This window comes from Arachis ipaensis, chromosome B10, assembly GCF_059453495.1.
Source record: "Arachis ipaensis isolate K30076 ecotype BB chromosome B10, ASM5945349v1, whole genome shotgun sequence".
NCBI lineage: Eukaryota > Viridiplantae > Streptophyta > Magnoliopsida > Fabales > Fabaceae > Arachis > Arachis ipaensis.
The window spans coordinates 102,818,906-102,890,994 of NC_142435.1; the positions used below are offsets into that span (position 1 = coordinate 102,818,906).

At 33.7% G+C, this 72,089-nt stretch overlaps 4 protein-coding genes across 4 annotated transcripts; 2 read left to right on the forward strand and 2 right to left on the reverse strand.

Moving 5' to 3' along the window:
• Positions 1-20,891: 20,891 nt before the first annotated feature.
• DMR6 (2-oxoglutarate (2OG) and Fe(II)-dependent oxygenase superfamily protein) lies at positions 20,892-29,405 on the forward strand. Its single transcript, XM_016326518.3, has 4 exons — positions 20,892-21,277; positions 21,528-21,775; positions 27,640-27,964; positions 28,055-29,405. Exons 1-4 carry the CDS (start codon positions 21,080-21,082, stop codon positions 28,298-28,300), a joined length of 1,017 nt encoding a protein of 338 aa, XP_016182004.1. The 5' UTR covers positions 20,892-21,079; the 3' UTR covers positions 28,301-29,405.
• On the reverse strand, positions 28,851-35,006 carry OMT1 (O-methyltransferase 1). Its single transcript, XM_016324828.3, has 4 exons — positions 34,365-35,006; positions 30,128-30,438; positions 29,853-29,917; positions 28,851-29,399 (listed from the first exon to the last, which is right to left on the reverse strand). Exons 1-4 carry the CDS (start codon positions 34,895-34,897, stop codon positions 29,097-29,099), a joined length of 1,212 nt encoding a protein of 403 aa, XP_016180314.2. The 5' UTR covers positions 34,898-35,006; the 3' UTR covers positions 28,851-29,096.
• Positions 35,007-38,019: 3,013 nt separating this feature from the next.
• On the forward strand, positions 38,020-39,967 carry LOC148581127 (uncharacterized). Its single transcript, XM_088509000.1, has 5 exons — positions 38,020-38,161; positions 38,636-38,724; positions 39,491-39,610; positions 39,642-39,704; positions 39,929-39,967. The coding sequence occupies exons 1-5, from the start codon at positions 38,020-38,022 to the stop codon at positions 39,965-39,967; spliced, it is 453 nt and encodes a 150-aa protein (XP_088365126.1).
• A 24,272-nt stretch (positions 39,968-64,239) lies between these two features.
• LOC107624353 (iron-sulfur cluster assembly protein 1) lies at positions 64,240-66,220 on the reverse strand. Its single transcript, XM_016326854.2, has 3 exons — positions 65,863-66,220; positions 65,363-65,417; positions 64,240-64,860 (listed from the first exon to the last, which is right to left on the reverse strand). The coding sequence occupies exons 1-3, from the start codon at positions 66,149-66,151 to the stop codon at positions 64,704-64,706; spliced, it is 501 nt and encodes a 166-aa protein (XP_016182340.1). The 5' UTR covers positions 66,152-66,220; the 3' UTR covers positions 64,240-64,703.
• Between the last annotated feature and the right edge of the window lie 5,869 nt (positions 66,221-72,089).

Genomic DNA, 72,089 nt, shown 5'->3' on the forward strand with positions numbered 1-72,089 from the left:
CAAATTGGGAGGTTTCCAAGCCCATTCCTAAAGGGTTTGAGGCATATATAGAAGGGCTATCAACACCATACAAGGGGGAGAAATAACAACACACTTAGGATAGTTTTAGGGTAGTTTTTAGGTTAGTTTCTCTTAGTTTTTCTCTCAATTTTTTTAGGGTTTAGTTAGGGTTTATACTACAAGTTTTTATTTTCCAATTTTGATCTTGGATTCTAGCTATTTCAATTGTAAGTATTGATGCGTGAGCATCTTGCCTATCTTTTCCTAGTGAATTTGCATTCAAATTGTTGAATTTAATCAAGAATTAATTATCTTTTAGCCACTACGGATGCTACTTTGAGTCGTGTGCAATTCTGTTTATTTTAGGTAGCATTCGGCTGAATTTGATGGAGTTTCTGCAGAAAAAGAGAAGAAGGCGAATGATGCTGTCAACCCTGACCTCTCTGCACTCAAACCTAAATAACTCGAGTTACAGAGATCCGACTGACGTGATTCTAGCAGCATTGGAAAGCTAACTTTCAGAACTTTCCAACAATATATAATAGTATACACTTCTCTTCCAGCTGTACGGTCAACGTGGCGTCTAACTTGGAATTTCTCAAGTTAGGCGCCAGAACCACAAATTCTCCAAAAACACATGATTACAAGCGCCAGTTAAAAAGGGAGCAGTGGTCCCCCTTCCATCTACTTGATGTTGCACGATTGTTTTTTTATTTAATTTTGATTAAATATTTTATTTTAATTACAAATATAAAAAGATATTATTTAGTTTTAGAAAATATATTTTACATTAATTAGGATTAGATATAAAAGGAATCTTCATCTCTTCTCTTCTACCTCATTCCACAATTTACAGTTTTTCAGAATCCTAGTTTTCTCTCTGAACCATGAGCAACTAAACCTCCACTGTTAAGGTTAGGAGCTCTGTCTATTGTATGGATTGATACTGTTACTTTTCTATTTTAATTCATATACTGATTTATTATTCAAGAATTGTTTTCGTTCTTTATTTTATGAATCTGGGTGGATCGAAAGTATGACCTTGATTCTAATTGAGTTCTTGTATAACTTGGAAAAGCTCTTTACTTGAACAACAGCTTGAAAACATATTCTCTTAAATTTCTAATTATCTGGACTTAACGGGATACGTGACATATAATCCTCATATATTTGGGTAATTAGAATTTTTGTGGCATATAAACTAGAATTGAACTTCATCCTCTAATTGGAATTAAGTGACCAAGGAATTGGCGGTTGATGAAAGTTAGAGTAGACTAAGAAGGTCTAAGGAATTAGGGCTTAGTCATATATAGTTTGTCATGAATTGAATCTTACATGATTAAAATAGTTAGTAAGAAAAGTCAATCCGAAAAATAGATATTTCTGAAGCCTTAACTGTTTCTCCATATATTATTCTCATTAATTTACTGCTTGCTGTTTTAATTTCTAAATTACTGTTTAATGCTTTTGAATACCAGAACACTCTTTTCCGTCTGTCTGACTAAGCCAATCACTCAACTATTGTTGCTTGATCCATCAATTCTCGTGGGATCGACCCTCACTCACCTGAGGTATTACTTGGTACGACCCGGTGCACTTGCCGGTTAGTTTGTGGGTTATAAATTCCGCACCAAGTTTTTGGCGCCATTGCCTAGGATTGATTGTGATTGACAACTACTCATTGTTTAATTTCTTAGATGGAGATAATTTTTCTTTTAATTAATTTTATTTTAGCATTATTAATTTTTAATTATCATTTTTTGTTTTCCTTGCCTTCGTTTCCCATTCCCCTGTCCGTGCATTCCTTTTACTTTCTTTTATTAATTTATTTTTTTAATTTTTATTTTTTTTCCCTGTCCAAGCATTCCTTTTATTTCCTTTTATTTTTTTAAATTTTTTTTCAAAACTTTCGGTCGTTCTTTATTTATTTTTTCTTTTTAATTTTATTTTTTTTATTCTCGTTTTATTTCTTTCCATTATTTTTTATTTTTTTATATTTTATTAGTTTTATTTTATTTTATCTTTAACATCAACAAAAAAATAAATAAATAAAAACACTAGATTAGATAAATTTTTTCTTTTACTAAATTTTATTTAGTATTATTCATTTTCATTTTTTATTTTTATTTTTCTTTACTTGTTTCCTTTCGTTAACAACACCCATCCCCCTTGCATTCGTTTCGTTTTTATTCCCGTTTAGTTTAATTTTTTTTTATATATTAATTTTTAAAAGCCTTTATTTTGTCTTATTCATTTTATTTTTCTTTATTTTCGTTGTTTTTTTTTTATATTTCATATTGCTTCGTTCTATTTGTTGCATACATTTTATCTATCCTGTTATTTGTTTTATCTGCTTCTTAGTTTGAATTTTCGATTTTCATATCAATTATTTTTTTTTTAATTTCTGAAATTAAGTTTGGTATCACCTAGTTATTTATTTTAATTTTTCTGTTTAAATTTAAAAAAAATAAAATTTTCACTTTAATTTTATTATAATTTTCGAACTTTTTGCTTTAATTATTTAGTGTTTTTATTTTATTTCTTTACACAGGTTACCTCACTGAGAATTCTCTACACTCTGACGTAGAGAATCCCATCTTTTCTTGTCTTCTGTCTGTTTATGAGCAGGAACAGGGACAAAGAACCTCTTTTAGACTTTGATCCTGAACCTAAAAGGACTTTCAGGCGGCATTTGCAACAGGCAAGACTTTACAAGGCTGCAGAGTCCAATATAGATCATAATAATGCTGCTAATGCCAATATGGCAAATCTGAATGGGAATGAGCAACCTAGAAGAGTGCTTGGCTCTTACACGGCTCCTAATGCAGATCTCTATGGAAAAAGTATTGTGGTGCCTCCTATAGCTGCAAACAACTTTAAGCTGAAGCCACAACTAGTTACTCTTGTGCAACAAAATTGCCAATATCATGGGCTTCCTCAGGAAGACCCAAATCAATTTATCTCTGATTTTCTGCAAATGTGTGATACAGTGAAGACCAATGAAGTGAATCTTGAGGTATACAAACTCATGCTCTTCCCATTTACTGTGAAGGATAGAGCAAAACTATGGTTAGATTCACAACCCAAGGAGAGTCTGGATACTTGGGATAAGGTTAACACGGATTTCTGACTAAATTTTTCCCACCTCAAAAACTGACTAAGCTAAGGGTGGAGGTTCAGACGTTCAGACAAAAAGATGGTGAGAGATTCAAGCTACTGACTAGGCAATGCCCTCCGGACATGTTCTCTAGATGGACTCAGCTGGATATCTTTTATGAGGGCTTATGTGAAATGTCCAAGATGCGCTTGGATAATTCTACAGGTGGTTCCTTGCACATGAAGAAGACACCAGAGGAGACTATTGAGCTTATTGAGTTGGTTGCTAACAACCAATACTTATATTCCTCCAACAGGAATCCTTTGCACTCTGAGACCTCTCAGAAGAGAGACATGTTGGAAGTGAAAACTGTTAATGCTCTTCTTGCTCAGAACAAGCTTATGTCTCAGCAAATAAATCTACTTACTCAACAGTTGAGTGGAATGCAAGTTTCAGCTGTCAACACTCAGAATGCACCTCAAGAGGTCCCTTATCACATGACAGGTAATTTTGTGCAAAATGATAATTATGATTATGCTCAATCCTCTTCTGAACAGGTCAATTACATGGAGAGTGGCCCTAGAAATCCCAACAATGATCCATACTCTAAGACCTACAATCAAGGGTGGAGAAATCACCCAAATTTTGGGTGGAGAGACCAACCTCAGAGATCTCAAAATTTCAACAATAATTCTCAGGGCGGCTTCCAACAGAATAATCAAAATAATCGCCAATTTCAATCTCACCCACAACAACCACCTCAGCAGGCAAACTCTCAACCCCAACAAGATTCTAATTGGGAGATGATAAGGAGTTTTATGTAGGAAACCAGGGCGTCCATTAGAAACTTGGAGGTGCAAATGGGCCAATTGAGCAAGCAAATGCCTGAGAGGTCTTCAAATACATTTTCTGGTGATACAGTGGTGAACCCAAGAGAAGATTGCAAGGCTATTCAATTGAGGAGTGGTAAAGTAGCTGGTTCTGAGACCAAGGTCAATGAGGAGCTAGTTGAAAAAGAAGCTCCAGAGGAGATGAAGGAAGAAGTAGAGTACACCCCTCCGAAGCGTGCAGATAACCCATTCCCTGACTCTCTTGACACTTATCCTACATTGCCAAAGGCTCCTGAATACAAGCCAAAAATACCATATCCTTAGAGGCTTTAGAAGGCTTCCAAAGATAAGCAATTTTCTAAATTTTTAGAAGTCTTCAAGAAGCTACATATCAACATTCCTTTTGTAGAGTCTCTTGAGCAAATGCCTCTCTATGTTAAATTTATGAAAGAATTATTGACTAACAAGAGGAATTGGAAGAAACAAGAAACAGTGGTGTTAACCAAGGAATGCAGTGCCATTATTCAACATAACATTCCTGAGAAGATGCAAGATCCAGGGAGCTTTGTAATTCCTTGCACCATTGGAGATGTCACCATTCAGAGAGCTTTATGTGATCTTGGAGCTAGCATCAATCTCATGCCACTTTCAGTGATGAAAAAGTTTCAAATTGAGGAGGTAAAACCCACTCGTATTTCTCTTTAACTTGCTGATCTTTCTATTAAATTACCTGTGGGTGTTGTTGAGGATTTACTTATGAAAGTAGGACCATTTATTTTTCCTGCTGATTTTGTTATTTTAGACATGGAAGAGGATGCAAAATCCTCTATTATTCTTGGTAGACCCTTTTTAGCTACAGGTAGAGCTCTGATTGATGTGCAAAATGGTGAATTAACCCTGAGGGTCAATGAAGAATAGGTGGTCCTTAATATTTTTGAAGCTCTCAAGCACCCTAATGATTCTGAAGAGTGTATGAGAATTGATGTTGTTGAACCACTTGTTCAAGAGGTACTGGAAGCTGAGGTACTTGATGAAATTTTGGATCCTATTTCGGAGTATGAATTAGTTGAAGTTGATGATTCCCCACCCCAAAAGAAGCTGATGAACATGCCAATAAAGGAGGAGGAAGTCCCCAAGCTTGAGCTCAAACTTTTGCCCCTTCTCTAAAATATGTGTTCTTGGGTGAAAATAATTCATATCCAGTGATAACTAGCTCTTCCCTGAAGCGTGAAGAGGAAGAGGCACTTATTTTAGTGCTCAGGAGCCATAAAACAGCTCTTGGGTGGACTGATGACCTAAAATTCACACCCCATATAAAAAATGATGAATCCGTTCTTTTAGCAAGCGCACCAAAATTATCGTCAAGTAATAACCCACAGTGGAGTGGGATCGTATCCACAGAGATTGGTAGATTTGAGCAATTTTAATTAATTAGTGAATTAGTTAAGCTAAGCAAAATAAATTGTGATTGTAGAATTGTAAATGGGCGGAAACATAAATGGTTCAAAAGTAAAGATAAGCAGTAAAGTGCAGAAATGGAAATGACAATAATGTAAAGTGCAAAAACATAAATGACTCAAAAGTAAATGGGAATGGGGATTTACAGAATATAAAGAAAGCTATAAAGAAAGTGGAAGATAAGAATAGGGAGAATTCATTGATATCATGAGATGTTGCTCTCTTTGGATTAAATCCAGTTCATATCTTCTTCAATCATACAACTCATTGACCTCTTGGCAATCATGATTGATTGAGCCCCAATCCCTTGGTGACTCAATCTCTCAGATCTTGATCAATAGCCAATTCCTTGGTCTAATTGCTCATGAAGAGAGATATGCTTGGTCTCTGATTATACCACACATCATTATAAGTCCAAGTAGAGGGAGGATTATATGTCACTATATCCAAATGCCAAAACCCAGATCCTACTCAAGTGTGAGAAGGGATTTCTAGCATGGTTTCATGTTTCCTTTTCCAAGGTTCCCATGAAACCCATTTTGCATTCAACCTCTTTTCCAAGATGATTGAACACTAACATTAAAACGAAATTCCTTCTAGCAAATCAAAGAGAAGATGAAGAGAAGAAAAAACTAACTATCATTAATCCATCAAATACAACAGAGCTCCCTCTCTCAATGAGAGGGAATTTATCTACTCATAGCTCAGAGAAAAGTACCAAAGATGGAAGAGATGATAAAGTGAAAAGTAAATCTAACTACAACTAATAGCTCTATTGCTTCACCCCTTCCTCAGTACTTTCAGGGGCTATTTATACTACTCCTAACACTAGAATAAAGAAAATACAAAAGAGAAAAGAAAAATACAATTTGGAGGAAAAAGAAACTTAATAAACGTGACCTTCCAGGATGGCGTTTGGCTGGCGTTCAGGTGGCGTGCCACGCCTAGCCTCCAATTTGGCTTGGCGTGCCACGCCAAGCTCTTCAAGTGGCACGCCCCATGTGTTGATGTCCCTGGCGTGCCACGTCTTCGAGCCCAAGTGGCACGCCTAGGGTCTTCTTAAGTGTGGGTGTTGGCTTGGCGTGCCACGCCTACGAACCCAAGTGGCACGCCCAGGCTTTTTCCTTCTTTCTTTCTTTTCTGGAAAGTTGAACTAGCGTGGCATGCCCAGGTTCTGCCGTGCCACGCCCATTTTGGGTGCTTGATCTTCCTCTCTTGCCAATTGAACTAGCGTGGCACGCCCAAGTTCTGGAGTGCCACGCTCATCATTCTTCTTTGATCCAGTAGCTGGCGTGCCACGCCTGGGTCCTCAAGTGGCACGCCTAAGTGAGAATCTGGAGTTGGCGTGCCACGCCTTCGACACCAAGTGGCACGCCCAGCCTTTGCTTTGGCCCTTTTTATCATTGGCGTGCCATGCCTGGATGCTCTAGTGGCACACCCAGCTTTGCTTTGGTCTCCTTGAGTGTTGGTGTGCCACGCCTGGGTCTTCAAGTGGCACGCCCAAGTGACAATTGAGAGCTGGCGTGCCACGCCTGCGACATGAAGTGGCACGCCCAGCCCTTTTGGCCTTCAACCTCTTCTCTGGAAACTTGTACTAGCGTGCCATGCCTTGAGGCTTAAGTGGCACGCCCACTTCAATGTGGCTCTTTCCAGCTTGGCGTGCCACGCCTGGTTCTTCAAGTGGCACGCCAAAGTGATGATTTGAAGCTGGCGTGCGATGCCTTTGATACCAAGTGGCACACTCAGCCTTTTGGGTCTTCAATATTGCTCTCTGGAATCTTGTACTGGCGTGCCACGCCTTGGTGCTCAAGTGGCACGCCCCTTTAGTATGATTCTTTTCAGCTTGGCGTGCCATGCCTAGCTCTTCAAGTGGCATGCCCCTTTTGTGGCCTTCATCCTCGCTCTCTGGAACTTACACTGGCGTGCCACACCCAGCTCTTGGCGTGCCATGCCCATGTAAAGGTTTTGGGAGTCCTTTCTGGAAAACTGTGTTGGCGTGCCATGCCCAGCTTCTGGCGTGCCACGCCCATACAATTTCTTCAATCATGCTCCTCTGGAAATCATAACTGGCGTGCCACGCCCAGTTCCTGGTGTGCCACGCCTATATAGAGAGCTTGAGGATCCTTTCTAGAATTTAGTATTGGCGTGCCACACCCATTCATTTTTGTGGCGTTTGCTCCAAGTGGCACGCCAGTTTCATACGCCCAGCTTTGTTTTGTTGTTTTCTTCCCTTTTTGATGTCTTTTTCACCTAAAATTCAGCACAAACCCTTTTCAAAGTAATGTACCATAATATTCATCAATTAACTCATGAATTGCAATTATCAAATGAGATTATGTTCTTTTATGGTCCTTTTTATACAAGAAGAAAGGGTAAATGATGAAAGTCATCACAACACCAAACTTAAGCTTTGCTTATCCCAAGTAAATCAATGTGAGTAGTTCTTAAATGAATTGATACTTGACCTTGAATGGATGCAAACATTACTAAGGAAGAGGCTAAGTGTTTAACACATGAATATATTTATTTTAATGTCACAAAGAACTTCTAGATCCTTGAGGGTTCTTTCAAATATAAGCTTCAGGGGCCCTTTTTATTGATTGTCACCTTGATGTAGCAAGAGTTATTTCATTCTCTTTTGGATGTTCTTTCCTTTTCACTTTTTCTTTTTCATTGACCACGACTCTAAATGTTTTGTCTCAAGACAACCCTTTAGTTAGACTTTCAATTAGCACTCCCAAATTCGTTGGCTTTAGGGTACTAGGTGTTGAAACACCCCTAAGAATTTACTTGCCCAGGTCTTTTCTTGACACATCTTCACTACAAGTATCTACTAGGTTCTCTAACTCTTGTAAGCTATTTAGTGTTTCTTTTCATCCTAGTAGTTGATGCTCAGAGCCTTGGGTCTTTATTTCTTACTACTTCTTGGTTCTATAGATATTCAAGGGATACCCCTTAGCCTTTACTTTGTCATACCTTCTAAGCCCAGTTGTTTTTTCATGACTCATTTTCTTTCTAGTTCATTCAAGGTTCTACACTTAGTTCCTTATCTCTTAGTTTTTGAACAGTCCCAATTGGTCTTAGTCTCTTTTGCTCTTGTTTTTGTAACAACTCACAATAACTCTTATGGAAACAAACTAATCTTTTATTGATGTAGATGAACTTGAACTAATATTGCATTTTTTTTCTTGTAATTCAAAGGACTCATAAAAGACTTTAGGCATATAAAAAAAACTAAGCATTAAACATAAACTATCCTAGCATTTCAACTTATTCTCAAACAGAAATTAAAACATAAAGAAACTAAACAGAAATTTAGAAATTTGAGAGTGTCAACCATGGAACTCAACAACCTTGAGCAGCTTCAGTTCATTGGCCCCTTTCCTTTGTCTTTCATTTTGGAGGGGGAGGAGTCATCACCATTCTTCTTGGAGGATCCTTCTTGTGCCTTTTTGTCATTGGGAGGAACCGTACCTTTTTAAAATACTACATTTGGGAGGAACCGTACCTTTTTAAAAGATGTTCAGATGGTATAATTCGAAGATGTGTTCCAGATGAAGAAACACAGTAAATTCTCTGGCACTGTCATGATTCTGATTATAGAGGCCACTTTAGTGGTGAAAGGACAGCTTCAAAAGTCCTTCAGAGTGGATTTTACTGGCCGAATCTCTTCAGAGATGCAAGAGAATTTGTGAAGCACTGTGACAGGTGTGAAAGAGCTCAAAATCTCCCTGCCAACCATGAGATGCCACAGTAGGGGATTCTTGAGGTTGAGTTATTTGATGTATGGGGTATTGATTTCATGGGACCTTTTCCACCCTCACATTCAAACAACGATATTCTAGTGGCAGTTGATTATGTGTCCAAGTGGGTGGAAGCTATGGCGCTACCCACCAATGATGCCAAAGTGGTAATGAGCTTTCTTCAAAAATATATTTTCAGCCTGTTTGGTGTCCCAAGGACACTCATTAGTGATGGTGAAAGTCACTTCTATAACAGACAGCTGGACTCACTTTTGCAGAGATATGGAGTCCATCATAAAGTGGCAACCCCCTATCACCCTCAGACAAGTGGACAGGTTGAGGTTTTCAACAGGAAACTCAAGAGGATTCTAGAGAAGACCGTCAGCGTTTCAAGAAAGGACTGGTCTAGGAAGCTTAATGATGCTCTCTGGGCTTACTGGACAGCCTATAAGACTCCTATTGGCATGTCTCCCTATCAGTTGGTCTATAGCAAAGCCTGTCACTTACCAGTGGAGCTAGAGCATAAAGCTTACTGGGCAATCAGGTATCTGAACCTTGATGCTCAGGCTGCTGGAATTAAGAGGATGCTTCAGTTGAATGAGCTTGATGAATTCTGATATTCAGCCTATGAGAATGCCAAGCTCTATAAGGAAAGAACCAAGTTATGGCATGACAAGAAGATTGCCCAGAGTCTTTGAGCCGGGCCAGAAAGTGCTTCTGTATAATTCAAGGCTCAAACTCTTTCTCGGGAAGCTGAATCCCAGTGGTCAGGACCGTTTATGGTTACCAGAGCTTTACCATATGGTCATGTAGAGATCCAAGAAGAGAATTCTGACAGAAAGTTTACAGTAAATGGCAAGAGGTTAAAGCACTATCTTGGAGACGAGATTGATCGCCAGAGGTCTGCTCATCTGCTGAATTAGCAGAACTGACCGTCAAGCTAGTGACGTTAAAGAAGCGCTTGTCGGGAAGCAACCCGATGTTTTCGTATCCTTTGTTTTGATTTCTGTTGGTTTGATTTTGTATTAATTTGGTTTCAGTTGATATTTTTACTATTTTTTCCCTTTGTTTTACGTATGTTTGGATCATGCAGAATTATTGAAACATAATAGGTTCTTAAATACAGAGTGCAGACGCGCAGAAGGGAATTTGTCTCAGAAGGTTCTGTGCCTAACTTGAGAATTCTCAAGTTAAGCGCCACATACTTCGCGCAGCATCCAATTTCTCTCTAGAGGGTCTGCGCCTAACTTGAGATTTTTCAAGTTAGGCACAAGGTATGATTACTCAAGTCAAGTTAGGCACAACAAAGGAAGGAGCGACCTCAAGTTAGGCGTGCTAGGGGAGACATGGCCTCAATTTTTCTTTGCTTGAGGACAAGCTTATATTAATGGAACCAAAGGGAGGTAAATCATCTTCACGGAGGAGCACAGCTTGAAGAATGAGACGGCCACTAGGATAACTGAGGTGGTTGAGTTCCTTTCATTCTATATTTCCTTCCATTCTTATTATGTTATATTCATGTTTTCTGTTGTTTTACTTGAATGTCATGATCCTTTGTTATTTCGATTCCTAGGTTCCAGTTTATTTTGCTATTTTTTCTGTTATTTGCTTTTAAATCTGGAAAGTATCTCATGTATCGCTCACTGAGCTTGAATCCAAAAGAAAAAGAAGAAAAGGATGTATTGCATGAAAATTAGAGTCTATAACAAAGAATAGTCTTATTCACTTAAATGTGGTGGTGTTTTCTGTGATTTTGAATGCATGACATGAACAGTGCATATCTGAATTTGAATCAAAGGATGTTGATGTATAAGGAACAGGAATTTAGAGAACTATTATGAATTCTCTGAAGTTAGTGAAAGTTTAATCCTTGAAGCAAAAGAAATAGCAAAAGAAAAATAAAGGCAAGGTCCAAGGCTCTGAGCATCAATGACTAGGGAGGTCAGACATGATTAAAGGCTCAAAGAGTTGTTTCCCTAGTCATATGCTTGTGGTGTGAATGTGTCAAGTAATCCTTGAGATAGAGCACTAAGAGTCGAGATCAAATGCATTTAACAGAGTATGCCAAAGGCTTTGAGCACCACTATTTGGGAGTAACTGAAAAAAAATTTAGAACTTAAAGAGAGTTTCCTAGTTAAGTGCTTGTGGTGTTTTTGTGTCAAGTAATCCTTGAGACAAAACATTTAAAGTCACGGCTAGGCTCAAGGTGCAAAGTACCAAAGAAAAGAAAATTAAAAGGAATTTGATGTGTTCAAGGATTAAACTGAAGTATAAAAGAGTAGAGAATTCATAATATTATCCGGATTCTAATTTCGAGTGACAGTGACATTCTTCTTATTCAAAGGAGAGAGAGATGCCAAAACTATTCCAGATTGCAGTTGTAAACCCCATTTCAAGAAGAGACATGAGCTTAATTGAACTCTCACTCACATGCAAATTCACATCCTAAGCTTATGTTAATTTTGGTTGCTTGAGGAAAAGCAATAATTCAAGTTTGGTGTTGTGATGCGTGAGCATCTTTCCTATCTTTTCCTAGTGAATTTGCATTCAAATTGTTGAATTTAATCAAGAATTAATTATCTTTTAGCCACTATGGATGCTACTTTGATTCGTGTGCAATTCTGTTTATTTTAGATAGCATTCGGCTGCATTTGATGGAGTTTTCGCAGAAAAAGAGAAGAAGGCGAATGATGCTGTCAACCCTGACCTCTCTGCACTCAAACCTAAATAACTCGAGCTACAAAGGTCCGATTGATGTGATTTCAGTGGCATTGGAAATCTAACTTCCAGAGCTTTCCAACGCTATATAATAGTATACACTTCTCTTCTAGCTGTATGGTCAAGGTGGCGCCTAACTTGGAATTTCTCAAGTTAGGCGCCAGAACCACAAATTCTCCAAAAACACATGATTACAGGCGCCAGTTAAAAAGGGAGCAGTGGTCCCCCTTCCATCTACTTGATGCTACACGATTGTTTTTTATTTAATTTTGATTAAATCTTTTATTTTAATTACAAATAGGAAAAGATATTATTTAGTTTTAGAAAATATATTTTACATTAATTAGGATTAGATATAAAAGGAATCTTCATCTCTTCTCTTCTACCTCATTCCACAATTTACAGTTTTTCAAAATCCTAGTTTTCTCTCTGAACCATGAGCAACTAAACCTCCACTGTTAAGGTTAGGAGCTCTGTCTATTGTATGGATTGATACTATTACTTTTCTATTTTAGTTCATATACTGATTTATTATTCAAGAATTGTTTTCGTTCTTTATTTTATGAATCTGGGTGGAACGGAAGTATGACCTTGATTCTAATTGAGTTCTTGTATAACTTGGAAAAGCTCTTTACTTGAATAACATCTTGAATACATATTCTCTTAAATTTCTAATTATCTGGACTTAACGGGATACGTGACATATAATCCTCATATATTTGGGTAATTAGAATTTTTGTGGCATATAAACTAGAATTAAACTTCATCCTCTAATTGGAATTAAGTGACCAAGAAATTAGCGGTTAATGAAAGTTAGAGTAGACTAAGAAGGTCTAAGGAATTAGGGCTTAGTCATATATAGTTTGTCATAAATTGAATCTTGCATGATTAAAATAGTTAGTAAGAAAAGTCAATCCGAAAAATAGATATCTCTGAAGCTTTAACTATTTCTCCATATATTATTCTCATTAATTTACTGCTTTCTATTTTAATTTCTAAATTACTGTTTAATGCTTTTGAATACCAGAACACTCTTTTCTGTCTGTCTGACTAAGCCAATCACTCAACCATTGTTGCTTGATCCATCAATTCTCGTGGGATCGACCCTCACTCACCTGAGGTATTACTTGGTACAACCCGGTGCACTTGCCGGTTATTTGTGGGTTATAAGTTCTGCACCAAGTATTTCGTAATTTTCTCTTTTATTACACTACTTGTTCTACACTTTCTTATATTTTAGTTCACTTTACCAATACATATATGCTTTTGTAATTTTGAGTTCTATTCCATAAATTTGATGTTTAGTGGTTATTATATGTTTATTGAGTTGCCATTGTTGATTTTTTTATTAGTTGTTTATAGTTCCAAGTATTTTATAATTTTGCCATGTTTTATGAATATGCCTACCATGTGTTTGATGAAATGTCAATTTTGATTATGGAGTAAATTTCCACTCCTTGGCTTGGAAAAATGAGTATATGGGATACTATAGTCATAATGTCCGACATTTAGTGATAATTTTTGGGTTGTTAGTTGTCCTTGTTTCCACTAACACTAGCTTTTTACTAAGGTAATTAGTAAGTTAGCTAGGATTTGTGGATTAAGAACAATTATGCTCACCTGACTTACTCTTCGATGTTAAGGGTTGACTAGGTAAGATTAATCCATTATAATTATCATAATTTTGGTTATGGAAAAGAAGGAATTTCATAACTCATCCCAACTCAAGGTTCTATTTATGTTTTGAACCACTCTTCAATCACTTTAAAGCCTTACTTGTTCATATTACATAGATAGTTCTTTAATTCATTTATTAGTTTATTAATTGCAATTTTGATTGTTCTTTAATTCCTTTAATTGTTTGTTTCGTCATTAAAAACCTCTTGATTTTCACAACCAATTTTATGCACTTATTGTCCCTAGTTTCTTGGGAGAACGACTCGGGAGTTTAAATACTCTCGGTTATTTGATTTGAATTGTGACAATTCTATATTTAAACTTTGACGGAGAATCCATTGTTCGTCTAGACTATACTTGCAATGAAGATATTCTTTTTATTAATTAAGAAATTCTAGACCGGCATAAATTCTCTTGTCAACAGTTCAACAAGCTACCAAGATGCAACAAGTATCAATAAATATAAAACCATCGTCAACATTCCATAATAACTACTTAAGGTACCATTCAGAATAGTTTAAAGAATTCAGAACAGTTGACGCAAACAAACAAAAATGGAAGAAAGTACCAACCTTGATAAAATGCGAAATGAGAAGGCACGATGATGAGCAGATAATTTATACGCTTTTTGGCATTATTTTTACATAATTTTCAGTATAATTTAGTTAGTTTTTAATATATTTTTATTAGTTTTTAAATAAAATTTATATTTCTGGACTTTACTATGAGTTTGTGTATTTTTCTGTGATTTCAGGTATTTTCTGGCTGAAATTAAGGGACCTGAGCAAAAATTAGATTCAGAGGTTGAAGAAGGACTGCAGATGCTGTTGGATTCTGACCTCCCTGCACTCAAAGTGAATTTTCTGGAGCTACAGAACTCCAAATAGTACGCTCTCAATTGAGTTGGAAAGTAGACATCCAGGGCTTTCCAGCAATATATAATAGTCCATACTTTGCCCGAGTTTAGATGACGCAAACTAGCGTTGAACGCCAGTTCCATGCTGCATTCTGGAGTTAAACTCCAGAAACAGGTTGCAAAGTGGAGTTAAATGCCAGAAACAGGTTACAAACTGGCGTTCAACTCCAAGAGAAGCCTCTACACGTGTAAAGCTCAATGCTCAGCCCAAGCACACACCAAGTGGGTCCCAAAAGTGGATTTCTGCATCATTTACTCATTCCTGTAAACCCTAGTAACTAGTTTAGCATAAATAGGACTTTTTACTATTGTATTTACATCTTTAGTTTCATCTTTAGATCACGTTTGGGGGCTGGCCTCTCGGCCATGCCTGGACCTTCATCACTTATGTATTTTCAACGGTAGAATTTCTACACACCATAGATTAAGGTGTGGAGCTCTGCTGTTCCTCATGAATTAATACAAAGTACTACTGTTTTTCTATTCAATTCAAGCTTATTCCTTCTCTAAGATATCCATTCGCACCCAAGAACATGATGAATGTGATGATTATGTGACGCTCATCATCATTCTCACCTATGAACGCGTGCCTAATAAACACTTCCGTTCTACTTGCAAACAAGCTAGAATGAGTATCTCTTGGATATCTAATATAGAGGACCGAGTCCGAGATATTAGAATCCTCGTGGTATAAGTTAGAACCCATGGATGGCCATTCTTGAGATACGGAAAGTCTAAACCTTGTCTGTGGTATTCCGAGTAGGATCTGGGAAGGGATGGCTGTGACGAGCTTCAAACTCGCGAGTGCTGGGCGTAGTGACAGACGCAAAAGGATCAATGGATCCTATTCCAGTATGATCGAGAACCGACAGATGAATAGCCGTGCTGTGACAGAGCATCTTGGACCATTTTCACTAAGAGGACGGGAAGTAGCCATTGACAACGGTGATGCCCAACATACAGCTTGCCATGGAAAGGAGTAGGAATGATTGGATGAAGATAGCAGGAAAGTAGAGGTTCAGGAGGAACGAAAGCATCTCTATACGCTTATCTGAAATTCTCACCAATGAATTACATAAGTATCTCTATCCCAGTTTATATTTTATTTATGTTTTTATTATCAATTCACCATACCCATTTGAATCCACCTGACTGAGATTTACAAGGTGACCATAGCTTGCTTCAGGCCGACAATCTCCGTGGGATCGACCCTTACTCACGTAAGGTTTATTACTTGGACGACCCAGTGCACTTGATGGTTAGTTGTGTAAAGTTGTGATAAAGAGTTGAGATTACAATTGTGCGTACCAAGTTGTTGGCGCCATTGATGATCACAATTTCGTGCACCACACGACAAGAAGCAAAACGCAAACGATCCTCTCCAAAGCATCAAGACCTCTTCAAACGAATCAAGATAGGGAAAATCTTGAAAACTAAAAGGCATATATGAAGTAAGAAGCAAAGGAAGAAAAGAGTTTTCTTGAAGGAAATAAAGGCAAATGGAACATTTTTCGAAAATGAAAAAGGGAAAAGAAGGAGGCAACAAAGCCTTTTATAAGAGAAAAGGGGAAAAACCACGTGCGGATTCCAACAAAACTACCGCGTAAAGCTCGCCCCCCATTTAAAATTGTAACGTTCAAAAATTTAAAACACGTCGAGTACCCGACCTCTTGAAGGCGGCACACCCGATGATGAATACTTAAGCTATAAAATGCTTGAACCCGACCTCTCGAAAGCTTAGACTCAAATAGGGACACTATTCATACCCTAGCCCAAATTTATAAAAGCCAGACTCAAATAAAGGTAAGAGGCCCAGCCCAAAGAGGTGACCTCTACCGTATACCCGAGCTCTTTAAAAAGGTCGAACACGACAAAGGGAGCCCAGCTCTACTTGTCCAAGTAAGTAATTGCCTCCGCGAATCTCTCCAACTATCTTTATCTCCTCTGAAAGATAGCCTCTAACAAACTCCTAAAATAAAGGGAATGGTTATCCATCAATAAAGGTGGAACTACTCCAACAAAGGTGATTATTAATTCTACTATAAGTACACCGATACCCCTCAAGTATACTCACGTTTGATCCTACGAAAACCCTGCTTAAAACCCTTGCTGACTTAAGCATCGGAGTCTCTTGCAGGTACCACCCCACCTCCACACGAAGAATTCGGACGACGGTACCTCAACACAAGAACAAGTTGGGCGTTGCCTCACAGGGAGCCTGGACCTCACATTCAGATCCAAAACAATGTTTCAGGTAACTCTCAAAATAATATAACAGATGAATATTTATGTAACAAGTTAAATCATTCTATATTATGTGATAAAATATTAAGAGAAAAAAATTATTAAAATAGTAATAAGTGCATATTATTATTATTTGATTTAACCAAATAATTATCAAAATATATATATATATATATATATATATATATATATATATATAAAGAATATTTTAACCAAATATTATATATATTTGTTATTGATGAATATTTTGGTCAAGCGAAACAAAGTGTGCTATTTTAATTTTGTAAAAAAGGAGAATATATATTTTATAAATAAGATATTAGAGTTAGGAGAGTGTTATTTAAACATCTAGTAAGAGAGGAGAGAGTAATCTTTTATTTTTAATATGAAGAATAATAAAAAATTAGTAGAATTTATTATTTTTGCTCAGTAGTTTGTCAACAATATTTAAAAATGTGGGTTAAAATTATATTATTGAATTACTAGATTTAAAGAATTAGATTAATAACTAAAAATATTTAAAAAAATAATAAATTATATTGGTACTTAGAGTTTTTCCATTTAATATTCTATAAATGGGTAAACTATATTTTTTGTCCCTGAATTTCGACAAAATTTTTAAAAATATCCCTAAGTTTTATTTTGTTTTAATTTTGTCCCAAAAGTTTTCGATTTGCATCAAATATATCCTTGACGGCTAATTTTTCAAAAAATTTAAGACCAATTCAACAATAATTTTATAAGAACAACCTTCAATACAAACAAATCAAGTTTATGTATTATTGTTAGATTGGTCTTAAATTTTTTGAAAATTTAGTAGTCAAAGATATATTTGATGCAAATCAAAAATTTTTAAGACAAAATTAAAACAAAATAAAATTTAAAATATTTTTAAAATTTTTACCAAATTTTAAAGAAAAAAATATACTTTATCCTTATTTAATAACAAGATCAAAATGATTAAATAAGGTGGGTATTATGTTACCGCGTTGAGAAGAAGTCCAACCACATCTGTATCTCTATCAACTTTAGATAGATTGGGGTCAGGTTAATTGTTATTCGCAACTTTTTCTCAAGGGGTGAGTGACCAATTGTGAGGTCCCTCTGTTCCAACCGGACCGACCAAAACCTACGCCATGCAAAGGAACAACCAACGGCGATATGCCCCCACTTATTGAAAAAGACACATTTATTAGAAGGAAGAATTATGATAAGAAGGGATGGACATCCAACCCAATTCGAGTTTGCTTTACGGCTGAAAATATTATCACATTATCACGAGGAGGATTCACGATCTATGACCATGTCAAATACAGTAGAAGAAGAATTTCAATGCTACAACAAAAAGGGATTAAACTCTGATCCATTCAAGCCCAATCAATCTCATAATTAACTGTAATTAACTCTGTTTTAATAATCCATGCAACTCCACTTGTGTATGTGGGCTCATTGGCTCAACCTCTTAGACCCTTTAATTTTGCCTAACGCATAATTGGTAATTAAATGGGTAAAGTATTATTTTATTTTTTAGTATTTTAATTGAAAATTAGAACTGTTTCCGACATTTTTTTCTTTTAAAAAACGTTCTTAATCATAATAAGTTTTTAAAAAGGTTGAAATTAACTTTTGAGTGGTAGGGAGGTTTTTGAAAAAATAAATATTAAAGACGATTTTAATTTTTAATAAAAATTTTAAAAATTAAAATAATATTTTATTTTAATTAAATTAAATTGAATAAAGTATATTTTTTTTTTAAATTATTAAAAATTTTTAAAATATTTTAAAATTTTATTTTATTTTGTCTTCATTTTGTCTTAAAAATTTTTTATTTGAATTAAATTTATCTTTAACTAGTAATTTTTTAAAAAAAATTATGACCAATTTATCAATAATTTTACAAGAACAACTTTTAACATAAATAAATCAGACATAGTTATTGTTCATATCCTGACCCAACATTAGGGTCCAGGTCCAAAAAAAAGGTCCAATCTAAATATTGGCTCTCACTCGACGCCAACCTTCTCCTAAGAAGTCGGTCCAATCAACGACTTGGTCAAAAGAAGTCGGGGACAAAGGTTAGCTGGCGGATAACACTCATTCAAATAAGTAACTGCCCCTAAAATCTCTCAACCCACTTCCAGGAGCCATATCTCAACTTCACTAAGATAAAGGGACATTTATCCTCCTTAAAAGGTGGAACTACTCCAACGGTAGTTATTGGTTCACCACTATAAGTACACTGACACCCCTCAGGTATCTCTAAGTTCCAATACTCTCTAGACTTGCTTAGACCCTTGCTGACTTAAACATCGGAGTGTCTTTGCAGGTACCACCCCCACTCTCTCTCACGTACTAGTCGGACGGAAGCTCCCAAATGCAAACCTGCTCGGAGGCTTCCTCCCTCAGACGATTGGGCCAACCCAACGAGTCCAGCCCCCTAATCTCCGGTTACCCCTCGTAATATTAGCGCCGTTGCCAGGGACCCGAGAGATCATCTAGTAATGGCGGACAATTCACTAGAAGATGGTCATACAGCATCTGACTCTGAACAAGAAAATCTAGATGTTGGAAACAACGACATGGACATAGCCTCCCACCAAGGCGCGACCAACCAGAACAAAGAAGGCACTTCTAGGCTGAAAGACCCAAAGGCAAACTCTTCTGAAGGGCGCGAGTCCGGAAAAGAAGGACAGCCCCATGCAACTGACTTCATGGGATTGTTCCATGTCTATCAAGGACGTTTGGAGCAGCTGGAGTATGAGCTAGAACGACAGCGAGAGGCGGAGAGGAACCTGAGGAATGAGATAGAGCAACGAAAGGAGTTAGAAGAAAAGCTCTTAAGGCTAGAGTCCGTTCTCAAAAATCGAAGCTCCCGTAATGACCGAGAAGATTTCTCCTTGGGAGGAGAGGACCCATTCAGATTCAGTGAGGGCATAATGAGGGAAAAAGTTCCGAGGAACTTCAAAAGCCCGGATATGGACCTCTATGACGGAACCACGGATCCGAAGCATCATCTAAGCAACTTCAAAAGTCGGATGTATCTGGCTGACGCTTCTGATGCTACTCGTTGCAAAGCTTTCCCGACCACCTTGTCGAGAGCAGCGATGAAGTGGTTTGACAGCCTCCCTCCAAGGTCGGTCACTAGCTTCGATGACCTCTCGCGAAAGTTCTTGATGCAGTTTTCTATCCAGAAAGACAAAGTAAAGAACACACCGAGCCTCCTGGGAGTAAAACAAAAGGTCGGAGAGCCTTTACGGGACTACATGGAAAGGTTTAATAAAGCGTGTTTGAAGATTCAAGACCTGCTCCCTGAGCGATGTGCAAGAGAGAGCTGAGAAGTACATCAACATGGAAGAAAATGCCAGACTGCGAGAATCGAGTTGGTAGCCTGGGCACTCTCACTCATCAAAAGAGAAAGAAATAAAAGATAATAAAGTATATAGCATATATAATCTTATATATCACATTAATTTAAATTCAAAATTTATAACTAAATTGTTAATGAATAATGTTATTACATGACAAATAAAATTTATTATTTTTTATTAACCTTTAATAACACTTTGAATATGTTAAATTTTAATTTTTAAATTTTAATAATATAAAAATAAAAGATGAACTAATATTAATAAAAAATATTCATTACTTATTATCAATTAATTACTAAAATAATGAAAGGCATCCACAGTTCCACACCCTTTTACAAGAAAGACTGATAGACAGGGACTAAGAGACAGAGATTGAAATAAATTTTAGTATTATGTTTGGTGTAAAGTGGGAGACAAAAATTAAAACAAGAATAAAATTCTAATTTAATTTGTACAAAGAATAAAATTGGAATTAATTAATTAAAATAAAAGTATTTTAGGTATAAAATGTTATTAAAGTTTCAGTCTTTATCTCTAAAAATTTTAGTCTCCTGTGTCCCTACTTTTTGGAGGTACTGAAATACTGAAATTTTAGAGACAGAGACAGAAATTTTAATACCAATTTCTAAACCAACAAATATGATACTGAGTCTCAGTCTTTTAGTCTCTATCTCAGTACCTCAAAACAAACGCTACCTAAGAGAATACTTATAGGACTAAGATAGAGTAGACCAATAGGAGTGCGACAACGTACACTTAAGTCAATGCAAAATAGTCTTTCTACTTCACCCACATCCCTAATGAAGGCTTCACATTATTATATAAATGAATAACATATCACTCTGCTTCTACCTCATCTTCCTCGAACCTCCTTACTCCTTAGTAAGACCAACTCCCAAAAGGGAACCGCTCTCTCTGCTTTTCTGTCCTGTTTTTTTGTTTAATCTTTCTTTTCTTTGGTGCCTTTAATTTGTTTTGTCCTCTTCCCCATCATATCCTTGTTATTAGCTATCTTCATAAATAAATTAATGGACGCCAAAGTGCTCTCTTCCGGAATCCGTTACTCAAACTTGCCCCAAAGCTATGTCAGACCAGAATCCGAGCGTCCTCGTCTCTCCGAAGTGTCTGAGTGTGAAGATGTTCCTATCATCGACCTTGGTTCCTCCGACAGATCCCAGATTGTTCAACAAGTCGGTGATGCCTGCAAGTTCTATGGCTTCTTCCAGGTCCCACTCCATTTTCAAAATATTCCCCCTATGCTTTTAATAATCCTATAAATACATATAATTTAATATAAAATATATAAAAATAAATTAAATAATACATATTTTTTAGTTTCATAACATTCTCATTCTTTAAAATAGTTTTATTCTCGATACACCGAAAGTATAATATGATTGTAGAATACATAGCATGTGCATAGTATGTACTAAAAATATATGTTTATTTGATGTGTTAAATGATGAACTTAAAAAGGTTATAAATCACGGGGTGGCACTAGAGGCAGTGAAGAGAATGGAAGAAGTGGCATATGAGTTCTTCAAGTTGCCGGTGGAGGAGAAGATGAAACTATACTCAGATGACCCATCAAAGACAATGAGACTCTCCACAAGTTTCAATGTAAAGAAAGAGACTGTGCATAATTGGAGAGACTATCTTAGGCTCCATTGCTATCCCTTGGATAAGTATGTCCAAGAATGGCCTTCTAATCCTTCATCTTTCAAGTAAGTCTCTTTTTCTTATTAATTACTCTTCTTAGCCACCACCCCAGCCGTATGTGGGTGGACGAATTGGTCCTCATGACAAAGTCTTAACTCTTAATTACTACTATTACTGCTTTTGTATATTTATCTCTCTTTTCTTCTCATTAAAGAGCAAAATGTGATGCAATATTTATGAAGGGCCCTCATCTTGCATTCTCTCATAATAAAACAAATTAACATTTTTGTTACAATATATATTTAGTAGCACTCTTTATCTTGGATTTCTTTTTTGGGATTTTTTTCTCGATAAAAATTAAAGATGTACAAATTTTATGGACGAAGACAACAATTTAAGATGATAATAAATTACTCTAGAAGACAATGACGTCCACAGACACATATATATTAACTACGAGCACGTGTTTATTTTCACTTTTACCATATTTATCAAAATTTAATTGTGTTAGACTAATAATTGTTGCGATACATAGAGGGATGCGGTGTGGCCCAACTCGAATCTTACATCACATGTACGAAAATAAAAATAAAAAACAATATTAATTCACAAGTCACAAGGACTTTCTTATTTTATTTAACATTTATAGCTCCATTTAAAACTTCAAAATAATTTACTAAACTTTCTTTCTTTGGACAATAGAACACAATCTTTCTTTTGCGTCAGCATTTGATCTTTGGACAAGAGAATACACGGTTTTTCATTATTTATTAACTCATATATATATATATATATATATATATCAAATTTGTGGAATATTGAATTTTATTTAGATTGGTTTTTCTCCATTTTTAAAAAAGTTTTGACATTAATTATAATAAGTTTTCTATTTTTTAATAAAACACTGCAGACCTAGTCTAATATATTGTGCAAAAAAATCAGACAAATATAAAAGAAATAACTGTATTAACTACTTTTTATGATATTTATTCTCTGACATATTCTTACAGTTTATAGTTATGACTTAAATTTAAAAAGGCAAAAAGTTTTTTTTATTTCTTTCTCAATACATACAATAATGCTTTTCATTGACACTTTTCATTTTCATATTAAAATTTTTCTCAAATTGCATTCATATTTTTTTATATATTAATTAAATATGGAAAATATATTTTCTCTCATGTCATGTCTTTAATTTTTTTAAAATATTATATAAATACAAAAAATTAATCACTATATATATGTATAAATATGTGTTATTTAATTCATTTTAAATATATATTTTATATTTTATCAATAATTAATTTTGTGATTGTTTTTCTGAATATACATAGCATGATTCTTATTTTTTTATATGATTTCTAGGTTACAAAGTCTTTCATTTTTGGTAGTTCTGTTGGGAGAAAAAAGAAATGTTACAAGTACTTCTTTTTACATACCTTTTATTTTTAATATTAAAAGTACTCAATACAAAATTTTAAAAAAATGATTTTATGAAAAAAATGGTTGAGTCGTTAGTAACTGATATAATTTGTAATGTTGATACCATATACCAAAGAGAAAAATAAGGAGAAATATTTTATTATTTTAATTTATTGTGTTCTGCAAAATATTTACTATTCATTTTCTTTTGTTAGAAAACATGGTTAACGGAATGAAACAGAACCCAAATCCAAATCCAAATCCAAATCCAAAAGATACACCGCCAATTATTGTGAAATGTCAAATTAATCTTCTTTTTCTTTCCCTCGTCTCTCCTTAGAGGTAGCAACGGAACGGGTAAGAGCGAATTTTTGTTCTACCTAATTCCGCCCCACCTTCTAATAACTCGCATAAAATCTGTTCCGTTCTTATATGCGAGTAATAAATGGTTAAACTCTAATCTACCTCCGCGGATACCTGCCCTGCCCTTATTCGCCCATATAATTATTAAAATCTAATAAATTAAATTAAATTTTAAAATTTATATAACCATCATCATATACATAACATAAATTAAAATAAAATTTTAAATATAATATAATATTATCAATCATTTTACTAATTATTATTATTATTATTATTATTATTATTATTATATATATATATATATATAGGGGCGGATAAGGCTAGTAGTACAGTACCTAAATCCGACTCCGTCCTGTTCCGCTAAAAATCCGTCCCACACCAAAATCCCCAAGCAGATAAGAACGGGATGGGTATCGCAGGCTCGGACGATGTTGCGATACCTATCTCATATCAATCTCTTTTTGTTCAATTTATATATATGTCAAAATTAGTATTAATAAAAATGAGTAATTTTTTAATAAATATATAATATATTTAATGAAAATATTTTGTATATTTCTTTAAGTTTTAATTAATAAGTTCGACATATGTTGTTAAAATATATATTAATGATCCTTTATTTTGTTTTATTTTAATATTCTCGAACCTTGCGGCTTACATACATGTCATGTCATGTTCTTAAGGGTTCAGCCATCATAAAATTTTATAATGTATAATAATTCAGACTCAAATTAATAAAGACAACGATTAGCGAAATTACCGACGACGAGAAAGACAAAGATATTTCTCGCCTAGGTAAGGTGTATTTTCATAGGGTGTTAATGTGTTATATAATATAGATTTATATCAAAATTTTGAAGTATATTGATATACTTATGTTTTAATAATTTTTAGTGGTTAATTTTAATTATAAAATATATATAATATATATAATTAAAATCAACTGTTAAAATTTAATGAAACATCAATGGATCGATATATTTAAAAATTTTTCAAACTTATAATAGCAGAGTTTTTGCTCTGATAATAATAAATAATTATTACATGAGATATTCATTTTATGCGTACGAAGAGTAGTGTCGTCATCTTTAGGTACAAGTATGTCGTCATAATGGTTGCCCCTTTCCCCATGAGCGTAGCCGCATAGGAAGTATATATTTTTTATGCTTTTTTTTAAATATATTGAAATTATTTTTTTTGTTAATTTTAAATGTTTCTTTTTTTATATTTTAAATATTTTTTAATTTTAAATGTTTTTTAAATGGTTATATATATTTTTTATTTGTTTTTAGATAATTTTTTTAAATAATTTTAGATATTTTGTTTTATTAAGTTTTAAATTTTTAAAATAATTTTAAATATCTTATTTTTGTTTAAGTTTTTGATGTTTTATTTTGTTACGTTTTATATATTTCTTTTTATTAGGTTTTAGATATATTTTTTAACAACATTTTTCTTCTTTTTATAGGTTTTAGATTATTTTTGTTACTTGTTTTGGATGTTTCTTTCTTTTAGATTTTAGATATATCTTTTTTTTATATATTTTAGATTTTTTATATGTGTTTTCTCTTTAAGTTTTAGATTTTTTTTAATAGTTTTAGATTTTTAATCTTTTTGTTAGTTTTTAAATTTTTTAAAAATAATTTTGCATATTTTTTTTTTGTTAAATTTTAGATGTTATATTTTTGAATGTTTTTTAATTAAATTTTAAATATTTTTTATAATAATTTTAAATATTTGTTTTTATTTAGTTTTAGATGATTTTTTTTAATTTTAAATATTTTTTATTAGATTTTAGATATTTTCATGATAATTTAAATTTATGTTTCTTTTAAAAAAAATTCAAAAAAAAATGCTACTAATTTATTGTAGTTGGTTGCATCGTTTATTAATTATCTAGCAAAGTTGTTTATATTAATATACTAAGGCTTAATTTTACATTCGAAACATATTAATTTGAATAATATAAAAACTTAATATAGATATAGGTTTTTATTCAAATTCTTTTGGATAATTAAATAAGCGTCTAACTAGAAAAATTGTCAGACATATTAATCTCTTAATTAATAGACCTAAAAACTTTGTCATTAATTAATGTGTCTATAATAATATTCATACTAATTTAAAACCTTGACAACGATTAATTTAAGATAAAAATTATACTAGGAATACTAAAAAATTTGAAATGTTGTTGTCCATGTGAATGTGCTAAAAATTGTTAGATGCGTATGTACCAAAAAATTATCATTAGATATGACGTCACCGTATAATTCCGTGTTGACGTAAGCGTATAGGTTATCAGATCTAGAGGAATGTAGATCTGATCTATGTCCCTCCAACCCTACCCAAATAATCATTTTTAAAATTTGAATTTTACTTTTAAAAATAAAGTATAATTTTTTATTATTTATTTTATAAGTGAAATAAAAATATAAAAAAAATTTATTTAAAAATAAAAATTTAAAATTTAAAAAATCTAAATTCCTTAAAAAATATCTTGAAATGGCGTTACATGTTATCATAGTAATTTTCTTTTTTTTTATTTTGTTCAAAAACTACTTATATAATATTCATAATTATTTTGAGAATATTATTTTTGATAGACACATTAAAATATATAAATATATAATAACTAATTCTGTATGCCTATGTGTTCATATTTTAGACGGTCAATACGAGCATAAATTTAAAAAATATTTTTAAATATGATAAAACTATTTTAAAATAATTATTCAAAATGGTTTTTTTTTATAAATTTTAAATTTATTTTAATAAAAGTTTTTAAATTTTTTTTGAAAAATACTTCGTCAGATAAACTGATTATTTTGTTATTTTAAAAATTTGATATTTTTAAAAAAAATTTGTCTTATAATAATACTATTTAGACATATTTCTTTTATAACGAAATGTCTTAAAAATTTATTTGTATTACATGCATATTAAAAATTTAATTAAAACTAATAGAGAAACTAGCCTATGGTCAAGGGTAATTATTGATGACTTATAGAATAATAAAAACCTTTTAAATCAAAGTATTCGACTTAAAATTCGTTAAATAAAAATTTGGATGTTTACTCAGTATTTTAATTCATATTTTTATCTGTAATAAAATTATAAAAATATAAATTTTTTAAAATTATGTTAATTTTATCCTAACAATATAAATTATGACATAAAAAATTTATAAAATTAAATTACTTTTATAAAAAGATTGTAAAAGACAAAAATATCTGGTGATAAATTATGAGAGAAAAGGGAGAGAAAGATAAAGAAGAAGAATGAGCGAAGGAGTTTGTTAACTTTAAAAAGAAAAATTTTATTTTAATTGTAATAAAAAATATTTCGTGATATATTTTAATTTATCAAATTACTATTATAAAATATAAATTATAAATTATATATAGAGTGAAAAAATAGAGAAAATAGAAAAAAAGAAGATAGATAAGAGAATCTAAAAAGAGAGTTTATTAATTTTGGAGAAAAATATTTTCTTTTAATTTTAATAAGACAGTATCATGTGACATTTTTTAGTTATTAAATTAGTTAGTAATTTATAATATATAATATATAATATAATTATATATTTCAATTTAAATTTTAATATTTTAATTTAATTTAAATACAATTAAGAATATTATGTTACATATTTTAATTGCCAAATATGTAATTAGTCATTGATAATGATATATAAGAAAAATATAGTGGGTGAAAGGATGAGAGAAATAGAGAAAGGAAGAGAGAGAAAGGAAAAATTCTTTAATTTTGGAAGAAAAAATTTTATTTCAATTAGAATGAAGAATGATATGTGACAGATTTTGGTTATAAAATTAGTTACAAATATATTAGATATATTGGATATTGTTTTAAGAGAAAACATTTTTGATGTACTAAAGCTTTTTTTTTTTTTTTTGGTCTTGATGCAATAAAGTTGTTATGTTTTGGGGTCTTCTGCGAGTTTGTGTTTGTCATAGCCATAAATTGAAACATTGATAGGCCCATAAGCCATAAGAGTGAGGAGAACCCAATGCGTAGAGGTCTGTCTCTGAGTTTTGTTTTCAAGTCTAAAAATAGGTGACCAAAAAAGAGTCCAAAAAGAGAAGAAGTGTTTTTATTTTCTAAAACTGTATTGTGGCGGTGGCAGGGAAACAGTGTCAAATTACTGCAAAGAAGTAAGAGCATTGGGCATGAGAATACAAGGATTGATATCGGAGAGCTTAGGGTTACAAAAGGAATACATAAACAATGTGTTGGGAGAACAAGGACAGCACATGGCAGTGAACTACTACCCACCATGCCCACAGCCAGAACTCACCTACGGATTGCCAGGACACACTGACCCTAATGCCCTCACAATTCTGCTCCAAGACCTCCACGTTTCCGGCCTTCAAGTCTTCAAAGATGGCAAGTGGCTCGCCGTTAAGCCCCATCCCAATGCCTTTGTCATTAACATTGGTGATCAACTGCAGGTAAACAAGTGTACGCCCTGCTAGATTGACTATTCTATTTTATTTCTTTTTATTGTGTTGAATTAAAATAAGAAAGTACTTGTGGTGCAGGCTTTGAGTAACGGGATCTACAAGAGTGTGTGGCATCGGGCTATAGTCAACACTGAGAAGCCAAGACTTTCTGTGGCTTCGTTTCTTTGTCCGTGTGACTCTGCTTTGATAAGCCCTGCTAAACCACTCACGGAAGATGAAAATGGAGCCGTTTACAGGGGATTCACCTATGCAGAGTACTATAAGACTTTTTGGAGTAGGGACTTGGTTAAAGAACATTGTTTAGAACTTTTCAAGAACAAATAAGATTTGTGTTTGGCAAGAACTAAAATTAAGGGTAGCAGGGGAGGGAGGAAACAAAGAATATTTGACTTCTCAAGTTTCACTTCTTTTTTTCTATCCAAGTATCCATTCCTCACAAGTCACACCTAAGAAGCACTCTATGATTGTTAGTGGCATTTGCGTATTGAAAACTGAACATGGTCATATAACTTTGTTCGACACTACGCTTGCTCGTGATATGTTTTGAAGGATTACACCTTGTGTAGTTTTCTTGTAGGAACAGTTAAAAAAGAGTGTAGTGGAATTTATTTGTTAAACCTTCAAAATTTGTTAGTGTTGCTTATTCATTCTTGGTCTAATAATCGTTAGCAGTTTGTAATTATGTTGTCACGTTTTTAATAAGAATGATGTTTTCTCATAATGTTGTATTATTATGGCTATAAAGCAAACTATCTTAATAGTGCAGGGACCTACATTATTGGACTGTTCTAATATATATATATATATATTCTCTCTTTGTTAATGATGTTGTTTTCATTTTTAGTGCAATTACTTTACTATGCATATACTTCAATTGGCAAATGGAAAATTCTTGTTAATTATCCGAAAAGTATTTGGCATTACAGAGAAGGATCCGAAAATATATGACTTGTTATAGTATAGAGGTAGAATACAATCAACGTGTTCATTATTTTTCGCCTAATGTGTACTTTAGAGGAGAAAAATTAACATTTTCCGTGGAAACTTTTACGAGAAGGCACCATAAGTAGAATCTGTCAACCCATGTATAACATGATAAACGAATCCATGGCCAACAATTTTAAGGCTTCTTGAGGAATTCCATGATATAGGTGTTGAAAGCGCAGCAGAGGACTCGGAAACCTTGGAATCCAGCAGCCTTGGCAAGGGCCTCAAACTCTTTCTCTGTTCTCTCTTTCCCACCTGGGTTGTGAGCCAACATGATCACGTCGATGTGGACCACGCCCTTCGTGGCCAAGCTAGAATCCGGCGCCACCGGAAGAATGCATTCGGCCACAATCACCTTCCCGTTGTAGGGGAGTGCATCATAGCAGTTCTTCAAAAACTTTATGCAGTGATCATCACTCCAGTCATGGCAAATCCACTTCATTCAGATAAAAACAATTTAGGTAAATTAGAGATGAAAGATGAATTCAATAACGAAATTATCCATGTTCTGCAAAAACTAATCAAAAATAAAAAAGTTTGAGTATACTGGGCCAATTTTTGTTCTTCTATGAATAATTTGACCAATAATATGATTCCTAATGAATAATTTTTTTTTCAAGGTAATAATTAAAAGTTTAAAACACTAGTTATTACTAAATATTTTTTACACTTATTAAGTAATTGTATATTTAAATTATTTTTTAATTAACCAAATAAAAAAACATATTTAATTATTAAAAAAATGCTGGTATCAAAATCATGTTTGGTCTAACTGGATTGATAATTGTTTGTTGGGCCTTCCAATTATTTAAGTAATGGATCTCAAAGTCTCTAAGCTGGACTAGAAATTTAGTGATTGCCTGATTACTGTATTCGGATCGTAATTCACCTTCATAAAAACAGCATCTGCTTTTGGAACACTGACAAACATGTCGCCACCAACATGCTCCACTCCTACACGAAACCATAAACTTTTATTAACCTAGTAATTAATATCAAATGATCAAGTAGGGCCACCATTAAGTATTAATTAAGCAATGCTATTATTTTAAACAGTAAATTAGCCAAGCACTATAACTATACATACATGACAATGATTTGATAAAATAAGCAAGGCCATATCCATTATCTAAATTCTAAGGTTTTATGGGATTTTAAAATTACCCGGATAAGATGGTGCATCTTCAATAACATGGGGCAAATCAAAATTAATGCCCTTTATATGGGGATACTTGGTGACAATCATGTTCATTACGGCTCCAACACCACCTCCAACATCAACTAGAGATTTAAGACCTTCAAAGCCTGTGTAGATCTCAAGGATTTTCTTCATTGTTATTGTAGTATGATCGTTCATCCCTTTGTTGAAAACCTTGTTGAACCTTGGATCTGTGCCATGGTATTCAAATGCTGTCATTCCATAAGCCTTGTTAAATGGAATCCCTCCTTCAAGCACTGTATCTTTCAAGTAGTACCTATACAACAACACAAACTTGTCATATAAACCTCTTTTATTTTAACTCTCTCAGAGACCCCCGTTTTCTTTCATTATGTCCTATAACTTGGACAAGTACTACTCATTTTCTCAATGAATAAATTCTACTTTTGGAAAAAAAAAATTGTGGAAATTAAAAAAAGTAATACATCAATAATTTCGTAGAAGTATTTAACTTTAAAAAGTATATTAACTTCAATTAATCCTAGAAGTAAAGTACTTTCTACAAATAATTATTTAATTTTGCCATTTTGGAATAATCTTTCGGTGAGTGTTGCACTCAAATTTTTGTAAGAATAATTACCAAAATTAGCCTTTGAGTTTTTAAAATTGGACATTTTAATTCTTCAATTTTTAAAATATATAAAATAATTTTTAATATTTATTTCTATTAGATAATATAGTTTCTCTCTTGTTAGTCACTGTGTTAGTCACTAACAGTGACTGCTCACGTGAAATATTAACTTACACACATCAATTGTCCACGTATTTGAGCTAGACAATTAATCTCCACAGTGAAGTATAAAAGGTCATTAAAGAGTTTAGAAAATTTCAAATGAGTCCCTAAAAATTTTAAAAAATTTTAAAATAGTCTATTCGAATATTTTTAATCTTTTTCAAAATAAACTTAAAAAAATATTCCTAAATTTAAAAAAAATTATTTTTTTTGACATAATTACTAACTATAGTAACATTAATAACTTCAAATGCAAGTCTATTTTGTACAACATAACAATCAGTAAATCTCAAAATTTTTTAAGAAATATGATCATAACACTTAAATTTGCCAACATATTTTTTCTTAAGTATTGCAAAATATTAAGAGTTTCACATTGAAATTTTGTAAATGACCCATATTGATCTTGTGGTTGACCAACACTTACAAATTTAACTTTAGAGATAACTTTCGTATTAAACGCAAGTTCTTAAGTGTTGCATTCAAAAGCATTTACACAAATATTTCTAATTGTTTATGTGAAAGCCTTTATGTTAAATGAGAGTTTTTTCATCTCTTCAAACACTAATTCATTTTTATCTTTATCATTTAAAAATGATTATGGAATATAGTACCTAAAAATTAAATTAAATTAATATTTTGTATAATAAAAAATAAATATAAATTTGTTTATTTTAAATTATTAAATTTTTTTTGAAAGATAGTATCTTTCCAAAATTAATTTATAATTTATTTTAAAAATACATAAAACAATTTGTATATATGAATAATTAAATATGAGATAAATATACCAAAAGGTTTTAAAATTAAAATTTATTAATTTAAAAATAATTATATATAAAATTTTCGAAAGAATTATTTCAAAATTTAAAAAAATTTTCAAAGACTGTTTTGAGTTTTTTAAACTAATTGAAGACTGTTTTGTTTTTTATCCTAAAGACTTATTTGTTTAATTTGCACGTGTGGACACCTAATAATTACATGAGTGAGTTAACATTTTACGTTAATAATCACTGTTAGTAACTAATGACAGGGAAACTATATTGTTTAACATAAGTGAACGGTAAAAACTGTTTCTATATTTTGAATTCTAAAAAATTAAAATGTCTAATTTTAAAAAATTTAAGGACTAATTTAGATCATTATTCTATTTTTAAATATAATAAATTCTGTTCAGCAGTGCGTTGTTGTATTCACGTGTCAGACGCATTTTGGATATGACATTTTTCGACACTCATTTGATATATGTTTTTGTGTTTATCTGTGTCTTAATAAAAATAAAAAAAATTGAACACATTTAAACACATCTAAATACCATTACGTATTAGCAGTGGCGGAGCTTAGTTCAGACAAGGGGGGTCATGGCCCCCAAACTTTTTATAAAAAAATTAGTAGTATTTTTTTAAAAGATAAAAAATAATTCAATTAGTTTAAATACTTTATTATGACTTAAAGTATCCAATAAGTTCAATAAGCAACACTCTCTCTACCTTTAAGTTCAAATATAAAAGATTAGATATTTATTTAATTTAATATGATTTTATAGTTTACTATTTATTTAATTTAATTTTTTTATATGATAAAAAATAATAGAATATTCAATAAGTATTAATATTATTGTATTTGTATAAATTGATAAAAAAATTCAATAAATATTATAAATTTTAATATTTGTCCTTCTAACCTTTTCTTTACATATTCTACAGGATATATATTCAAATTTTTATATAAAATAATAATAAAAAAAATAAAAGAATTGATGATTTTTTAAGAGGAATGTTAATATTTAAGAAGGAGAACATATAATTTTTATAATATCAACACCTGTAGATAGTTCTTCTACTTTAATGAATTACGAAAAAAGTGAGATACAACCTTCAAAAGTTCAAAAAGTTACATCTGATGAGTTTGACCTTAATTTTTTGGAACGAGACCCTAAAAAACGGCTTTAAATTTGACAATATCACCCAAACCGGAGAGATGAGATTAGACGAGCTTATCTTAAATGGGGTCCATATCAAAAATATTTTGACAATTATCTTCTATGTAGCTCCCAAAATTTTGTTTCAAGTTCCACCACTGCGTATTAACGTGTTCAACTTTATTCCTAACATATATTTTTAAAATAAATTTAAAAATAGTATATATTATATTATTAATTATTAAAAAAAAATATTTTAAATATTTTATATAATTAAAAAACATTAAAAATAACTAAAAAATAATTTATATTTTAATATCAATAAATATTTTATATTTTATATATAAATCATATCTACGTGTGTTATAAAAATTTTTAATTTATATATTCATATATTTCGTATTGTATCCGTGTCAATGTGCATAAATATAGCTAATATGTTATAGGATTGTTAGTGTGTTACAGAACAACATGATTCCTCATTTGTATTTTTGTCTATTAACATAACCATCAAATAACATTTCCTAATAGTTGGTTCAACCACCCTTGACAAACAAATAATATAATAGTCTTTACAAAAGAAGGAAAAAAGAAAAAGAAATAAAGGATCGTTCACATTGGACGTGGTTGGTGAAATAGTCACGTTTAGGGTTGGGGCCGGGGGTGTTTGTTCGGGGGATTTGATTACACATTTGACTTTAAAGCATTCCGATGAGTATATAGAATTATTTATACCCGAACATACTTCGTTAGAGTCTATAGGTTCTAGATTGATATTTTTTCTGGTAACGCTAAGAAAATAAAAAAAAATTATTTAGTATTTCTTAAATTTAAATAATAATTAATAAATATTAAATACGATAAATTCAATTGTTTTTTGTTATATTAAATATTTTCAGATTTTTTTTGTGTTTACGTTCTAGATTGATATGTGTGCGCATAAATATTACCGGATCCCATTATGATAACACACTTCTGATAACACAATTATGATAACACACTTGTGACTTGTGTCAGGGAATAATGACCACTTATTCATTCTCATCATCATGATTCTTTTGGTGTCTTCTCATCATGATTGCCAGAAAAAATGCAATTTGTTCCCAGATTAAATTAAATTCCATTAAATATGCTTTTAGGTGTAAAACCTATATAATGTACGGAGAGGAGTCAAGTTAATTAAAGTTTTAATAAAATATTAAAAATTAATTATTATTTTTATTTCTTTAATCTTTGTTGTCACTAATTTATTAGCTGATTATAGATTAAAAAATAGCTTTCTACTAAAATAGAAATTTGAACGCTAATAACTAATTGTTTTATGAATAATGGTGTACAACTAACAAAATTGATCATATTTAAATAATATTTGGCTAATATTTTTGAACATTAAATATTAAATTTTAAATATTTAATTTTAATAGTATAAAAGTAAAATATTAAATAAATATTGATAAAAAAAGTTCAGCATGTAATATTAAGGAGGGCAAATAGAGTAATATATAGTTAGTGAAAGAAACGAAATTACCAGCTTTCCATGAGAACTTTGTCCTGATTCATGAGGTTAAGAGCAGAAAGAGAGACGCCATCTTCATTCTTGACCAAGAACTTAGCAACAGGTGCAAGACCATAGAGCCTCTCAACCTTGCCATCAGGAAGGGTACGGAGGGAGTGGGTGAAGATGTTGTAGCAAGCCAAGAGCCTCAACATGCGGTCCAGCATCACCGGAGCATCGGGGTTGGTGGTTGGAAGCTTCGCCGCAATGTCAGCCGGAGAAAGGTGAACTCCGGGGCCAGCTTTGGCAATGATCTCCAACAGATCAAGCTCAATTGCTGCCTTCAGAACCATTGGGAGAACAGAGGCACTTGCTAGCTGCATCCCAAAGAGGTTCGCCTCCTCATCGGACACCACAGTTGGCGTTATCTGTGTCTCACCGCTTGAACCCATATTTCTTTTTTTTATTGGTTTGGGAATAATAGAGGGGTTTAAGTGGTTTTTTGTTCTTTTGGGGGGTGTTGAGTGAGTATATATGATGGAAGTGGCAGTATAAGTATAGGCCATACGAACCACGCTGGTGTCCCACTTCAACAACCACGCTGGGGACCACCGAACCACCCAGAGTCAGGGTAGGAATACGTAGACAGGGACATTGAGCCAGTGTGGAATGCACAAAGAAATTAGTATATCAATTTTTTAACATCCGCTTATGTTGACAATTATTTCTTAACTATTTTGATTTTTGACGCCCTTTATTCTTTATTTGGTGGTAGGTGTGGTTTACCATGTTTCTGAAAACCGAATCAATCATTAAACCGCTTATATTAGTTTATCAATTTAAAAATTCAATCGATTTAATTATGGTTAACATATCAAATTTTAAATAAATATACAAAAATATAAATATATTCTGATATAAATCTTAAATATATACAAGTTAAAAGTATAATTTTAATTAAAATTTCATAATCAATTTTAAATACAATACATGAGTCAAATATAAAAAAAACATATCAAAGGTCAAAATTTATATACATAAAAAATTTATAATATTATATAAAATTTAAGATAATCACAAAAAAAAATATTGAATAACCAAACCAATAATAAATATTCAATCATCTACTTATTTAGTTAATTTAATTCATCTATTTTTTTTATTAAAAATAAAAATGACAAATTTATTTCTTCTATAACAAAAACTTGGTGATAATCAAGGTCCATATTCATGTGTGAACTTGTGTAACGCTATAATTTAACTTATCAAAGCATGCCAAACATCTCTCCTCATTTCATCTCCCAAATCAATGAATTCCACTATCCAACTATTTGATCTAAGTATGAATAATAAAGTAGAACTATCAATTATTATTAGACAATGATATTAAAAATTTAAAATGTAGCATCCAATGCTCGATGGAACAAAGCATACTTATTGTGAGAAAGAAGAAATGGAAACAGTAGAGTCAAAAAGTGCAAACCCTAAAGCCAACTACCTGAACAAAGCATCCATTCTCATGGTTCTCTTCTCTTCCAATAAGCCAACTACCTGAACGTGTATTTGAAGCTATCAATAGAAAAAGATAATGATCCCTTTTTCCTTGCAGAAGAACTATTCTAAACCCTAACCCCTCCTTCTACTTATAATGAACAAATAGAAATTCTAACAAATTTTTAACAAAATTTTCAGCATAATTTTAATAAAGATTAACAAGATTTTCAGCCAATCACAATTTTAACAAAATTTCAGCACAATTTTAACAAAGATTAACCATCTTTTTTCAAAAATTAACAAAAAAAAAAAAAAATACAATAACAATACAATATCACAACAATCCAATAGCCTTAGGTGTTTCTTAGTTGATATTCTCATCCATACTTAAAAATCACCAGCAATCCAATAACAATACAATCCAATTACAATATCACAGTAACCCACAGCAACTCACTCCAATTCAGTAATCTCAAGTCTCAACAGTCAAAATTATTCAACAATTATTCAATTCAGTAACAAGTCCATAGATTAACTAACAACAATTATTCTACAATTATTCAACCCAGTAACAACAGCAAAGTTCACAGACTAACTAACAAGTAACAATAATTATTCAACAATTATAGTTTAAAAAAATTAATACCTAGAACTAAATACTAGAACAGAGCAGAGCATATTAGCAGCAAGAAAGGAACAGGGCACGACCGAAGGGCTGACGCGGTGAAACAAAACTGGCGACGGCGGGACAGTGGCTGCGCGAAAGAGGCAGGAGGCTAGGCCGGCGACGGTGGTTTCGAAGCGATGGAGGAAAACGACGTTGCGACGGTGGCTTCAAAGCTCCAAGTTGCGACGGCGGCGGTTGCTCGCCGGTGGCGAGATGGAAGTGAAGGAGGAGCTCAATGACGATGAGAGGAAGGGTGATGGCCTGATGGGAGTGCTGCGCGTGTTTGCCGTTTGGAGAGTCAGGATTGGGAGTGGGACGTAGCGTAATGGTTAGGGAGTTCCTCAATCCAAACGGCAGTGTTTTGAAAAAATTCAAAAAACTGGCCAGGTCGCGGTTCGGTTCGACCGACGAGTTCCCGACCGGTTCGACGGTCTAATGATTTTTCAAATTCTCGGTTTTGGTATCTGTCCGAACCACTATCTCAATCCTTTCACGGTTTGATCGGTTTGAATGGCCGGTTCGAACCGGTTTTCAGAACCTTGGGTTTACCAAATAAGAATCAAGTATTACTCGCTCGGTTTCTGCATTTCAATAATGATTTTTGAACAACTAGAGGAGCTTGTCTAAAATGTCCTTCTTCTAGAGTAATTTTTAGTTTCCGAACTTTTTTTTTATGAGAAGTACAATAGTGAAGTGGGAGATAGATAGAACGGATGTGGTAGACTAGCTAGATAATGGATCTTTCCTACTGCACTGGCAAAAATTAAGTTGTGAAGTTTCAAGATATTCACTATATAGCATATAATAAATAAGAAACGAATTCAGAGACTTTTGTTTCATTGTATTTGTCCACACACTTCATGTGTCTTGAGTACCACCCCTTACCTAGATTCGTCACTTTCCGACTCGCAACTTGCTTCTTTTTGAACACATTTGTAATTGTATCTTCTTCTTATAATAATAATAATAATAATAATAATAATAATAATAATAATAATAATAATAATAATAATAACACTACAAGAAAAATATCCATTCAACCACAATTTTTTTAAGCTACATTTGAAAAACGTAGCCTATTCTATGAATAGGCTACGCTTTTCTCCGTGTTGCCTTTTTATATGAGAAAAAGATACACAATTGTGGCATCATTTAAAAAGTGTAGCCTTAAGTATTTTAGAAATCACTTATAAAGCGTAGCCTTATCTAAATATCTATGAATACACTTTTCTCATCAAAGAAAACGCTTTTAAAGAGTAGCTTATTTATTCTGTTTCAAGTGCGCTTTTAAAATGTCTCCTAATATGAGAATCCTCAATAAACACTTAGTAAAAAAAATTTGTTGGCCCTCTCCCTCACTCACGCAGCAGTGCAGCACACACTCTCATCCTCACTCAACATACACAAACACGAAAGAGAGAAGAAATCAGAGAGGAGAAGGGAAGGAAGGAAAGAGAGGACGATGCCGCTAGGGCTCCGCCACCATCGCCGTCGTCGTCGAGCGCCAGTGAGAGAGAGAGCTCGAGGATGAGAGGAAACGCGATGGAGGAGAGAAAAAGGAGGTGCTCTGTCGCCATTGAAGCTCCACCACCACTGCTAGGGCTTGTTTCAGTCGTCGTTCTACCACCGTCGGGCTTCTGTGCCGAGGAGCTCGAAGGGAGGAAGCAGGGATGTATCGCCGCCTTCGTGCTCTGTCGTGGTGCTGCCGTCGACTGGAGCTCGCCGTTGAGCTGCTGCACCGTCTCCAAGCTGTTGCGTCGCCGCTCATCTCTTCACTGTCACTGTTCAACACCATCGTCGTATCCTCTGTCACCAGGTAAGCATTATATTCTCTGTTCTGCATCCTCTCTTTCTTGCTCATTCTCTAACTCGCTCTCACTTTGTAGTTCGAAGGTGTGTATAATTTTGATAGTGATGATGAACTGCAATGGCTAATTGAGATACAGAAGGTATGTATCAATTTTCAATTGGTTCTATGAATTTTTGGGGGTTTTGGGTTCTAATTTTAGGTTTTCTAATTTTGGGGGTTTCGCCTTCTGATTCTCAATTTGTTATGATTCCTTTCTGTGTTTGGCATAAACGGAAGCAATAGGTGTTGGAAATTTCATACGTGCATGCTAAACTAGGGAAATTATTCTGTAGAAAAGTGTCGAGCTGCAGGAGTTTTCATTGGGTTCATGCCCTCCTAGTGTGGGTCTTCAAGGGATGCGATGGTCAACTATCGTTGATCAGGTTTTACTTCCTTCACATTTCAATATTATAACCTGAAAAATAGTAGTTTTGGATATTTTATTAAGAATATTTCACATGATTAGGTTTTGATTCAGACACAAATGAAATGAGCATTTTCTTGGTATTTCACAGCGAGTCCTAAAACTGGGTTTAGATTGGGACACAAATGAAATGAGTATTTTGATGTTTGCTAAGCTTGCAAAGCCATTGATCGAAACTGTTGGGATTGTGATTAATAGTCTTCATATCAAGGTTGATGTGTGTAAAAGCAATGTCCACATTTTGAATTTTGAAGAAGCAAATTTAGAGAAAAAGAAAACGTGGATATCTTATCTTTACTTCTGGCGCTATGAACTATTGAACTGATTTTCATGCATTAATTAAAAACATGGTTTGGTGCTTTATCTTTTTGTTATTAAAATTAATATTCATTTTGCAGCTTCTATTTACACCAATCCTGGATGGAAATGCACTTTTGTATTCATTTGTATCCTGAATGGCCTGGTGTTTCTTCTTGTCTGGTGTGTTTCTACTACATTTGATTTAATATAATTGTTGTAAGAAAAATAATAAAATTTGAGTTGTGCTATTTTTCATAAAAGACTTCTGTTTGCGGTGCTTTTGTAGAAAGAATATGAACTTCGGTTTTGATGCAACTCTTAGAAATTGTAATGCATTGTGAATTATGAAGTTGATTCTATGTAAATGGATATCAGCTTGATGCCTTTCTTGTAATCATGCTTATTTTGAATTTAAATTTTTGTAGGGAAAGCTTTTTGTGAGAGCCATTCAAGAGCTATGGCAGTGGTGGTCGCGGTTATTGCACGTGGTGGTGGATACAGAGGAGGAGGAGGCGGTGGTGATGGTGCTTGCTATAGCTGTGGTGGTAGGTACAACGGCAGAGGCGGTGGTGGAAGCTAACAACTATGGGTATTTTGGGCTTTTGCAAGGGACTGCCCAACAAGCTCTCGCTGAAAAATGTAAGTATACAGCTTTAATTTCTCTGATCATTATGTTGTGTTTGAAAAATAGTGATTTTGCAGAATCTTGTGTCTTTCAAGTAGGATTGATTGAAAATTTTTGGTACCCTTTTGGTTAAAAAATAATTTTAAAACTGAATTTTTGGTTAATTGTAAAAATTTTAATTTTTAACTTACTATTCACCTGCAAATGTTTATGCAAAATAATTGGTCCTTATTCTCAGTGTAGCCTAGTGGGTTTGAGGGGAAGGAGGAGACTGTAATTTAGCAGAGGAATGGTGCAGTGAAGTGGGGCAGCGGAGGTGGCGGCAATGGCCTGATCGGATTGGGACTTGGGAGTAGGCGGAGGAGCATTACTAAACTCCTTCAGGTGAGGATTTACGCCAATTTCTATATCTTGGTTTCCTTGATTGGTTAGTTAGTTTGTATTGTTTCATGTTAATGTTTTGGTCCTGCTTCTACATTTGATTTAGAATTGTTTCTTCACTAACTGCAGATTGGGGAAGCTGGTAGAGCCTATATTGGTGTTTTGGATCTACTCATAAAAGCAACAAGCGGGTTGGTCATGCTGTCCTTGTTCCTGAACCTGTTGCACCAGCAGGTCTAGCTGCTACTGTGGCACCAAATCCTTCAACCACCATTGTAATGCCATTCATTGTCCCTCTATCTTCTCCTGAATCTTTTCTCCAATCTGATCCACCTTCCGCTACTCATTCGCCGGCTGGATTACTCTCTCTCACAGTCAATTCTTACTCATCTGGTGGACCTGCATCCATTTGTGAAATATGGGTTTAACAGATTAATGAGTATTGTTAGATTAGTGATTTTTTATGTTTATCTTACCTTCTGATAAAGAATAGAATATGTCCTTATGTTTATCAATTTGTCTGGTTTTTATTTTTGACATTAACTCCCACCTTAAACAATTTTGATACTCACACTTATTCACTTACGTAACATGTCAGGTGCTAATCATTGCCACTGCTGATCGTAACTGCGCGACACTATCGCAGGTCAGATATTGGCAATAGATTCTTCTATTTTGTATTTATTTGGTCCAACTAAGCCTGTTGTATATATGATTGTTTGTGTGCATTATATGTAACCAAAGTGGATTGTATATCGATGTTTTTGGCTTTTCGCTTGCAAGTCTTGTAGACCACCTTGTTGTTATTACCATTTTTTATTTCTGCTGTGAGATTTTCCCCGATGATAGCCGCGACTGGTTTGTGAGATTTCCAGTTATTGTATTTTTTGTTTTCCTCTTTCTGTTTTTGTGTTTTTTCCCACTATTTTCCCCTTTTTTCACACTGCCTTTTCATTTGTGTGGTTTGGGATCTCATGGAACTCAAAGTCTTAGCTTGTGTGAGGATTTCAAGGATATCAAGAACTGACTTTTCTTAAAGCCTAAGCAGATGCGTATCTCGCATAGACTCCTCATGCAAAAGTCTTTTGGCTTGAAATTGAAGGCATGAATGATGCATGAGCATGTCACTGAAGGCATGAAGGATGCATGAGGATGACACTCATGTTGTTTATATTATATTGATGGCATATCTCCTGGTTTTTATCTTAGATGGCCAATGTGTGTAGCCATGTAATCTGATGCCGTCTTAGTAAAATATTGAACATTGCTATTGAATGATAAGAACATCAACTTGCATTGAAATATAAGTTAATTAACAATCACCATGCCAAATGTAGAATTCCTTACAATCCTTGCATATATGCTTGATTGCCCATAGGGCCTTGCATATATGTGGCTGATAAATGTGACATGTTGTGTTTTATTGCATTACTTTGAACTTGGTTTTGTTTTGTTTTTTAACCGGCATGAAAGCACACAATTTCTGCTTCATAATGGCTTATTGGAGTGACACGTATTTTTATTGCGAGCTTATTTTCTCTGCATCTCACAAGCAGTGTTCACTGATCTAATGACTTTCTATCTTTTATCAGTTGATATGAAATTTGTTCCGTTCCTCTTGGATACTGCATATAAGCTGCAACAAGAGAAGACTTTCTTCCATTGATGCTCTTTTGTCATCTGTTTTGCATCCTGTGTTTTTAATGATGAAATAATGCACCAAATAGGCAATGCACCTGGACCCCTGAAATGGGTTTGTATTCTCTTCAACAAGCTTTCTGATCTTCTGCTATGTTATTTCATGAAACTAGTGACTATTAGTTTTAATGCTTGGCAAACAGTTTGTTCAAAATCTTCTTAAGGAAGGAACAAAGAGTCCTCATACAATTCGTCTGGCTGCACTGCACTTAACAGGGTTGTGGCTCTTAAATCCTAGGATTATAAATTTTTACCTAAAGGAGCTAAAGCTGCTGTCTCTCTATGGTTCAGGTACAAAACTTAATTATTTTGCTGTATAATTGATTTACCTGGTTATCTATCTTTTGCTTTATGATATCAATTTCAATATATCATTCTAAATTTGAAATCACCTCTGTCAGTTGCATTTGATGCAGATTTTGAAGCTGAACTAGCTGACAACAATGATGCAAGACTGGAAGTATCTATTGGCGAGAAGCCCTGACCAAGAGCTGACTGAAGTTAGTAACTCAACAGTTGAACAAGTTGGCTTATAGTCCCCCCCCCCACACACACAAATGTCCTTAACATGATAATATTTCTATGATAATAGAAGAACATACTTATTTGTAATTTATTATAAGTGTATTATTTCTTTGAATTTCTTGAAGCTCGTAACTTTGTAGTAATTCGCCACTTCTCTTACCAGGAATTTATAATTATAATTATTATAAGTGTATTATAAGTATATTTATGTATTTATTTTTATTTTATAATACTCAACTCATTTAAATAAAAATACAGAATTATTATAAATGTAATCATATTATTAACTATTATGTTGTATTAATAATTATTAGATATATATATATATATATATATATATATAGAAAATAAAAAACAAAACCTAAGCCTACACTTATATACAGTAGCTATAGTATATAAAAAAAATGAGGTACCTAAGGCTACATTTATAAAAAGTAGCCATGGTATACAATGTGGCTACGCTTTACTGGTGATGCAGTAGCATTGAAAAGCGTAGCCTATTCTGACAAAATTGGAAGCTGAAAAGCGTAGCCTTTGGTCCTGAACAGCATCACTTGAAAAGTGTACCCTATTCCCAAATGCCAAAAGCGTAGCCCTTGGTGCAGAAAAGCGTAGCCTTTGAGAATAGGCAATGGCCGAATAGGAATCACTTCAAAAAGCGTAGCCGTAGCCCAAAAAGCGTAGCCGTAGCCTAAGGCATTATTTTTTTTCACTTTTGGCTACACTTTTCAAGTATACTTGAATGGGTGTTTTTTTTGTAGTGTAATAATAATAATAATATAAAAGACAACAAAAAATATAATAATTAATATTCATTCGTATAAAAATATCTTTATATAAAAATAATATTTTAAATAAAAATAATTTTATATAAGTAATTACACTAATAATTTATTCAAAAATATTTTCATCCCACAAAAAGATAAGTATAATTTATTATCATGGATGACAGATGAGTTCTGCATGTCGTTAAATACTGGAGTTACATGGACTGTGTATCTTGTGACAAATACGTATTCATGATAATAATCAAGGATTCAAGGTACGTACTAGCCGATCGGGAGTGATAATAGGTTATTTTCTTTTTCACGAATAATGAAATATACTGCATTTAGTGGAATATCCTATTCGTATGTTAATTACTTGAATCTTGAACAACAACTATGCATAGTTATGATTTTACATCCACTAATTGGAGTTTACGCAACTTACCTAACAATCTAATGGTGAGAGATGCTAATTTTGGCCATGCCTTCGTTTCAGAAGGACAAAAGATATATAGAACCAATTTAGAAATAAAACACATCCTAATTTATTATATATGATGGTAACATTTCCCACCAGCCTGCTTACGTCTCACCTAATTTTTAGAACAAATTAAAGGGCAAATCACAATAATAAGTCAAGGGAGTAAAATTTTACACGAATGAGGCAAAACGAAAATTGTTTCATGAATCCACCAATATACGTTTATATATAGTTTGAACCAGTTAAATTCGAACTCCATTTTTATATCATTCGAACCAATTGGGTTCGAATTATACACAAACACACGCACACACTAATTAATTCGAATCAGCTTGGTTCAAATTATATACAAACACACGCACACATTAATTCGAACCAGCTTGGTTCGAATTACACACACAGTAATTCATGGTATAATTCGAATTATGCTGTTAAAAAATTAATAATTTATTAAAAATATTTTATTAAAAATTTATTAAAAAAATTAATAATTTAAAAATTTATTTAAAAAATTAATAATTTAAAAATTAAAAAAATATATATTTTATTTCATACGTTAAAAAAAGCTAACAAAATATTTAATTACGAAACTTCTTTAAAATATTAATGAGCTATTAATTCGAATTCCATACAATACTTTTCTGTCCATTTTTAATAGCTCACGAATATTTTTTAATAAATTTTTTAAATTATACTACAAAAATTTTTTTATTCTATGCAAAACAATTTAAAAAAATGGCTTAAAAAATGTTAGGAGTACTATAAAAATTTGTAATGTTCTAATAACTTAGGTAACTACATGCATGTACTCAAATTTTAAATAAAATATTCTACATAGTCAATAATAATTTAGAAATGAAAGAAAATATTTTATTCCATACAAAATAATTTTAAAAAATGGCTTAAAAAATGTTATGAGTACTATAAAAGTTTGTAATATTCTAGTGATTTAGGTAAATACATGATAAAAATATTTTTTCTTTAATTTCTAAATTATTAGTGACTATGTGGAGTATTTCTTTAATGTCCTAAGTCATTAGGACATTACAAATTTTTATAGTACTTCTAACATATTTAAGCCATTTTTTAAATTATTTTGCATAGAATAAAATATTTTTTTGTGGTATAATTTAAATAAATTTATTAAAAAATATTCATGAGCTATCAACAATGGGTAGAAGAGTATTGTATAGAATTCGAATTGCTCACCATATAATTTGAATAAGAGTGATTCGAACTTCCCCATGCGTAATTCGAATCATGTAATATCTCACCATATAATTTAAATAATTTTATTAAAAAATTATCATGAATATTTTTTAATAAATTTATTTAAATTATACCACAAAAAAAATATTTTATTCTATACAAAATAATTTAAAAAATGGCTTAAAAAATGTTAGAAGTACTATAAAAATTTGTAATGTCCTAATGACTTAGGACATTAAAGAAATACTCCACATAGTCACTAATAATTTAGAAATTAAAGAAAAAATATTTTTATCATATATTTACCTAAATCACTAGAATATTACAAACTTTTATAGTACTCATAACATCTTTTAAGCCATTTTTTAAAATTATTTTGTATAGAATAAAATATATTTTTAATTATTTTATATGGAATAAAATATTTTCTTTCATTTCTAAATTATTATTGACTATGTAGAATATTTTATTTAAAATTTGAGTACATGCATGTATTTACCTAAGTTATTAGAACATTACAAATTTTTATAGTACTCCTAATATTTTTTAAGCCATTTTTTTTAAATTGTTTTGCATAGGATAAAATATTTTTTGTAGTATAATTTAAAAAAATTTATTAAAAAATATTCATGAGCTATCAAAAATGGACAGAAAAGTATTGTATGGAATTCGAATTGATAGCTCATTAATATTTTAAAGAAGTCTCGTAATTAAATATTTTGTTAGCTTTTTTTTAACGTATGAAATAAAATATATATATTTTTTTAATTTTAAATTATTAATTTTTTTAACAGCATAATTCGAATTATACCATGAATTACTGTATGTGTAATTTGAACCAAGTTGGTTCGAATTAGTGTGTGCGTGTGTTTGTGTATAATTTGAACCAGCTGGTTCGAATTATGTAAAAATGGAGTTTGAATTTAGCTTATTCAAACTACATATAAACGTACATTAGTAGATTCATGAAGTAATTTTTATTTTGGTTGATTCACGTAAATTATTTTCTCTTTTAGTTTATTTTTGTTTTTTGCCCCAAATTAAATGTAAGCTGAAAATTGAAATTTGCGGAAGAAATGTGTGTTTAATCTTCGTGTTTGGTAGTTAAAGTAGGTGAATTCTATGGTGTAGAAGCAAAAAAAATTTCTACACCTGAAGAAGAGGCGTGGCTACAATGAAATATCAACACGTAGGCACTTATGTTCTTGCGGCTCAACAGTGGCAGGAACATACCGATAGATTGCGACATGTTGCAGCAAAATGGTTTGAACATGGCACGAAGCTTATTTTTTTTTTCGGACACAATGCTAACCAACAGATTCAGATCTGGGAGGCAAAACGAAAAGAAAAAGTACATGTAAATAATGAAAATATTAAATAATGTGAATAATGGATATATCAAATGTTTAATTCATTAGATGTATAGATAGTTATTCTAATATTAAGATTTAGGTAAGTGGAGTGTAGTGTGTTTTACTTAAATTAGATCAATTTTAGAACTTATTATTCATATTGTTTAAGAAAGTCATTAGTTACCTAGCATAACCCAAATAAAAAATTAAAGATATGTGGAACCAAAAAGAAAAATATTGGGCTCAAAGCGCTAAAATCAAATGGATCAAGTAGGGTGATCGCAACACAACTTTTTTTCATGTCTCAACTCTACAAAAGAGAGACAAACCAAACCGTATTGACAAGTTGAGGAACAATGAAGGCAAGTGGGTGCAAAAATAAGATGATATTTTAAAAATGATCGAAAAATACTATTCACACTATAATATTTTTAGTGTAAGGTAATCTGTATTCGAAGCAATCTTTAATAAAAGTTGTTTTATGCAAAGATAACATTTTTGACAAGTTATTTTTGAGTAAGATAAAAATAACAAAATTTTTTACTACCAATAAAAATAGTTATCTTTGATATCTAAAATAATATTTACAAAATGTTGCAATATAAAAATTTTAAGATAAAATTTTTAAATAAAAATATATTTTTTAAGGGCGGTCAAAAAAATTGAACAAATAACATTTATAAAAAATTGTCTAAAATTGTTCATAGTTAAAAATTTTAGAAGAAAACTATTAATCATATTTCCACCAATTACTTTTTCAATGAAATAACTTAAACAAAAAAAGAACAAATGTGCTTCACTGCACGCACACATTAAGCCCTAACATAACCCACTGCAATGCACATACCCTATCTCCCCTCCAATCGAAAAATTTCTAACGGCGACAGCAGCTCGATCGTGGTGCACTCCTCCACGTACGGCGATTGCGCAGTGCTCTCCTCCACAGGTGACGACGCGGTCATCTTATTTTGCGATCATCTGCCCGGTGCTCCTCGTTCTGCACCGAACCACCACCGGCGAGAAATCTCCCTCCCTTCTCTTCTCCTTCTCCCTCTTTCTCTGTTCTTCCATTTTTAGGTTTTTGAAAAAACTCATGTTGCTGTTCTCTGATTTAATTCATTACAGTTTAGTTAGATTTTAATTTTAGTTAGTAAATTATTTTGCTATTTTCTGATTTGCTATTCTCTAATCTGCTGTTCTCTCAAAAAACTTGAGTTGCTATTCTCTGAAACTGTTTTAACTCATTGATTTATAGGCAACAAGATGCATATTTTTATAGCATGAAACAAACACATTAACTTAGCTTGCATCAATTAATATACACCAACTTAGCTGCATTCTGCATTCTCAATGTCAATAAATACAAGTTTTAAGTCATGAACTAGAAATGGCCTTTCAATTTGGTATACGGTAGCTTAAACATTGATTGATTCTGAAAGTAACAATGACTATTAAAAATCTCTTTTTCTTCGGTTTAAATAAAAGATTATTTCGTCAATAAGAGTGGAGGAAGGTGATTATAATGTCGAAATATTTATTTGTTATTTTTCGGTTAATTTGGTTGATGAGTGCAAAAGATAGAAGAAGAAGTGACTTGCTAATAAAACTTGTCAGTGAAGTAGATTTCTTAAAAAATAAATTGAAATTTGTAAAATTCACAAAAATTAGTAAATAATTAGTTAATAAATTAATTATTAATCAGAAAAATTAAAAAATAGAATTTTATAATTTAATGAGATAGAACTAATTAAAATAAGAATTTTGACACAAATTTTAAAAAATTTGGGCCAATATTAAACCGAACGGACCAAATTGAACGAACTAAACCCATATTGGGCCCATGGCCCAACCCAGTCTATTAAAAACATAAGCTTCAGCTTCCTTGTCCTAAATAATTAGGATTCAAGCTGCTTTGGGGAAGAACAAGGGGAAGAGCCACAAACCCTTATCACAAATTTCAATTCTTAATAACTCTTGATCTGGAGCTCCGATTGACGAGCCGTCAGCGACCACGCGTTCGTCTTAGAATTCTCTATAAAGAGAGATAGAAACCAAAACGCATTGAAAAGTTGAGGAATAATGAAGGCAAGTGGGTGCAAAAATAAGATGATATTTTGAAAATGATTGAAGAATACTACTCACACTATAATATTTTTTACCTAAAATAATTCTTATTCGAAGTAACGTTTAATAAAAATTATCTTAGGCAAAAATAATATTTTTGACGAGTTGTCTTTTAGTAAGACAAAGATAACAAAATTTTGGCTACCCATAAAAATAGTTGTCTTTGATATCTAAAACAATATTTACAAAATGTTACCATATAAAAAGTTTAAGACAAAATTTTTAAATAAAAATATATTTTTTAAGGGTTGTGAAAAAATTGAACAAATAACATTTATAAAAATTTGCCTAAAATTTTAGAGGAAAACTATTAATCATATTCCCACCAATTATTTTTTCAATAAAATAACTTAAACAAAAATAGAACAAATGTGCTTCATTGCACGCACACACTAAGCCCTAACATAACCCACTGCAATGCACACGCCCTTTCTCCTCTGCCAATCAAGGAATTCCTAATGGTGACAGCAGCTCGATCGCGGTGCACTCCTCCACATACGGCGACTGCGCGGTACTCTCCTCCACGGGCGACGGGCGGTGTTCTCCTCTTCTTTGGCGCGGTCATCTTATTGCGGTCATCTGTTCGGTGCTCCTCATTTTGCACCGAACCACCACCGACGAGAAACCCCTCTCCCTTCTCTTCTCCTTCTCCTTCTTCTTCTGTTCTTTCGTTTTCAGGTTTTTGAAAAAACTCATGTTGGTGTTCTTTGATTTAATACATTACAGTTTTGTTAGATTTTAATTTTAGTTAGTAAATTATTTTGCTGCTTTTTTCTATTCTCTAATCTGCTGTTCTCTGAGAAAACTTGATTTGCTATTCTTTGAAATTATTTTAACTCGTTAATTTATAGGCAACAAGATGCATATTTTTGTAGCATGAAACAAATACATTAGCTTAGCTTGCATCAATTAATATACACCAACCTAGCTGCATTATGCATTCTCAATGTCAATAAATACAAGTTCTAAGTCATGAACTAGAGATGGCCTTTCAATTTGGTATACGGTAGCTTAAACATTGATTGATTTTGAAAGTAACAATGACTATTAAAAATCCCTTTTTCTTCGGTTGAAATAAAAGATTATTTCGTCAATAAAAGTGGAAGAAGGTGATTATAATGTCGAAATATTTATTTGTTATTTTTTGGTTAATTTGGTTGATGAGTGCAAAAGATAGAAGAAGAAATGACTTGCTAATAAAACTTGTCAGTGAAGTGAATTTCTTAAAATATGAATTGAAATTACAGAATGATTAATTTTCATAATTCGTTGAGTTAATTAGTTCATATAGAATTGATTATTATTTTTCGTTTGTTTGTTTTGTTGGCCACTTTGATTGAGTTAAATAGTTCATATAGAATAATATAAATTTTATTCTTTACTCTTTTATAGAGAAAAATTGCTTCAGAGGAGTTTGAGGAACATTGATGGACATTCTAAGATTAAAGATTACAATTTGTTAAGCCATGATTCTGTAAGTTACTTATGATACATATTTAATAAACAAATTAATTTTTATACACTTAATAATGTAAAAAAATGATATAATTATCCAATTATGAGATTCATAATTTTTCAAAAATTTAAAAATAAATTATTTTATTAAACAATGAAGCAAAACTTCTGTGGTGCATGTAAAAATTAAATTCATTTAATAATTAAAACTGATAAATTAGGATTTTTTATTTAAAAAAATCTATTCTTTAATAAAAAAAATCGAACTATTCAAATTTTACCAAATTGAACATTTGGTTTTACTTTTGCAGACTGTAACAACAAAAACAAATATTGTAAAATTTTCTCATGTGATAATAGTGAATACAAAGGGCATTCTTTTTACATTTTTGCTTCTGATGATTGTAAAAACAAGACACCATTTTTGTAATTTCTACTGTCAGCGAAAATAGGGAGCAAAGTGTTTCTATTTTCGTGCCTCATGATAGCAAAGATGGGCTTCCATTTTCAGATTTGATACTTATGAAAATAGAAGTAGTAACGTACACAATACTTGCCTATAAATACCAGAGCAGTATAAAAAATTCATCACGTCTCAATCTCACATGCATTCTTCACCCGTCTCTCTCTCTCTCTCTCCCTTAAATTTCTCAAAAAAATAGCTACTGAATGTTGTTGTTTATCCAAATGCAACAATTAAACGCAACGATAATGGTGCATCCTTTGAATGCAATGAGAGAATGACAATGCAAACATGACAATTGCAATCGTTGATTGAATTGAAAAGTTTGATTCTGGTGAACATGGGCTTATTAGAAAGAAAACACAAGAAAAATAGGATATCAATTTATGTTTGTCTATAAATGTCATAAAGTGTGTTATAAAGTATTTTGGCTTAAAGATGACGAGTATGTTTATGCTATATTCGAAATTCATAGGAAGAGTGTAGCGCAACGAGTGATGGAGATTTACATTGAGGTCGTGGACATTTATTGAGTCTGATCAGATGAAGTACCACTGCAAATGCAAGTATTATGCAACTAGTTGTAGATGGAGTACTGACGGAGAAAATTGTCAGTAAAGGTTTTTACAAAAAATTATCACGTTGCATGAGTCCCATGGGTCGAACTTTTGACGGATGGTTGCTTGAAGTTGACCCATTGCTTCCTTGAGACGATCCATTGGCTCTTGTTCCATTTGGCTATCATAAGTAGGATCATAGTGCTCTTGGATTAATGGATATTAACATTCTCCTATGGAGGGTTGTGGTGGAAAAGAAAATTCATATTGTGGTTGAAGATTTTCATACATTGGAGGTGGTGTATATTGAAGTGGTGGTTCTTAGGAGTAATTGGGTTGGAATTGGGGTGGCTCTATGTATGGTTCATATGGTGGATGGTATGGTGGATAAGGATTAGGGTCATACAAAGGTGTTTGGTAAAATGGGACTTGTGAGTATGGTTGAAAGCTGTGTTGTGGGGGATAAGGGTCATAGGTGTATGGTGGAGGTTGTTGATTGTCACGAAGAGGTCCACTATAACCATTGTCTTGGTATGCGTTATGGAATAGTTCTTGCTCATAGTACATTGGAGGAGGTTGTTGCCAAGAGGGTTGATCAAATCCTTGTGGCTCCTCCCATCTTAGATTGTCCCATCCTTGATGCATGTTCTCATTGTGGCTTCCATTCCCTACAACACAATTTGAACCAAACTCATAGCCAACGGGGTGAGAATTCATAGTAGCAAATAAAAACAAAAGCTAATAGAAAATAAATAATAAAGTCCTAAAACTAACAAAAACTAACAAATAAGCAAAAGGAAAATATGTACAATAACCAATAATAAGGCACACGTTTGCAATTCCCCAGCAACGGCGCCAAAAACTTGACGGAGAAAAATTGTCGATAAAAATTTTCACAAAAAATGATCGCGTTGCAAGTATAGTTCTAAACCGACAATTAAACCTCAATCAATGTTTAAATTGTTTGTCACGAATACAAACCCAATAAAATTAACCGAAGTATTTAAATCTCGGGTCATCTCTCAAGGAATTGCAGGGAAGTGTATTTATTATTGGTTATGGAAAAGCATATTTTTAGGTTTTGTAATAAGAAACAAGAATGTAAAATGGCGAGAAAATAAATTAATAACTAAGAAAGCTCTTAGCAAGGGAAGAGAATTAGAAGTCCTATCCTTATTATCATTGTCAATTGTGATGGTAAATGTGAATTGCCTTCACTTAGTTAACCTCTAACCAATGGAGGAAGTTCAAGTGCATATAATTAACTTGAGTTCACAAGTTCTAGTCAACTCACAGTGAGAGACTAGATTTGGTGAAATTCAAGCTAACCGACAATCTTCAATTACCATTTAACAAAGGACTTTTGATAACTCAAGAGTCTCTAAATAATCAATCCAAGTTAAGAACATAGAAAAGTAATTTAAAATCCAACCAAGCATTTTATCAAACACTTGGTAGGCACAAAATAAAAGCAATAGAAAAGTAATAAGAGAATGTAAAATCTAAGACCAACAATTGCAAGGAATCAATAACACAAATTAAAGAAAGCATTAATAACATAAAAACATGAATTGCATTAATAAAGATCAAGAGTAGCAAGAATGCATAACATGAAGGCAACAAAGTGAAAGAAATCAACAAGAGAAGATAACTAAGGTAGATCAAATATAAGTAGAAGAAAACTAAATTAAAGTAAGGTAGAAATCTGAAATTGAGAAGAACTAAAACTAAAACCCTAAAGCCTAGAGAGAGGAGAGAGCATCTCTCTCTAGAATTCTACATCTAAACCTAAAATTGTGAATGAATGTGTGAATGATTGATTCCCCCTTTCAGCTCCACTATGCAATCTCTAATATTCACTTTTGGGCTTGAAACTGGGCCAAAAGTAGTCCAGAAATTGCCCCCAGCGTCTTCTGTTTAATGCATCACGTGACGCTCTATCACACGTACGCGTCACTGGACATTTCATTGGCCACGCGTAGGCATCAGTCACGCGTGCGCGTCGTATGTCTGCTGCACCAGTCACGCGTACGCGTCATCCATGCGTACGCGTCGCTGCCAGCTTCTCCAAACTTCAATTTCTTGTGTTCCTTCCACTTTTGCATGCTTCCTTTTCATTCTCTAAGCCGTTCCTACCCTAGAAAACCTGAAAATACTTAACAAACATATCAAGACATCGATGGTAAGAAAAGATGATTAAAAATTAGCAAATTTAAGGCCAAATAAGCATGTTTTCAATCATAGCACAAAATTAGGAAGGAAAATGTAAAACATGCGAATTATATGAATAAGTGTGAGAATAATGGATGAAATCCACTCAATTCAATACAAAATAAACCGTAAAATAGCAGTTTATCAAGTATTCAGGTTGCTTATCAGCAAAGCCTTAGATATTGGGAGATTCGCAAGTACGAGGTATAATTGATAAACTGCTATTTTACGGTTTATTTTGTATTGAATTGAGTGGATTTTATCCATTATTCTCACACTTATTCATAGAATTCGCATTTTTTACATTTTCCTTCCTAATTTTGTGCTATGATTAAAAATGTGCTTCTTTGGCCTTAAATTCGCTGATTTTAATCCTCTCTTATTACCATTCGATGCCGTGATATGTGTGTTAAGTATTTTCAGGTTTTATAGGGTATGAATGGCTTATAGGATGGAAAAGAAGCATGCAAAAGTGGAAGGAACACAAGAAATTGAAGTTATGAGAAGCTAGCAGCAACGCGTACGCATGGATGACGCGTACGCATGGATGACGCGTACGTGTGACTGGTGCAGCAGACATACGACGCGCACGCGTGGCCGACACCTACGCGTGGACAGTGAAAAAGACCAGCGACGTGTACACGTGGCTGACGCGTACGCGTGACAGAGCGTCACGTGCTGCATTAAACAGAAAACGCTCGGGCCGATTTCTGGGCTGCTTTTTTGGTCCAGTTTCAAGCTCGAAAGTGAAGATTAGAGGCTGCAGAGTGAAGCTGGAAGGGATCAATCAATCATTCACACATTCATTCATATTAGTTAGGTTTTAGATGTAGTTTTTTAGAGAGAGGCTCTCATCTCTCTAGATTTTAGAGTTTTTAGGTTTATTTCTTCTCCAATTCAGCTTTCCATCTTGCTTTAGTTTAGTTTTCTTCTACTTTTATTTGTTCTAGTACTTTAGTTATTTACTTCTCCCATTGATTCCTTTATTTTGCTAATTTAGTTTATGAGTTCAGGTGTTACTCTCAATTTTCATTAATGCAATTTATGTTTCACATTTGTTATTGTTCAATTGCTTTGTTATTGTTATTTCTTTGCTTTGGCTAGTTTTAGATTTTTCTACACCTTGTTAATTTTTTATGTTTTTATTTTATGCCTTCCAAGTGTTTGATAAAATGTTTGGTTGAATTTTTAATTATATTTTTATGTTCTTAACTTGGATTGATCAATTAGAGACTCTTGAGTTATCAAAATTCTTTTGTTGATTGGTGATTGAGACTTGCTGGTTGGCTTAGGCTTCATTAAATCTAGTCTTTGATTAGGACTTGTGAACTTAAGTTGATTTTGCTCACTTGACTTCCCTTCATTGTTAGAGGTTAACTAAGTAAAAGCAAAAGGAAATTACCATCACAATTGATGATGATAATGAGGATAGGAATTCCAATTCTCAATCCTTGCTAGGACTTTTCCTTAGTTGTTATTTTATTTCCTTATTATTTACATTACTTGTCTCTTATCACAAAAACTCCAAAAATACTTTTTCATAACCAATTATAAGTATACTTCCCTGCAATTCCTTGAGAGACGACCCAAGGTTTAAATACTTCGGTTAATTTTATTGGGTTTGCTTATGTGACAAACAATTTAAACATTGACTGAGGTTTAGTTGTCGGTTTAGAACTATACTTGCAACGCGAATTTTTTGTGAAAATCTTTACCGACATTTTTTCTCTGTCAATAACATACATATTTGGCAGCAACTATATCTCAAGATAGCAATCTTATCTGCAAGATAATCTTTCCTAAGATATAAGGTAATATATCTGTTTTGATAAGGGTACTTCAAGGCTAGGGATGATAAACTCCCCTACGGGGACGGATATTGGGGATTTTTGTACTTGCATGGACGGGGGGACAGAGACCCGTTTATTATATGGGACAGGGATAGGAATAGAGGTCCCTACCTCGTGGGTATCTGTTTAATCCCTGTATATACGAAAACACAATAATACTCCCTGGTTATATATATATAAGTTGAAAACCTTAGCCTTATTCGTGACTCTGAAGCTTATTCTCTCCTCAGTCCTCAATCCTCAGCAAAACTCCCTCTCCTTTCATGGTCTCACCACTATCAATCACCATCGCCATCCACCATCTCCTACCCCTCCCCACTAACGCCAAGCTCCTACTCTCTCCTTGCATGCTTGAGTCTCATCAATTATCCCATGGAGAACGTCGTTGTCGTGCATGGCTAGTCAAAGAGAACGCGCCTCGCCAGTTGAGAAGAATGTCGTCACCGTGCCTCGCTAGCCGAGGCAGTAATATCGCATCAGAGCCTCTTCGCCATTAGAGCCTTTTCACCAATCTTTGCATCTTCTTCGATCTTCGCTGTCAACTGCTCTTCCCTCCTGTAAGTCGTCGATCTATCATATTATCTCTGTAAATTTAATTTACTTTGAAGAATTTGTTAATTATTATAGCATTATTCTAATTTATGTGACTTATATTAATTAAAATTTATATTTCTAATTCTGATTATTCCTGTGATTTTGATTCTGTTCATTATAATTTATATTTTTGTGATTTATGTGATTGCCTATGATTTCCTTGAAATTTAGTGATTTCTACGCCTGTGATTTGTGAATTGTTTTGATTCTGATTTTTTCTGTGATTTTGATTATGTTCATTATAATTTATATTTCTATAATTTATGTGATTGTCTGTGATTTGATTTCTGTGATTTCTTTGAAATTTTGTAATTCTTGTGATTTGATTTCTGTTATCTCTATGATTTTTTGTGAATTATTCCAATTTTAACTTTTAATTTTTAATTATTTTCTTTTCTTCGACGTAAGATTCAAACAAATCGAATATACCATCACTATCATCACAGGTTGAAAGAAGGCTTGAGAATTACGTTTTTACAATGTGATGAATTATATTTTTTTAGTTTTATGGATATGTTTGGTTGCTTTTTGAATATGTTTGGTAGAGATGTTTGTTGTTTATTGTTGTTAAGTATTTGAAGATAATAAAAATTATATTTGTAATGACAATTGAGAATTATTTTATTTTTTATTTTTTTTTATTTTTATTATTTTTTATAAAAATCCGCAGATATCCACGGAGACCCCAGTCTCGGGTGGATATGGGGTCCCCGTTACTCGTCGCGGGGACGGGGACATGTTTTGGAAGGGGGAGGGGAGCTTCCCGCTCCTATGGGGACCCATTGCCATCCCTATTCCAGGTTCTATGGAGGAAAGTTACAAGTTCAAGGCATCATATAGGAAGGCTTAGATAAAAAAACAAAAAGCAATCACTCAGATTTATGGAGACTTGGAGGAGCCATACTTTGTGTAAGAACCCGAGGTTTTCACGCAAAACCACTTTTATAAAAATAATAATTTTAGTGCCCGAAATAGATTCAAAATTTAGAAGTTTTAATTTGATATAAAGGCGAAATTTGGTTTCAATGAATTTTTCGGAGTCAGAAAATGTATTTTCTGAGAAAGACCGAGAACTAGCAATCGGACCGGTTGAACCGGTTTAAGCCTGTTCGGTACTATGTTTTGAGGAAAATAATATTATGAAATGGATTTATTGTTTTGAAAAGTTAAAAATAATTTAGAATCGAAAACCAGACACTAATCTTAAAAGTTTTGGCTCAAAGTGGACCAAACGGACCTAAAACGCTTAGCGGGTTGGATCGAGCCCAAATGGGCCCAAGTCCAACATATATATGCCCTAATTAATGAGCTTGGAGCTCATTTCCCAGCCCAAAGAGAGAGGGAGCCGCGGTTTGAGAGATGAGAGGAAGGAGGGAGTGGTTACTATTCACCTCCACCTTTCGGGAGCTATAACTTTTGATCCGGAGCTTCGATTGACGAGCCGTTTGCAGCCACGCAAAGCTCTTGACGAGCTCTTCAATTCTATTCAAGAAAATCTGGTAAAGAATTGCATTCTAATTCCCAGTTTCCAGCCCTAGATTCTGTGCATTTTCATGTTTTGTTTTTGAGTAGATTTTGTGGTTTTGGTTGTTTAGATGATCTCTAGTAGCGAGTAATTATTGGATTTTATCTCTACTCACATTGGATAAGGTAAAGTTCTACTAAATCCTTGTGTTTAGTTGTTTTATATATCTTAGGTTTTGATTTTGGATATATATGTGTTGTTAGTTTGAGCCTTGGTGTTTGTTGGAGTTGGTTGAGGCTTTGGATCAAGTTTGGTGGTTTCATTTTGGTGTTTGGAGTGCTTGGGAATCGGTCAAGGTATGGTTTCGATTTCTTTTGTGTAATTTGTAATGTTCATGGATACTTAGGCTAGTGGCCCATAGGATAGGACTGAATTAGATGTATGGTTGTTTGAATTAATATTGTGGTGTATGCATGTTGATGGGGATTGATTGATGTTGTGGTGGTGTTGTGTGGAAGGAGTTGGAATAATAATGATAATGATTATATGATTTGATGATGATTATTGGTATTTTAATTATTATGAAGGATAATGATGAATGTGAGACTTATTGTTGTTGATGGAGGTTTGTGATATGGTTGATGATTATGAATGCCTATTGATGTTGTTGGTAAGTGGAGAGATGATTGTTTAAAAGTTAATAAATTGAGATATTGAATGATGAGATTTGTTATGGTTGTTGAGAATTTGAATGGTGGTATTAAGGAAATTGGATGTGATGTTAGATTGAATTTAGAGTTGGATGAGGTGAGTATTAAATGGTTTATATGATTGAATGGTTGAAGTGGTTGAAAAATATTTGGTATGGACCTTGATGTTGTTTTGGTATTGTTTAGGGTATGATTAGTTTGGCTTGAATTGTGAATTTTGGTGAAGCTAAGGATTTGTGATTTTTGGTAAAAATGGATTTTTGGTGAACTTTGTCTGATCATAACTTTTACCTTGGCTTTTAAAATTTGTTGAATTTGGTTTATAATTAAAGATTATTGAAAACCCTTCGATTTGATATAAAGTTTGTAAAATTTAGAATTTGGTAAAGGAAGTTATGATCATTCAAAGATTGGTGTCGAAATCTGAATTTTTGAAGAGTTGCAGAATTTTGTGCTTTTTGGTATGTGCGCACGCACCGCCTTGTGCGCACGCACAACCCTGCGAGATTTTAGACCTGTGCGCACGGTGCGCACAGGCAGGGATGGGCGTGCTGTTTGCAACGCTAGCACAGCTTGTGCGCACACACACCAATGAGGGTTTACAACCTGTGCGCACGCACAGCTCTGTGCGCACGCACAAGTTGGGAAAGTTAATATCTGTGCATACGCACACCTCTATGCGTACGCACACATTTTAAAATCCCCTGGGCGTGTGCACGCACACACCCCTGTGCGGCCGCACACGCCCTGTTTATCAAATTTTACTTGTTCTTCAACTATTCTACCTTCCCAACAAGGTTGTAAGCTTCTATAACACCATTTTAAGACTCTTGGGCTTATTTTCGGGTATCGGATATGGGAAAGGTCCTAGGAGGATTTTATTTGGTAATTTTTTGAAAAGTTAGCAAACGGAGGTTTAGGTTTCTGGGGTATGGAGGATGAGTGTGGTTGAGAGAGAAGGAAGAGTAGTGAACTTGGCGAGTACTGACAATGAATTGAGAAATTGAGAAACTAATGAGTTCGGAATGGAATTAAGAACTGATGATGGGTATTATGAGCTTGATGTTTATTGAGGTAAAGTGTGCCAGGCACTATATCCTTGGAATGCTGAAAATGGATAATTGAAGGAGATGTGAGATGAGGAATGGTAATGACTGGTGATGATTTGGGGTTGTTGATGGATTTGTTGAATGTGGAAAGTGTGCCAGGTACTATATCCTTGGGATGATGATCTTATTGAATAATGAGAGTGTGCCAGGCACTATATCCTCGGGTTGAGTATGACTGTGTGCAGGGAATTATGTCCCTGAGATTGACTTATGATTGATAATCTTTTCTGCTGCAAGAGTGCGCCAGGCACTATATCCTTGGGTTATGCATGCAAGTGTGCCCGGCACTATATCCGTGGGTCAATAGAGTGTGTCCGACACTATGTTCGTGGGTGCGGCAGAAAAGTGACATCCAAAAGGATGTGTCGGGTTGGCATTTATGGACCGACAAGTGATATCACGAGCCAATAGGATAGACATTCATCATGTGCATTTTCTATCTGCTTGTATGCTTTGCCGACTTATAATTGTATGCCTAAATGAATAACATGCCTATTTGCTTACTTGAATTACTTGTTCTATATACTTCTACTTGTGTTTTACTTGCTTGTACTTATATTGTGATTGTCTGGTGCTGAGGAGGTTAGGTAGGCGGTGGCGATGGGATCGCACGGAGGTTAGGTTGGCGACGGCTATGGGATACAGCGGTGTGATCAGTATTAGTTAGAATTCCCCTAGGTTTAGACAACCCTGGTTTATGGTTTAAGTTCTTTATATATTTATTTATTTTGTTCTAAGCTTGAATATCCGTATGTGATGTGAAGTTCTAGGATTGCCTTCGGCATCCCGGAGCCTTACATCTTACATCATTGGGCACTGTTACCATACTGAGAACCTTTGGTTCTCATTCCATACTTTGTTGTTGTTTTTCAGATGCAGGTCGTAATCTACTTCGGTGAGATTGCGGATATGGTGACAGAGCGGAGTATGGTTCGTTCCTTATTTATTTCTGTTATACTTTTGTCATAGTATTCTCTCACTTTTTGTATATTTATCTTTATGGCCTTAGAGGCTTATTTGAGAGATAGGTTGTATAAGCTGTTTTAATTCAAAAACTCTGTATCTTTCTATCTATAACTAGTCGGCTTAAACTCCGCAAGTCACGGCTAGTTCTCTATGATTATTATACTCTTATATTTATATATATTTTCTTATTCTCTTATACTTATGCTTTGTATCGTATGCGTTAGCTTCGTGTGAATGTCTCGCGCGTTTGTAAATCTGTCTTTGAGCTTAATCCTTCATCGGGCTTCTAGAATATATTATTTCCTTCTATATATAAATATGTATAAGCCTTAGGACTGTCGTAACCTCTGATTAACATTTGCTTTACGGCTAGAGGTAAGGCTTAGGGTAATTGGGGTGTTACACTTTGTCGTTATTTTTTGTTGTTTGTACTGGCTTTAAATGTTATATTACCGTGTTTAATATTCAATGAAGAGGATGATTACTTGAGTTACAAAAGCAAATTCTAATTAATATTACCCTAAAACAAGCTTGAGATTAAACTATTAGTCTAGATTTAAATAAAGCAAAATGTCCAAAATAAAATTACAACCAATAAAGACTCCTACATCAAATCCAAAAAGAAAACAACCTAAACGTTATGGATAACTACTATTTGCCACGACCTCTACCACGACCATCTCCTAGCACTCCGTGGATCCCACATCCAGGTGGTTGTGTCTCGTGCCTAGGCCGTTCTACTTGTGGTGGAACTGGCTATGCGTGATATTGTAGTGATTGAATTGGCTGCAGGTGATCTGGTTGTGATCTTAGAGCGGAAAAGCCAAACAATTTTACATCATTCAATTGAGGTGTCCAGAAGTTAAAGAATGACTTGAATCCTGTACTATTGCCTCGAGGTGACGTTAGGGCTATGCTAGTGGAGTCCACTCTGACGTGGATGATGGGATTGGAGGCTGTGTAAACAACTGTTGGGCTAACTACGAGTCTTTTTCCTAGTGTTACTTGGAAGCTAGTTGCTGAAGCTCCTCCTTGGAAACGCATGCCACATCGAACAATTCATCCATTTCAATGCCTATGTCATCATATTGTTGAGTTGCCCCTAGTGATGACCTAGCTTCATACACCAAGTGGCTCTAATGCTGAGATGATTGAGAAGTTCCTGCTCGATTTTTCCCTCCCTTGTTTGGCTCCTCTTGTCGGTAGTCCTCAGCATCATCTTCTTGCTTTACATCAAGTTGCACATTTCCCTGTCTATGCATCGCATTGGTGTATGCCTGTGTGTGCCTCCATTTTTAGATGGGTCCAAGGAACACAAGCCGACCCATGATCTGGGCAATCTTCGGGAAGAACATGTATCAACACCGATGTATCCTGTGAAATAGGAAGAAGTCCAACTAAAGCCTCTATTTTTGCAGTATCTATCCCATTTTATCTCTATGCTGCTGTAGCAACTCACCCAACCTGAGAATGCAAAACGATAAAAAAGTTTTTAACATTGATGTAAAAACATGAATATCCACAAGATATAAAAAAATCATATCCATACCTCAGAGTTAGCAGAAATATCAATGTGTCTCTGTTCAGGAAAACTAGTCCAGGAATCTATGATGTATCCAAGGTAGTAGAATGGGGATAAGATACATCCGGCTAAGTCACCAACCTTAAAATTGATAGTCATGCATAGAGAGTGGTATGTCCATGCAAGCATCGCCGACCTGCATAAGTATGACCGACACCTCTTCAAGTTAAGTAGTAATGGGATCCAACTAATATGCATGGTGGCACTAGACCTGTCAGTCATTAGTAGACCACCAATCAACCTAAGGATATAACACTAATTAATATGTATGGTGGTACTAGACTTGTCAGTCATCAGCGGACCACCAATCAAGCTAAGGATATAACACTAATTAATATGCATGGTGGCACTACACTTGTTAGTCATCAGCATGTCAAGTGGTGCATATAGCAGCATATTTCTCAGGCAAGTCTTCAGCCATGTCTTCTTGACGTTGTACAGCTTGAAATGTTATACACCCTCCTGAACCCCATGGCCCGACATAGAGGCAAGGCTCCAGGTGTGTCTGTCTCCAATTCACATGGGTCGTGACTATACCATTTCCGTCAATCTTAGTAAATAAATTGCATATTTTAACCGGTATTTTTTTAGCAAGTAAAAGATAATAGTTGCATAATTTCGTACAAGTTTCTATCTCAACTAATTTAAACAAACATAAAAATAAATAATCCTTGTATAATATCCTATAAGTTTATATTTCTACTAATTACACAAACATAAAGATTAAACATTTTATGTTGATTAAATAAAATTATGGAATACTAATATGTTTGTTTAGATGTCTAATAATATATTTGTTAATTAATTTTAGAGTGAATATTCAACTCCTGATCATTTTTTTGAAGGACTATGAGATTTTTGAACAAAAAAAAATTGTTTTTTTTCGGTCTTTGATATTTAACTTCGTGAGACTGGTTAGTTTCTCTATCAATGGTCTCTCTTCAAAACATACTTATGTGATACGTTAATCACTAATATATTCTCTATTAATTTTATAAGTAAAAACAATTTAAAAACATTAAGATTTCTTAGTTTTACACAGTAAATTTAGCTAATATATTTGAAAAAAGTAATAAAAAGGGTATGATTTTGTCCCCTAAAGTATAGGCCGAAAATTGTTTTCATCCCAAACCTTTTTTTACATACAAAATCGTCCCTAATATTTAACTTAGTTTTAAAATCGTCCTTACCTTATGGACCAAAATTGTACGGAGGTGGTGGCGGAAGCAGAGACAGAGGTGGACTGTGGACATCCTCTTGTTCTTCTTTCCTTCCCTCTTCTTCTTCTTCTTCCCTTCTCCGGAGCAGAAATATTCTCTTTCTCTTATTTTTTTATAATTTTTTTGTTATGAGTAATTTGGTCCAAAATTTGAATATTTAAGTAAAAAGGACGATTTTATATGCAAAAAAAGGTTGGAGACAAAAAAATTTTTCGACTTATATCTTAGGACCAAAATCGCACTTAACTCTAATAAAAAAATAAAATAAAAACTAAACTACCTTAACAATTATCATTAAAAGACGAGATTTCTAACGAAAAAAAGATTTTATTAATCCTAGTTAATTCTTAATGGATAAATTAACAATTTAATATGCCATCTAAACTTATTCCATTAATAAAGAGAGAAAATATTAACAAAAAATCAATCTCATACAAATAAAGATTAGAAACAAAAAAAATATTTTCTTATTGAATGTCTCATTATCTTTTAAAATAATTGTCAAACACCTTTTAGAGGCTGATTTTTTTTTTATATGGAAAAAATATTGGTGTTTTTTTTTTGGAAATGTGATTATTTGGTATAATTACATATTTGTGAATTTTGTAGGTGAGAAATCAACAACACGTGGGGGCGTGTTGCAACACATGGGAGCGTGGACACGTGACAGCATCCTGGCCAACACGTGGGGGCGTGTTGAACACGTGGCAACGTATTGGCCAACACGTGGAGGGCGTGTTGAAACACGTGGGGCGTGTGGAATGATTTCCACAATACTCTAATACACTCCAAATATCAATATTCAACCAAAACACCATCTCCATTTTCATATTAAAAATAATTTCTGCCTTTTAGAGTTTTTTCTCTTAATTTTTTGCTGCTTATCATCTTATTTCAATGCTCTCTAACAAACTAACTCCTCTCTAATTTTCACCTAGAAAATAGCTTCTCTCTCTAACATGCTTTCCACTGGATTTCAACTTGTAATGTAGGCAAGGATTTCGCTATTTATACGAATTATCTTCCCATTTTCGCAGGCTACAAAAACTCAAACGGTGGGTGTATTTTTACTTGGTTTTCGCATTCACCAATGGAGCAAACGGGATAATATTTTTTTCCTGGTTTGCACAGTTATTATATGCAAAAATGAGAAAGTATTTCTACTTCATTTTCGAAGTCAGCAGAAACGAAAATGGTCTAAATGATTTGCCTCGTTTTTGCAGACATAGCGAGGGGAAATCTTGTAATTTTTGTTTTCGCATTTCTACTCGGCGAAAATGGAACTAAATGTTCAAAACAGTAAGAAAGTGGAAACCTTGTAACCCCTTCAACGTTGATGTGATTTAGAGATGCCAATGACGAGAAATAATAGTTTACATTTTGTTTCCGGTAATAATTATGGGATATTTCCAATTCCAAAAACCATTGTCTCCGCTTACGTCATCTTATCTTTTTCCCACCTTGTGGACAAATATTAAATCATTTCCTACTGGAGAAGGAAAAAAGAAGACTTTGAATAGTAATAACTTGATCATAATGTGCGGTGCTTATCTTCAATGGCGTGTCTGTCTTGATAATGCTATCAAATATAAGCTGCCTTTGAATCCGGCTCTGTGATCATGCACTTTAATTGGAAGGTTTATTTTACAATGGATCAACAATCACCATTAAGTTTTATTCGACTACAAGTAAAACGGTGCCATGTCTGAGGTCACTTTATTCTTCAGTCTCGTACCTTTGCATACGTCCTTCACTCGAGCACTTAAACTAAGTGTTATTGCTAATAAATTTACTTAGAAATAATAGAGACAATTCTATGGCTAAAGGGAGTGGGAAAATGAATATCATGCTATTTTATTGTGTATGCATACATAAGTTATGGCGATAAGAAATTTAACTGCTCAAACATGATTCGCCAATATTAAGTACAAAGCATGGAGCCAACAAAGAACAAACCATAGCCTAGCAGCTTCAAAAGTAATTACTGAATTGTGAGAATACAGGTGAGAAGCCCAAACCAAGAAAGAGTTAGAACTAGAGGTGTTTCTAACGATGTACAACACATAAACATTAAGGGAAAAAAAAAGGGCAGCCCGGTGCACAAAATCCTGCATTAACGCACGGTCTGAGGAAGGGTCACACTCAAAGGGTGTAATGTTTGCAGTCTAACCTGATATGGCTGTTTCTATGGATTGAACCCGTAACCTTGAGGTCACATGCAAATAACTAAACCGTTGCTTTAGAAAGAAAAAAAAAAATGATTGTTTACATCACCATTCTAGGAGTAGAAGAGATCAAGTTGTGGCAACCTTCTCTATGGTTGTTGTTTCCTCTCCGTTTGTCTTAGCGCACTTAGCTTCATAGTCTTTGACAGCTGCTTTAATCGCATCTTCAGCAAGCATGCTGCAGTGAAGCTTAACTGGCGGAAGTGAAAGATGCTTTGCAATTTCGCTGCAGGACATCAAACATTTGTCACTCCAAAAACTCAAAATAGCAGACAGGAATCATTAAGAATGAAGAAATAACAAGCTAGAATGAGGCAGATTAAAAAAATGAGATGGTATAAGTCATGGAAACCAAAGGCCTTGAAGAAGCATCCAAAGATAAAATTAATTCTACAACAATCAATAGGCTAAGAGAGAGTAGCAAGCAGATGAATAGCGGAATATAAACTACCTCAACCTGTGTTAGACAAGAAAACATTGTTAATTTGGTGAATAATCTCAGCATTCTCAAGAGCATATACCATACGTGCATGGTGCACCCAACCGGCAAAATCAATCATATATTACACTGGTCATAACTCATGACCAGAATAAACTTCTGTTAACCCTAACTCATTATGTTTCATATTATTAATAAAAATAAGTACAAAAGGTTCTAAAATGATAAAACGTTTACCATACAATTGAACACATATCATTGATTAGAGAGTTGCAAGGCAGATACTTACGTGTTCTTAATGGACAAAACTTCCTCCATACGCTTTCCCTTTACCCATTCAGTAGCTAACCAGAGAAAAACCATAAAACAAAAAGATTTATGTCAATCTAGCAATGATGACAAAGTTGGATGAACAATGATAAATCAATTCAACAATCAAAAACTTTTTCTCAGAATAAGACCCTTTAAAGCCACTACCCCTATATACACCAGTGGCAAGTGGTAACAATCACAAGCTCCCGTTCCGCAAGAATTTCAACTCCGAACTTCCTAATGCCTATGCCCTGAACTTAACCAGCTTCTGAAACCTTAAAAAGGCTTCAACTTCACAAACCAGGAATCCAAAAACGCTCTCTCAAAAAAATCCCCAGCTCATAGGCAATCAAATCCAAAACCATAATCGTATTATTATGATTTTAATTACAAGAAATTAAGCACCTAACGGAAACCAATTGGGGAAAAATAATAATAAAAAATAAAAAAGAGGCAGCAATAGCAAATAAGGTTTACCAACAGAGGAAGAAGCAATGGCAGAGCCACAGCCAAAGGTCTTGAAGCGAGCATCAACAATCTTGCCAGTCTTCTCGTCAACCTTAATCTGCAGCTTCATGACGTCACCACACGCTGGTGCTCCAACCAGACCTGTTCCCACGGTGGGGTCATTCTTGTCGAAGGAACCAACGTTCCGTGGGTTGTTGTAGTGATCTACCACCCTCTCGTGGTAAAATCGCCGCAGAACCCTAACCGCCTGCGACGGCACCGGCGTCGCGAATAACCTCTTTGCGGCGACCCTCAGCATTTTTGTGTTTTTCGTGTTTTGATGCCTTTTTCTTCCTTTCTTGGAGCCCTGAATTGCAAGATGAGAATAAAAAACAAAGGAACCCAAGAAAATAGGACATTAATTAATTAATTAATATTTTTTTATAAAATATTTCAATTATCCGAAAAGAAAAATACAAAATATAAGAAGAATTAGAATTTTTTATTTAAATAAATTAAAAAAATATTTTATTTACTGAAATAAATAATTTTAAAAATTATTACGAAAATACTTAGGATTACTTATCTCGTTTACAGTGTAAACGAGACTTATTTCGATAAGACAGTGCGAATGACACGTGTATATCTCATTTACACACCGTAAACGAGATACGTGTTAAATTATAATGCTTAATGAAATACAATAAGACAAATTTCTAATCGCTATAAAAGAATGTGTAACTTTTGGCATTCTCCACATACATTTCATATCTTCTTTTTTTTTTTTTCTATTTTTCTTCCAAAAAATAGGCAAAAATGTACCGTAATAATGGATATGTGGTTGTCTGTGTGTATCCCAATTGTCATATGAGGAACAGTGACAATGGAATGATATTTGAGTGTAATAATCCGTTACTATTTCACACTCGATACGTAAGTTCGTTGTCCGAGTCGAAGAGTCTGATATTGAGTAACTTTAGTGGTTTAGGGAGAAAAGAGATCGGAAGGGTGGGGTATAGGTTTCTAGAACAGTTGGGTAATGGAGTTTTTTGGTTTCGCCTGTTTCAGCTTTAGGGCAACGACCATGTGCGACTCATATTTGATATCTATGGGAGAATCATGGCAAAACAAGTGATGGAGCTTTTCGCCGAGGTTGGTGATGTTGGTGGCAGTGGATCCGTCCACTCGACCTTTGTGCAAAATGACCCACCTCTCGCACTACTATAGATTCATGTTGCTAGTCCAGTGGAAGACATAAATGTGGGTGATGAAGACTTCGACGAAGAGTATGTTGTGGATAGCAACAACAGTGATTCCTCTGAAGATGACAATGGGGAGGAGTTTGTACTAGAGACGTCGACTGAGGCAGCGGTGCGCTATGTTTTGCTTTTCCCTCTCCGATTCTGATGCTACCAGATGTACAAAGTCACTATCATGCATTGGCTCTGGACGCGATGCATGAGAAATCTCCATTTTCTAACACTGGGAAAGACGATTACAACCTAGACGGTGGGATGGAGTTTTGGGTCAGTCACAGATTCAAAAGCAGAGATGCAGTAAATCATGGTGTGAAGAACTACAGCAATCGCAGAAGTGCTGAGTATCGAGTGGTCGAATCGGACAAATTAAAGTAATATATGCATTGCCGCCAAAATACAACTGGATGTCCCTGGAGGCGGTGGTGGTGGTTGATGAACGGATTTTTCGTATGGTTTAGAATTTCATAAATGAAATCTCGTTGCAAGTATAGTTTCTAAACCAACAAATAATCCTCTCATGCAAAAAATTGTTTGTCACAAGTACAAACCCCAATAAAAATAACCTAAGGATTCAAACCTCGGGTTGTCTCTCAAAGAAATTGCAGGGAAGTGTTCTTGTTATTGGTTATGGAACAAGTATATTTTGGGGTTTTGAATAAGGGACAAGAAATGTAAATAGCAAAAGAAGTAAACTAATAACTAAGAAAGCTCTTGGCAAGGAATGAGAATTAGAAGTCCTCATCAATTGTGATGAGAATTGTCCATTGCTCCACTTAGTTAACCTCTAACTATGAAGGAAAGTCAAGTAGAGATAATCAATTTGAGTCCAAAAGTCCTAGTCAAATTCTAAAGAAGACTAGAGTTAGTGTCATTCAAGTCAATTAGCAATTTCCAATTATCAATCAACAAAAGAGTTTGATAACTCAAGTGTCTCTAATTACTCAACCCAAACCAAGAGGAGAAAAAATCTACTCTAACATCCTTCCAAAAATTTTATCAAACACTTGGAAGGCATAAAAGGAGAGTAAGATAAAATTGCAAGAAAAGTAAATCTACACTACCGATTGTAAGGAAATTAACAACAACAATTCAAATCAACAATAAAAAAAATCAAACATAAATTGCATTAAAGGAAAATAGAAGAAACAAGAGTGCATCAACAACAAGATAAACAAATACAAGGAATGAAATGCTAAACTAGGAAAGCAAGGGTAGAGGAATAAGAAATTGGAAAGGAAAAGCAAATCAAATCATGAATTAAACCTAGATCTAAGAAATTCTAATTTACATCTAACCTAATTCTAAAGAGAAGAGAGAGCTTCTCTCTCTAGAAACTAACTAAAGCATGATGAAAACTAAACTATGTGCTTCCCCCTTGACTCCTCTTTATTTTTTGCATGTAATAGGCTTAGAAAATGAGTTGGATTTGGGCCTGAGAAGCTCAGAAATCGCCCCCAGCGTTTTCACTTTAATGAAGTCACGTGCGAGCTACGACGCATATGCGTGGGTTATGCGTACGCGTCGCCTGGCGACTTCAAATCCACGTGCGCGCGTCTGCCACGCGTGCGCGTCGATGAATGCATCCCAAATCCTTGATTTTCCATGATTTCTCCACTTTGCATACTTTTCTCTTCATTCCTTTGATCCATTCCTAGCCTTTTCAACCTGAATTCACTAACAAACACATCAAGGCATCTAGTGGAATCAAAAGTAAATTAAAATTAGCAAATTGAGGGCCTAAAAAGCATGTTTTCATACTTAAGCACAAATTAGGAGAAAATCATGAAACCATGCTATTTCATTGAATAAATGTGGGAATAATGGATGAAATCCACCTAAATTAAGCACAAAATGTACCACGAAATAGTGGTGCATCAAATCTCCCTACACTTAAACCAAGCATGTCCTCATGCTAGACCAAGAAAGAGACAAAGGGTATCAACATTTATTCAATGTAAACTATCTAAATGCAATCTACCTACATGCAACTATCTAAATGAATGCGATTGCTTGGTCAAAATAAATCAATTTCCAAGAAGGCATATGTAAGCATAAGGGCTAAAGGTATTAACAACCAAGCCAAACCACAATTGAATTGAGTTATTAAAGAATTTTACAAACTTGCAAGAAATGTGATGATTCTAGGTGAAAACATGTAATTGAGCAATTGAACCCTCACCGGATGTGTATCCGCTCTAATCACTCAAGTGTATAGGGGTTGATTCACTCGATTCTCCCCTAATCATGCTTTCCAAGATTTGTTTTTCATCTAACAATCAACAATTATTTCATGCATGTATACAATTATCATGAGGTCTTTCCATAAGGTTGTAATGGGGTTAGGGTCAAGGTAGGATGCATATGGATAGGTGGACTAAAATTTGAATCTTTGATTAAATTAAACTTCCCACCTAACCTATATAACAACCTATACAATTTAAAAGCTAACCTAACTACCCATTCTTCACTTTTTCACACACTCATGCATTCTCTTTTTTCACAACTCATATGCATTGATTATTATTGGACTTCACTTTGGGGCATTTTGTCCCCTTTTTATTGCTTTTCTTTTTCTTTCTTTTTCTATTTTTTTTATATATATATTTTTTCTTTTATTTTCTCATTTTTTTTCTTTTTGCAATAAAGTATATACAAAAGTATCAATGCATATGGTTTTACATTTAATTAACATATGAGTATGTACCAATTTTCCAAGATCTTCAATGAAAATACAAAACACACTTTTTTCTCAACCAATATCCCAAGTTTTCCCACACTTGAATGATACACATTCACTAGCCGAAGCTGATCAAAGATCCAAATAAAGGACATTTATTGTTTTTCTCTTTAAGGCTTGTAATGTGCTTATATTAAGAACAAGTGGGTTAATTGCAAGCTCAAAGTTGGCTAATAATGGAAGATAAAAGGTAAGGCTATTTGGGTAAGTGAGCTAAATGAAATGATGGCCTCAATCATATAAGTGCATGTATACACAAGATAATGGACATAAAGAATCAAACAAATCAAAGATTACAATCATAGAAAGAGAATAATGCACACAAGAAGGAAATAAAGTGGTTATAAGATGTAACCACAGAATTAAGGCTAAAAACTCACAAGCTTGTGTTCTTAGCTCAAAGATATGATCCACAATATATATATAATTCAAGCAAGTTCAATGAAAAAATTTTATTCAAATCAATTGGGATGCCCTATAGATAAATTTCTTGGAAAATTTCATTATTTTGACTAAGCTTATTATGTATATATATGCAAAAATAAGAAAAATATATATGCAAAATAAGAAAATACAACAAAAAATCCTAAAAGACCTAAGAATGAAATGCAAAAGTGTTGGGATTAGAAATTTGTCACCCAAAAATGCTGACTGTTCAGACGACCTCCCCACACTTAAAGTTTGCACCGTCCTTGGTGCATTCAAAGATGAGTAAGGGGGTACGGCGACTCTCCGAATTGCCACCTTTAGCTGGTGGATCAACCAGGTGCTGCATGTTCTTTGTCCCACTTCCATTTTTACTTATAATGAGTCATCCTGAAAATAGAATATAACATAGTAAGAAAAGGGAATGCGAAAGCAAGGAAGTATACATTGTTGGAATGAGATAAATCACTAGAATCGAGTGAGTGACCCAGTGTGTGACATTAATGAATTAAGTGTGTGAGTTCTAAGATGCATGCGGTCTAGAACACACACACTAGCATAAAAAGAACTATGTCACAGTTACACAAAAAGGAACATGCACTTCACTCATCCTAATGTGCTTGAGATGCTCTTAACTCGTAGGTTAAGACAACCAAACAAGCAATAAAGAAGCATGAAAGCATTCAAGTCAAAAATGCATGGATGCATATGATCAAGAAGCACAATGCATTAAGATAAATGCACAACATCCATCAAGAAATTGCCTATTCAAAGAAAAGGGTTCAAATCACATGGTGGCCAAATCATGTAATTCAAAAAGATTTAATATGCTTGAAAGGCAATTCTCATGCACCTGGTATTCACAAAATTAAGCATGAAGTACTAAAAACCAAGTAACCAATTTATAACCTCAATAAAGAATTCAACAAGGAATATAAACAAGAACGATGTTAAGACGACATCTTATCGGTAATCAGCAACAACAAACAGTAAACAAGATTTATAATCCAACACTTATAATGAAAAAGAGAAAATTAAATGAAAATTAAACTAACTAACTAACTAACCAAAAGAAATGGTTACCAATGGTGTTTGATAGTGTTGGATGAGGGGTAAGAGAAGGGAAGAAGAAAGGAGAAGAGAAGAAATGGAAAGAAGATGAGAAAAGAAGAGTGGTGAAACAGACGGTCCACGCGTACGCGTTGTGTGACACGTGCACGTGGTGAGGTGAAATGGGAGCGACGCGTACGCGTGATAGCTTATTCAGAGAGCGACGCGTATGCGTGAGGTGACGCGTACGCGTGGATAGGCTTGTGCCAAAGGCACAAAATTGGCATGGAGTAGGCACAACTCTTTGGATTTTGTATTGAGGTGGAAATTTTGTATCCACGCGTACGCGTGGGTGACGCGTGCGCGTGGATGGTCGAAAATGCTTGTGGCACGCGTATGCGTGGGTGACGTGTACGCGTGGGTTGGTGCTCTGTTTTTCAAAATTTTTCGATATTTTTGCACCAAACCAAGCTTTCCAAACCTCCAAACAACTACCAAAACACCATAAAAGCTTATTTAACATACTAAACTCAACTAAACTCAACAAACCAATCAAAATATGAAATTAGGCTAATTTTACCAACATTTACAAAAGAGAAAATGCAAAGATTTTATCATGGTGGGGTGTCTCCCACCTAGCACTTTTATTTATTGTCCTTAAGTTGGACTTATGGGGAGCTCCTTATCAAGGTGGCTTGTGCTTGAAGCCATCCTTGAACATCCACCAATGCTTGAGTCTCCAATAAGCTCCATTCTTCAAAATTAATGCCTCCAAGCTTTGATGG

What these genes read in the sequence shown, in the direction of transcription:
- DMR6 (XM_016326518.3), top strand. Translation starts at nt 21,080, where the DNA reads ATGGACGCCAAAGTGCTCTCTTCCGGAATCCGTTACTCAAACTTGCCC. An exon ending in TCTAATCCTTCATCTTTCAA is followed by an intron (nt 21,776 to 27,639) that starts GTAAGTCTCTTT and finishes TGGCGGTGGCAG; the next exon opens with GGAAACAGTGTCAAATTACT. An exon ending in ACATTGGTGATCAACTGCAG is followed by an intron (nt 27,965 to 28,054) that starts GTAAACAAGTGT and finishes CTTGTGGTGCAG; the next exon opens with GCTTTGAGTAACGGGATCTA.
- OMT1 (XM_016324828.3), bottom strand. Translation starts at nt 34,897, where the DNA reads ATGGCCTATACTTATACTGCCACTTCCATCATATATACTCACTCAACA. An exon ending in AAAGTTCTCATGGAAAGCTG is followed by an intron (nt 30,439 to 34,364) that starts GTAATTTCGTTT and finishes GTTGTTGTATAG; the next exon opens with GTACTACTTGAAAGATACAG. An exon ending in AGATGCACCATCTTATCCGG is followed by an intron (nt 29,918 to 30,127) that starts GTAATTTTAAAA and finishes GGTTTCGTGTAG; the next exon opens with GAGTGGAGCATGTTGGTGGC.
- LOC148581127 (XM_088509000.1), top strand. Translation starts at nt 38,020, where the DNA reads ATGAGAGGAAACGCGATGGAGGAGAGAAAAAGGAGGTGCTCTGTCGCC. An exon ending in GCTCGAAGGGAGGAAGCAGG is followed by an intron (nt 38,162 to 38,635) that starts GATGTATCGCCG and finishes TTATTCTGTAGA; the next exon opens with AAAGTGTCGAGCTGCAGGAG. An exon ending in GGTCAACTATCGTTGATCAG is followed by an intron (nt 38,725 to 39,490) that starts GTTTTACTTCCT and finishes AAATTTTTGTAG; the next exon opens with GGAAAGCTTTTTGTGAGAGC.
- LOC107624353 (XM_016326854.2), bottom strand. Translation starts at nt 66,151, where the DNA reads ATGCTGAGGGTCGCCGCAAAGAGGTTATTCGCGACGCCGGTGCCGTCG. An exon ending in CATTGCTTCTTCCTCTGTTG is followed by an intron (nt 65,418 to 65,862) that starts GTAAACCTTATT and finishes TTCTCTGGTTAG; the next exon opens with CTACTGAATGGGTAAAGGGA. An exon ending in GTTTTGTCCATTAAGAACAC is followed by an intron (nt 64,861 to 65,362) that starts GTAAGTATCTGC and finishes GATGTCCTGCAG; the next exon opens with CGAAATTGCAAAGCATCTTT.